Genomic DNA, 72,089 nt, shown 5'->3' with positions numbered 1-72,089 from the left:
GGTCAGCCACCTGGAAAGGGAGAAAAAGACCGTCACGCAATAATTTACTATCGTTTGCTATATCAAGAGGCTCTAACTCTGTCTAATTATTTCTAAACCGTGCAATTAGTTCTGTGGTAAAGGTTTCGACAAAATATAACAGTTCCCTATCCTGCCATTGTTGTACATTGGCTAAAAGATCTGTAGCAGAAATGTTATCACAAGCTGCTTTGCGAGCAGCTGCTCTAAGAGCGGCTGCACGATCAGCCGGTAGAATTGAGCGAGTCTGACGCTGAGCATCGGTTCCTAACTGATCCTGATCTATAGGACAAATATCATCATCAGAATCAATAGTAGTAGCAGAGGGAAAAGTGTATGGAGGCGGGGAGCGATCTAACAAAATGGAATCGTCCTGTGGTTTCTTGAGTAGATGGTGAAGGGGGCGGGGGACAGAGTATTGGCAATTTACCTGTAAACGACGCTCCCTATCCTCTCTCTCTTTTATTTCCTTCATTTCTTTATTCTTTAGTTCCAACGCTTTTGCGTGGATATTTTTGCGTTGCTCTTTTTCTAATAAAGTTTGCTCTTTTTTCACTTGTTCACGTGCTTCTTACTCTCACATTCGTACACAATCAAATATATCCTGTCTACTTTTACGTTTAAACATCCATTGCTCCACATACTGAATCTTTTTAAGATCAAATGACCCATTTATAGGCTACCCTTACTAGTATATTTATTCCATAACGTGCTGTACATTTTAGAAGAAATACCATTTTAATATACATGTCTCTATTTGGTGTCCCCTCCAGGGGAACCGGCTGATTCCGTTCAAGTTCCATACTGGTACCTCCAAGAAAGCAACACATTCCACGAAGTGTGCTAAGAACAGGCATGCCAAAAATATTGCAGCATATGCAATATTATATGCAAAGTAGCACTTAAGTTACGGTGTGCAGTTCAAATTTTATAAAAAGTAGAGAAAAATCTCCTCATTACCTGTCTATATAAATTGCAATTCATATATATCCAAATTCCAAATATTGGCCAATTTCCATACAATTCCAAAACTAAAAAGCATCGCAACAAACAACCTTACCAAGCAAAAGTCTCCTGATTCGAAGTGCCAAGTTCTGAATCGACCAAATGGTCTCTGCAAGGTGAACACCAGAAGGAATCTCAGTCGAGGACCGGCACCGCCTGGAGGGTCAGATAAGGAAGGGAAGAAAAACGCCGTGGGTGCCAAGTGATCGGGCAGTGATCGTCTGCAGCGAGATTCCAATCCTCTGTTTCGACCACTCCTTTGGGCATCCGAGTCACCGATAAGTCCCACTTGGTTGGACACCAATTTATAGAAGTAGACCTCAGCAAGGCCTACTGGTGCTAAGGGTTCGCCCTACTCTGAACACAAGTCCTCAGACCAATAAATAGAAGTTGGCACAGAAGCTGAAATATCAAGAAAACTATTTATTAAACCTCATGAGGAGGAACTAAATTCACACAACACCCTTCGGCAGTGTATGAAGTAGCACAAGGAGTAGAAGAACCATGGGCCTTTTATACCCACACAAGGGCTCAAAAGAAGGCGGTACAAGCACACATAGGAAGTTATATACATAGATGGTCATACAGAGAATGCAGTCAACAAAGAAGGAGGAGCCAAAAGGTTGCTGACTTTAGCAAAGATATTCTGACAGTAACAAACCTAAACAGGTGCATGGGCAGCTACAGACTCTTCTGAGCATGTGCAAAGCAACAGAGGGTAAATATAGTCAGTGCTTGATTACAGCACAAGGGCAAACAACAGTGAAGAAGGAAAGAGCCATGGCGAGCACATGGTCAACAAGATGGCTGCTGGAAACAAGATGGCTTCTACTAAATGCTAACAGTGATCTCTGACAAATCTCCACACAGAACCGTGTCCACGTCAGGGTGAGGCTGGGATCGACACCGGTTGGTGGCACAACCGGCGTCAGGGGTGTCACCACTAGAAAAGGTGCCCGGGAAGGTACTGTGAGGTGAACGGCATGATCCAGAACCAGGCCTGGATTCTTGGGAACCCTTTAGAGCTGGGGCCGGAGCAGCTGACATCGAAGGCCTATGACCCCCAGCCGAGTCTGTGGGGCCCGAAGGCACGCCTGTGAAGGCTGGCTGCCCAAAGATGCTGTGCAGTGCTTCATTAAATTGACGAAGCTGGGCAGGGAGTGCGGAGCTGTCCAAGCGGGCTCTGAAGAAGGAGCCAGAGAGCGGCGAGGCTCTGGGTCCCGCATCGCGTTAGCCGACGGACGGGGAGAAGGCAAAGAGCAACAATGCTTCTTCGCCTTCTTTTTGTGCTTCGACTTACCAGAGGAGTGCGAAGACTTCGACGAGGAATGATGATGCCTCTGTGACTTGTCCCACAACCTTCCTCTCGAAGGGGCCCTCGAGTGGCGCAGAGCGGACTGCCGGGCATCCACAAGCTTTCGGGACCGCTGCCACAAAGACCTCAGATTCATGCCCGGGCAGTCATAGCACGACTACGGATCGTGGTTGCGCTCCAGGCACCAAAGGCACACGAGGTGCGGATTGGTGACCAACATCAACTTGAGACAGGAGTCACAGGGCTTGAAGCTAGTCCGACAATGGGACAGCCCTCTTCATCATCACTCAGCCCCACCCTCTTCAACGTCTACATGAGACCCCTCACAGCCATCGCACACCGACACAACCTCAACATCATCTCCTACGCCGACGACACCCAGCTGATCCTCTCCCTCACCAGAGACCCCGACACCGCCAGAACCGGCCTCCACGAAGGGATGAAAGACGTCGCCGAGTGGATGAAGAACAGCCGCTTGAAACTGAACTCAGACAAGACGGAAGTCCTCATCCTTGGACCATCACCCTCCGCCTGGGACGACTCCTGGTGGCCACCCTGCCCTGGGCACCGCCCCCAAGCCGACAGACCACACACGCAACCTGGGCTTCATCCTGGACTCCTCCCTCTCTATGACCAGACAAGTCAACGCCGTCTCCTCTTCATGCTTGCACACCCTCTGCATGCTCCGCAAGATCTTCCGATGGATCCCGATCGAAACCAGGAAGACGGTCACCCAGGCCCTCGTCACCAGCCAGCTCGACTATGGAAACACCCTCTACGCCGGAACCACAGCCAAGCTACAGAAAAGACTATAGCGCATCCAGAACGCCTCCGCCCGACTCATCCTAGACATCCCTCGATGCAGCCACATCTCCGGCCATCTGAGGAACCTGCACTGGCTCCTCGTCAACAAGAGGATCACGTTCAGGCTCCTCACCCACGCACCCAAGTCTCTCCACAACCTGGGCCCCAAGTACCTCAACGACCGCCTGACCTTCCACACGCCCACCCACCAGCTACGGGTGAGCCGCACCACGCATTCGAAGAGCCACTGCCGGAGGCAGATCCTTCTCCTACCTGGCGGCCAAGACATGGAACTCCCTCCCCATCCACCTTCGGCTGACCCAGGACCACCTCGCCTTCAGGAGACAACTCAAGACCTAGCAGATCGAGAAGTAGCGGCCCCCTTCCCCCAAGCGCCTTGAGACCCTTCCGGGTGAGTAGCGCGCTATACAAGTGATATTATTGATTGATTGATTGATTCACGCAACTCATGAGGAGCGAGCCATGGCTTAAAGATTGACAATGAACTATCACTGGAGTTTTGACTTTTTTTTTTACAAACACATAACTGGGAGTAACCTACATGTAGTTTGACATACAATAACGTGATCAATATATCAACCAAGATGTATATGCTTCAGGTACATCACAAGTACATGTAGTGGGCGAAGTTGCAGTGCACTGCAGAGGGAAGGTAAAGTGGAGCATCTTATACTGCATTCTCTCAAACACAAGGCATTGCATCATCACTTCATTCCTTTAGAATCAAACACAAGGCATTGCATCATCACTTAATTCCTTTAGAATCAAACACAAGGCATTGCATCATCACTTCATTCCTTTAGAATCAAACACAAGGCATTGCATCACCACTTCATTCCTTTATAATCAAACACAAGGCATTGCATCATCACTTCATTCCTTTATGTAAATGTAAATGTAAATGTATAGGCATTTATATAGCGCACTACTTACCCGGAGGGTCCCAAGGCGCTTCGACCGCTGCGAAACCCTTCCTGGCTTCCCTGAGAGATGGTCCCTTAATGGGTATCTCCAGGGTGAGACCAGGCATCCCCGGCGGTCTGGTGGGGCCGTTAGTGAAGATGAGGCAAGCTAATGCCCAGAGTTGCCGAGTGTGATCGCTGATCAGAGTGGGCACCGAGGCGAGAGAATTATCGAGTCCGCTGACCCTGGTCCAGAAACCTGCCGCACCGGGAATCGTACCCTGGTCCCGGGCCGTCCTCTGCTCTCGGGTCTGCCGCCTCTAACCAGTGAGCCACACTACTTCACTTTATAATCAAACACAAGGCATTGCATCATCACTTCGAATCAAACACAAGGCATTGCATCACCACTTCATTCCTTTATAATCAAACACAAGGCATTGCATCATCACTTCGAATCAAACACAAGGCATTGCATCATCACTTCATTCCTTTAGAATCAAACACAAGGCATTGCATCATCACTTCCTTCCTTTAGAATCAAACACAAGGCATTGCATCATCACTTCCTTCCTTTAGAATCAAACACAAGGCATTGCATCATCACTTCATTCCTTTAGAGTCAGACCAGGACCGTAAGTCATAGTGATTATTTTCAGAAACCTTATCACAGTGCACACATGAAAGACCCCTGTCAACTACTGCAATGCATTTCGGACCAGAAAGGTCCTTCGTCATAACTTATGAAAATGCACATCAACAACAAAACTACAAACACAATCTTTGTGCATGAAAGACTGTGCCGCTTAGCCAAGAATAACAGTCTTAAAAAACCCTGTAAGCAGGTACAAGTTATAAGCAGATTCCAAACCCTGCAAGAGAGAATCATAAGCCTGAAACCACTAGTAAACAAGCATTTGCAATGCAATAGGTCTCGCAGCACATAAGTTAGAGTGTTGGTGCAGTCAATTGTATTGCAACAGAAAGTGGTTTGTGTTGTAAAGGTATTTTTAATATATGCATTGGCATTTTTACAAATAAATAACATGCAAAGCAAAAGGCTCAATATAAATAACATGCAAAGCAAAAGGCTCAATATAAATACTTTAATTAAGACATAGTACAAATAGTGTCTGAAAACAAAAAGAGAATATGCATTAAAAGTGTTATGTGTCTTCATTTAAGAGGCCATTCAATAAGCCAAGCAAACGTTTGCAATATGCCTAAAGCCTCCATCGAGCCGATTAGCTGCAATCGTGTGTGGTAGAACGAACGTTGTTCAATGGATAGTATAATATATAAGCAGCGCAAAAATAAAAGACATAAGCAATGCAAAAACATGGTGCCACTTTTAAGCATACTTATTTTAAACGTGCGACAGAAAGTGCTAAACTAAGAAGAAGAGTTATAAGATGGCGCCAGCAACAGAAACACTTCCTTTGTAGCTTTGAAATGCTGAACAATAAACATGCCCCCAAGGAAAACCGCGATAACATGGCCCTACGCTAACCCATTTGCTATTTATAAGGTGTTAACTAGAAAGAACAAATTGGAAATGGGGCGCCAGTTGTACACGTCTACATTGTGTGCCTATAGTTCGTCAGCACTTTTATCAAAGCAGCAACAATTTGTAAAAGCGCACACCGAAACTAAAAGCAGCACTTTCATGCAACTGAAAGTACATATAAAGGAAAACCAGCATTCTAATGCATGCACAACAACTAAAAAGCATTACTAAGTATTATTTCAAAAGCGCATAAAAAGTAAATGTGTGCACAATCCAAAAACACAGACTGCGCGTATATTTATGTTTTATACGGAACCAGAAGTAGTACAAAAATATAAGCTGCCACTAACACACTTATGAAGAAGAAGGTAAGTTAACTGTGCATCACTAAACCCATGAACATAGCTTGTATTGTAACCTATGCCCTCGCATCTATTTGTAAGTGCCTCTATTGTCTGCCCGCAAGTTGTTTCTTTGCTCCTTAACTTTCAGCCATATAATTTACGAAACACTATGCGCACATTTTAATGTTTTAGACCGCACTAGTAATCGCAAACTAGAGAGAAGGGGGGTGGTGATAAGCGTGAGGCGAGAGACGGCCTGGCGGCCGTCAAAGTGAAAGCCTTGGGCAGTGAATAAATTAGGGGAGGAGAAATGCCTGAGGCACAGCGCACGCTGGTGGATGCCTGTGGGAGGGAGGCTGGTGGCTTTAATGTGCACACGCTTTTTAGGTCAATGCGCTTGCGCATTGAGCTTGCTTTTCACGGGCACAGCATCAAATCGCCCGATGGTTAAGCTCTGGTTAAGCCCCAATATCTCTTGCACGCTCAATGCGCAAGCGCATTGCCAGGCTCGACCTAAAAAACGGGCAAGACCTGTCTCTCCATTACTAGAGGCAAGGCCTAGGAAATCAGATTTGTTCTAGAAGTGTGTCCAGTTATCCGCAGAACTGCTGGGTTCTGTTAGCTGTTTGTAGCAGGACCACAGTGCTACAGAAGTTCAAATGGACAGGAGCACAGTAATAAACAATCACCAAAATTACTTTGTTCAACTGGTTATTCAAGAGTGAACAGTTCCTGTTCCTAAGTGACAGTATGCAATGTATTTAATCTTTTAGGAACAAGAAGATGGCTTTCAAAAGATAACCCTAAACCTGGGTCCTTGCTGCCAGTTAGGAGGCGTTGATGAGAGGACATTTTTAGGAGTTGCACATTGGGGTGTTTCTACCAATAACCATCCAGTAACTAACCAATACACTCGGGTGTAGTTCTAAAAATAAATTTAAAAAGCGCACGTCAACCCTAGAGTAAGATTAGCTCAAAGATAAACTCCTGCAATTTTTCTCATGACTGTTCAAAAGTTTTCAGTACCCTATTATACCTAGTGAAGTCGAACTTTGGGTTGAACATTTTGTGTCACAGAGATTCTCGGTGCTGTTTGTAATCACTAAAGTTGTCAACCTGTACAATGGCCTTTCCTGACAGCACATCACAGCAGTAGATGCTATCTGTCACCTATGACACAAATCAATTACCCAGACCAGCACTACTGGCTTAATTAGTTTGTTGCTGCCTGATTAAAAAATTAATTCAAGGGCAGACGGTCTGTTGCAGCAATAAAGTGAAGTTACAGCTCTGTGGATTAATGTTGGAACGTGAGGGTAAGAAGGGGGACTCCATTGGGCTCATTCAAGGTTTCTCCTGCCGACACCGATATTGATCAAAATAGTATTAAACATATTTATGTTGTGCTTTTGGAAAGCACTTTCAGAAGGACACTGGTGTATATATCTGCAATTTAAAATGATAGAGGAGATCCTCATTAGAATGTAAATAGTTATTCCACATTTGCCAGTCATCCCCGTTAGCTCATTATTTTATCTAGTATACAAAATAGAAACCATAATAAACTGAGGACACAGACAATAAACAAACCTTTCAAGAGGTTAAATACATGAAACAGTAATAACAGCCAAACTGTTCTAAACAAATAAATACAGCTATAAATCATGAAGCTGTACACTGTAAATCATATGAAGAATAGTTGTTCTATCTGAATAAACATCCAATCCCAGATCAATCGATTCCTATGGGGTGCATAACCTTTATTACAAATCTTCTTTGAGACGCAATGTCAGTGGCACTATCAATTCTTACATTTCCATCAAGAGCTGTCCAAATTAAGACTGTCCTTTTCTAGTAACAGCTGTGAGAATTCCTGAGTTTGTCTGTTTCATCCTGGACAGATGTTCTGCAAGGGGTCTACAACATCACTTGTACATCTCTGTTGTGGCAACCCAGCCAGCCAAGGAAAGGACAAGGGACCCTGAAAATGCAGGCCTTGACAGATGTACAATCAGATTTAGATGAAATTCAAATAATGAACTAGAAACAGAAAAAAATACATTTTTCCAAAATTTCTTACAGGCCCTACCAGGAGAAAAAAAATCCACAAGTCAATGAAGGAAACTGGTTAAGCAGAAAGTATGAAAATGAGCTGGATACTAAGAATCTGAATTTCAAAAGGCCTTCAACAAAAAAGGGAGAATAAGAACTGGACAGGAGCCAGAGTAATGGCAGGGGCTATACAGAGTATGCATGAGCAGGGCTATGGTCCTCCGGCATCATCACTTGAACATTTTCCTTATTTATTTACTAGCATAACATTTTGACAAGAAAGTTTTAATAGAACATTAGCGATATATAGCACTTTGCAGGGGGCAAAAGCTGCGTAAGAGACCCTGGTCTTCCAGTACAGCAGCTGATTCTTTATGTCAGCTTTGAATTCTAGGATGAACTACAGGAGAAAGTTGAAAGTGCCGCAATCTTGAAGAAGCCCAGGGTGGCGTGAATGAGACCAAAGATTCTGGTTGGCCAGTGCTAGTACCCTAGAAAGGGCTCCGTTCTTAGGTCTCGGCTGTCTAAAACGGCCTGGTCGCTAAGGCTTATTGTGAACTTACAGTGGGCTAGGAGCCCTCTTGATTACCACTGATTAACTTTATTGCCACTCACATTACCCTGCTTGTTATACGCTTCTTCTACGGTTTTTCCCGGCTCTCTCACTGATGGGGAGGGCAGCCATAGTAAAAACGGTGGTGCTGCCACAGTGTCTGTATGTCCTACATGGCATGTTGTATGATATCCCTAGACGTTACTTCAAAGAGCTGGATAGACTAATAATAGATCTCCTCTGGGCCACAAAATAGAAGAGAATAGGACTGACCATGCTGAAACAAACGTGGGTGCTGGGCGGCATTGAACTTCCCAATCTTGAGCTTTATTACATGGCGGCCCACCTTTAAATGTGGTCCGTTGGCTCAATGAGGAGGATAATTGGGAGAAAAGGCTGCTGAGAGGCTTGTGTGGGAAATGCAGCTTTCCGGAGCTGCTTATGCGCGTTGTACTGGTTCTCAAAACACACCCATTTTGATCCTTCAGGTGAGACACCTAGGAGCAGGTGGTTACGAGGGTCCTTCGTCACGCGCCATATGAACATAACATGCCGATCTGAGTTTTTAAACCGTTTGCAGACATAACGAAAATCATGTTGACACAGAAATGGCAGGAGAGGGGGTTGTGACATACTGGGAGACCCGTATCTTGGGCGGACAGTTTATCCAGCGTGACGACGCTATTGACTCATTCACGTTGGGTTCTGGACAATATCCACAAAACCCCAAGATATCAACCACAGCGCACCAGATTTGGCCCCGATTTCTTTCCTTAGGAACCATTGCCCTCACAAACGCTGAACAGGTTTCTAGATCTGACTGGGGGACGAAGACTCATACACATATCTATAGGGCCCTACGAGATGACTTACAAGAAACAGCCCCGAAAACACGCAGTAGATGAGAAGAGATGCTCGGTGAGGTGTTGACGCCACGGAATTGGCACAGGGTGCACATGGAGATGCGCACGGTGAGCTCAAAGGCACGCTTTAAGCTCATACAGTATTATTATGTACACCAGGCATACAGCTCTCCTACAATCTTACACGCCATTTATCCCGGCGGACTTTGTGCATGCATGTAGTGTGGAGTTGTGCAGTCCTATCAACTGGAGGGACGTTATGCAAAGTTTGAAAGTAGCAAAGAGATGGGAGGTCACAGGAACCCCATGTGAAATATTGCTGTGCTTAATCCCAGCCCTTTCAACATAAAAACTGCTGCAACTTCTTGATGTTAGGGCTGGTGCTGGCTAAAAGGCGGATCGCTATTGAATGAAGGAACGCCCACCCACCTAGATATGCCGAATGGTTGTGGCATGTGTCGGAGTGGGCAGTGGTCGAAGAGGTGGGAATGAAACAGGTGAGGCGGGATGAACCACTGAAAGACGACCTGGTAGCGTGGAGGCGGATGTATTAGACCTGCAATGGGGTGGAGATGAAGGGACACATCAGTGAGGTATAAACAAAAATGTAACCAGTGGGCATGGGCAACGGGTCGCTACGAATAGAATAAGTACCGGGATACCATACCCCAAAGAGGCACCCAGGCTACGGACGTGAAAATAAATAATCCAGTATTGTATATGTGAAGCACTGAAGAGATCTGCGACATAGGCCAAGTGCTTTATATTAATATACATTGAGTGTTTAACTACATCACCACAAGAGCAGCCAGGGGGGTGGGGGTGTTGTGGAATGTATATTCAAATCTGTAATAATTACTGTAAGGAGATCATCCTGTGTTTCTGTACATATCATATCCAGACAATAATGGTTGTGAAATATACTGTATTGAGAAAACAATTAAAAAATAAAAATCAGGAAAAATAAAAGTTTAACCATATGTGACAAATTATACATCAGAATGCTACAAATTGTGGCAGTATTACTACATTATTTTGCCATTTTTACACGTTAACACTGTTAGGGCAAATTTTTTGCCCGACCTGTACCAGTTTAACACCAAAATGCAGTTAATAAGTAACTGAAAGGTGAATAGTCAACCCTTTTCCACTGCAATATGTCGCCGCATTTTTTGTCGTTTTTGATCAGTTTTAGGTAGAAATATGTATTTAAAATCTGCAAATAATGGGATTATGAGCAGATCCATTATTATGCAGAAAATGCTACTGCATCACATAATCCCATGGGCCATGTTTCAGGTTGCAGGAAAGCCCGATTCAGAATGAGGACATGTGTAATGCACTGAACACTTCACTCTTTCATAAAAGATATAGGAAACTGGAAGGAGAATGTTGTAATAAAATGCTTAAGATCCCAAATGTGCAGATACAATGTGTTCCTCCGTCGTTTTCAAGTGATCTTAGCATTGCATTAGTATGTGGAATACTCTAACACTAAAAAGTGAAATGAAAAAAGATAGTCACTTAGATCCCGGAATGTCCAATTTGTTTTTTTTTATTTTTTTTTTTTTTTTTTTTTATTTCTGAAATTCTTTATTGTATATAGAAAAATATAATTTTACATACATGGAAGAGGCTTATACATGAGTGGAAAGAAGAAAAGAGAGAAAAGAAGAGAGAGGGGGGGGGGGGGGGGGCATTACATACTCTTGAGATCGTTCGCCAGTTCGTGGTCTCATAGTCCAAAAGTCTCATAGTCTGGTAGTCCATATTGCGCCCATTGGTATACCTTGGCGTTTGTTGTCAGGCGGCTTGCCCCCCGCGCCACCCCGGGGGACAGTAGAGAGAGGTCTAGGTTATAGGTTATAGGTTGAGTAGGAGATGTGCTCGGTGCTCTGTTGGCACTAGCCTATTTCGGCCTGTGGCCCCAGATGTTCATGGCGGCTTGTGTGATGATGACAGGTAGTGATCTAATGATCCCCACATGGTCGACTGTTTGTGCGTCTTCGGTGTGTATTTTGCTGTTATGTTGTCCGCCCCCCTCAGGAACGTGACCCAGTTGAGCCACGCCTGTGGAGACGCCTTTGATGTGTCCTTCCAGTTAGTTAGGACGACTTTGACTGCGGCTGTCAGCATGAGATCTATGAGGTCCCTGTCCTCCGTTTTTGTGATCGCCTGGGATGTAAACCCTAGTGCTAGGCCTGTGAGGTCTGTTTGTATGTCTGTGCCTGTGATCTCGTGGATAAGTGTTCTGATCTTCCCCCAGAAGTCCTTGATTTTTGGGCATTTTAGTAAAAGGTGTTCTAAGTCTCCCCTTTCTTCATCACAGTTCCAGCACGCGTCGCTGTCTCTAATGCCTACAGTGGCTAAGCGAGCTGGTGTCCAGTATGCCTTATGTATCAGCCAGAATTTTGTCTGGTTCAGCGTGGCCGTTATTTTTTTCCGACTGGTGGACCTCCATAGCTCTGCTCTGGCTTCCTCACTGAGTGCTTGACCTGCTGCCTCCCCCCAGAAGTTCATGACCTTGTCATTGAGTCTGGTGTGTTTGGGGCTTAGGATCTTGTAAAGGTGTGCTACCTGGTGTCCCAGTGTGTTCAGACTGTTAGCCAGCTGTATTATCGAGGGTGTCTGGGTGTTGAGGTTAGCCTTCCTTATTGCGACCTTTATCTTCAGGAAGTTGTATAGTTCTACGCTCTCTAGGTTGTACTCTCCTTTCAGGGTGTCAAATGTTACGTCGGCGCCCTTTTTCTTAAAGTCATTGGCTGTGGATATGCCTTGGCTGTACCAGTCATGCATGTCTAAGACCTTACCCCTGTATTTTAGGGATGGGTTGTGCCAGATTGATTCGAAAGGCCCCCTTTTGATGCTCGTATTTAGCAGTTTGTCAATCTTGAGCAGAGCTCGTTTTGTGTTCCTGAGTATCGGGTTATCTTTTATTGCCGGGTGTTTGGTGGCCGTGAGGAGGGTGATGGGTTTCATGCCGTTTAGCAACCCTTGTTCTAATGTTAGCCATGCCGGGGTGTAGTCCTGTCTTGGGTCTAGCCAGTGCAGTCCCTGTCTAGCTAGACACGCCTCGTGGAATCGCTTGAAGTTTGTTATGTTTAGCCCCCCCTGTTCTTTTGATAGTCTAAGTTTTTGCATACTTATTCTGGCCCTCTTCCCTCTCCATAGGAAATCATTCAGTATCTTGTCTATCTTTTTGTGGAAGTCCTCTGTGTTGGTGAGGGGTAGCATGGCTAGCATATAATTGAGCATTGGTGTGATCATCATTTTAATTGTCTCCACCCTCCCCCACCATGTTGTGAACTTTGGCGACCAGCTGTCTACCTTGGCCTTGATTTTCTGGATTATAGCCTGTTCGTTATGTTCTAGTGTCGTGCTCAAGTTCCTCTCGAAGAGGATACCCAGGTACTTGATAGGTTTATTTTGCCACGCTAGACCTGATGTGCCGAGTACTGTCCTTGTTGTGTGGATGTTGAGGGGCTTGCATTCTGATTTATCCTTGTTAAGTTTGTACCCTGAGACCTGGGCGTACCTCTCAATTGTGTCTGTCAGTGCCTTGATGGATCTCTCTGGGTCCTCTGTCATTATTAGCACGTCATCTGCGTACGCTGCCAGTTTAAAGTTTTCCCCTCCTATTGGCACCCCCTTTATGTCTTCGTTAGTTCGTATCATTGTTAGGAGCGGTTCTATCGCTAGTAGGAAGAGGCCGGGTGAGAGAGGGCAGCCTTGTCGTGTGCCTCTGCCTAAATTTAGTGTGTTTGAGGTGCCTCCGTTCACAACCACTCGCGCTTTGGGGCTGTTGTAAAGCGCCATCACCATTCTTCTGTAGTTGGGTCCTAGCCCGAACTTCCCCATGCAGTGATCCAGGTAGGGCCATGAGACTCTGTCAAACGCTTTTTCGGCGTCCAGGGCTATCATGACGGCCGCTTTGCTGCTCTGGGCCGAGTGGTTGATGATATGGCATAGTAGTCTGGTGTTGTCATGGGACATGCGGTTTTTGAGGTATCCTACCTGGGAGTTGTGTATGAGTTTGGTAGGTAGGCGTTAAGTCTATTGGCTAGTATCTTCGCGTATATCTTGCAGTCTACATTTATGAGTGAGATCGGCCTGAAGTTCTTCGCCTCTGTCATGTCTTTCCCTTCCTTTGGTATGACTATTATGTTTGCCTCCGCCATTGATGGAGTCATGCGTCCTTTGAGGACGCACTCCTCAAATACCTGTTTCAGAGTGGGTTGGAGTGTTGTCAGGTGTTGTTTATAGAACCCAGCTGTGAATCCGTCCGGCCCTGGAGCCTTGTTCTCTTTGAGGCCGACCGTGGCCTTCTTTATCTCATCCTCTGTGACCGTGAGCTCTAGAATGTCTCGTTCCCTGTCTGTTAGTGTGGGTGTAGCTATGCTTTTGAGCAGTTCCTCGCCCCCATCTTCCTTTAGTGTGTCATCTTTTGTGTAGAGACCCTCATAGAAGTCCCTGAAGACCTCGAGGATGTTTTTATTGGCGGTCTGGGCTTTGTTGTGCTTGTCTTTGATTGCCCCAATTGTGTGTTGTTTTTGTTTCCCTTTCAGGTAGCTTGCTAGGTTTTTCCCCGCTTTGTTGGCGGTGCAGAGGTTAATTGACTTGTATTTGTTGATCCAGGTCCCTGCTCTTTCGCTCAGTATCCTGTTGAGCTCATACTTCCGTTTGGTTAGCTCAGTGAGTGTGTTATTGTCTTCCAGGCTGGCTATGTGGCTGTTCTCTAGTGTTTTGATTTCTTTCTCTAGGTCTGCGATCCTATTGTTTCTCGCCTTGTTCATTTTCCCTTTTATTGTCATTACTACCCCCCGTATGGTTGCTTTAAGAGCATCCCATAGTACCTCTCTAGGCGTCTCTGGTGTGTCGTTGATTGTCAGGTATTCTCGGATTGCTGTGTCTATCTCTGCCTTCGCTTCTGTGTGTTGGAGGAGGCCGTCATCAAAACGCCACCTGCGTGTTGGCTTTTCATTGTGTCTGCCTGATAGTGACAGGCTTATGTGTGCGTGATCTGATATGGTCCTGGGTCCGATCTCTGTGTGGTCTATTAGGTGTGTGTGTGTTCCTGACATCAGTATGTAGTCTATCCGACTGTAGGAGTTGTGGGGGTTGGAGTAGAATGTGTATTCCCTGGCATCCGGGTTGCTTAGGCGCCACGGATCCTTCAGGCCTAGTTTCGAGCACAGGTTCTTGAGGATGTTAGGGCTAGCGGTTGTGTGGCGTCTGCAGGGGTGCTTGTCTATAGCTGGATCCAGGACTTGGTTAAAATCCCCTGCAACAATCAATAGATCTTCCATTGGTAAGTTGTGTAGCTGGGCACCTATCCCCTCCCAAAACTGTTTGTCTTCACTGTTCGGGCCGTAAATGTTTGCGACGTGGTAGGTCTCTCCTGCTCGCTTGAGGCTGGTCACTAGTGTTCTGCCCTGGGTGTCAGCTTGGTAGCTAGTGATAGACAGGTTCGAATTCTTGCTTATTAGTGTTATTACCCCATTCTTCTTGTTTTGTGCCGGCGATCCCACCACCTCCCCTATCCAGTTGGCTCTTAATCGCAAAATGTCTGCCTCTTCTAGCCTGGTCTCTTGTAACACATAAATGTCGCTCTTAAGTTTCCTTAGGTGGTCAAGCACCTTCCTTCTTTTAACAGGGCTATTTAGCCCTTTGACATTTAGGGAGACTATTTTGATGTCTGACCCTATGCTGCTCTGCCCGTTATGTGTCATTAATGCTGGTGTGCGTTCGCTGTGCTGGTGGGCTTCTCTTAGGATCATTTGTCCCCCTAGCCATGTGCCTGTTTATGTGTTCCTGTTTCTTTGTGCTCCTACTTGGTGCTGGTGTGAAAGAGAAATAAAAGATGCAAGAGATGCAGAGAAAGAAAAGATAGTCAGTAAGCCCATGTACAAAACCTCCCCCTCCCCATTTCCCCTCCTCCCCCCTCCCCCACTCTCGCCTTCCCACCCCCCGCCCTCCCTTACTTGCAAAAAGGGTGTGCGACGACAAAGTTCCTCTGCCCGCATCATCCCTGAGGTAGAGTTGGTTATATCTTTGGCAGTTGTGTTCTTCCATGTTCGGGTTTCTTTTTTGTCTTTTAGCCCTTCATTCTCTCAGTCTCTATCTGCATCTGCATCTGGGCTTAACCTTCAATCCTATGTGCTGCATATACGCTGCTCTGTGCGTCCTGTCGGTCCTCACTGTTCGCTTCTTTACTCTAATTGCTCCTCTAGCGGCGACGCGCTTCTCTTTGCTGCCCCTGGGCTTTTGTTCTCTTCCATATCTTCCACTGCTGGACCTTGAAGATATTGTTTTAGGGCCTCCGGGCATTCGAAGAACAACGTCTTCCATTTGTCTGTCACCTTGAATTTCGTCGGGCTGACAAAGCTGAACGTGGCTCCTCTTCTTCGCAGGGTGTCTCTTTGCGCCAGGAAGCCTTTCCTTAGTTCCACTGTCGGTTTCGAATAGTCTTGGGTCAGTACTATCTTGCTGCCAGCCCATGTTAGATTCTGATTTTTCCTGGCGAAAGCAAAAATGGCCTCAGTCTGATTGAGTCTCAGCGGGTTACAGATTATCGCTCTTGGGCCTCTGCCTGTGGTTGGTTTTCCTGCTGGTATTCTGTAGGCCTTTTGTACCTCAAAGCCTCTCTGGAAAGTGATACCTGTGAGTTTTGGGATCATCTCCTCCAGCATGGCGGAACAGGAGCCTGCCTTATCTTCAGCTCCCTCTGGCACTCCCAGTATTCTTATGTTGCCCCTTCTGGCCCTATCGTCCTTCTCCGCTAGCTGTTTTTGTACCGCCTGCGTGGCTTTTCTCAGCTCTGTTATCGCCTTGGTGTTCCTGCCCGTTTCATCTTCTACCAGGCTTACTCGGCTTTCTGCAGCTTCTATTCTTGTGTTTGTTTTGTGCAGGTCCGCTCTGATGGCCGCCATCTCCAGTTGCATGTTCTCCAGCTTGAGTTTTGTCTCTCTTCCCACCTCATTGCCCTCGTTTACCTTCCGCAGGATCGTTTCCAGCGTTACCGGTTCTCCTCTTGCTTTGGTTGGGGATCCTTGGTTGTCAAATTTCGGTTTTTTCTGTTGGTCACCTGCCAGCTTCCCGTCGCTGCCTGCCATTGTTCGGATGCCCCTCCTTGACAGGATGTTAATCAGTCTTCCTCCTGCTTGCACCACCTTGGGTGTACTCGTTGTTTGTGCCTTTACCGCCTTGGGTTGGACAGCTTGTCTGTATCTGCTTGGCTCTCTGATGTGTCTTGTTCTCGTTTTTGCTTTTGCTCCGGCCAGTGTGCTGGCTGCCTGGTTGTGGCTCGCACGGCCACTGGTCCGCTGGTCCCTTTTGCTATTTTCGGCTTCGCTTGGATTTGCTTGACTCCGCCTGGCTAGTGGGGGTTGTGCTGGGGTGCCTGGGCGCTTTTGTCTTGACAGGCTGGGTATCTCGCACCCCTCCTACTGCTCAGCGGTCTTATGAGCTGCGCTGTATGTTTCCTCTGTTTCTGTTTCTGTGCGATTACCTCGTTTGTATCAAGGGTTCTGTGTAGGACCAGTGTTTCAAAATAAGTTAGCAATTAGCTAAACTGCACAGCATCCGAAAGCTGTGTAGTAAGGCTAAAGAATACAAAAAGGTTTTTGGTGTGACTGGTTGCGTCATTTTTTAGACAGGTGTGCAGTACAAGTACACATCCGTACAAAGTGTCATGGCTGCTTTTATTTATTTTTAGTTATTGATCCAAATTGAATGTGTAACTAAATAGGTAAAAATTTATTTTAAACGTGGTGGTGGGGAAAGCAATGCGGGGGCAAGGGCACAAGTAGAGGTGCAGGGAAACAGAGGTCAAGAGTAACAGGGCTATAGTAGACAATCATGCTGACGGGCTCAGGATGCAGACATGTCCTTACATTTCTAGACCTGCGAACTGCTTGGTGGGTTGAAGTGACGTGGGACCAGTCATCAGGGAGCGCTCATTCCCCGCACCGCCATCTGTCCAGACGGCATCCGTGGTTGTCATAGTTATAGAATCCGGGGACAAACCACGCCAGCGTGTGTTAACGATGTCTCTGCCCTGTCCCCTCACTTACTCGTCCACGAAGTTCAAGGCTTCCAAACAAAGGGCCGCCATCTCCCCAAATCTGACGGGTGAAGGGACGTCCCCTTCTCCCGCAGTGACCAGTCACCCCTGGAAATGCGTCCGCGCCGGGTGCAGACACCAAGCGCCGCATACTTGGCGGTTTACTGTCACCATCCAGGCAACCTTACATGGGGAGACAGTTAAAAGAAAAGAGGAGCGCGCGTGGCCGGCTCCGATCCGATTTCTGAGCGTGCGCGTGCCAGTCTCCAGTCTCCTGGGAAGCAGCCGATTCCTTTGCGTGCGCGTGCCAGCTGCTGTCTCCTGGGAAGCAGACTCAGCAACTATAGTATCGCGCCTGCGCGATTGCATATGGCTTCGCCATATGCATCGCAGGCGCGAGACCTAAAAACAGTATCATGAGTCTTGTATGATGCCGCACTCTAGTATTTGTGCTCATTGAAAAACGCCTACAGACGACATGTGTCAAGCCACAGAGTTCATGACATCATTTGTGTTCAAAACAAGCAGCAAACTGAAAGTGCCGTCATTCCAAGATACAAACTCAAGAAGAAACCAAGGTGATTCTTACCCAAGTCAAGATGGCGACCAGGACTGCATGGAGGATGGGGGCACTCGAGGCAGCCCCTGCATGTGCCCGGAGGGACCAAGGCCCCGGAGTGTGGGTTGAAGAGAGCCTGCTGGATCAACAGCTGCGCATGAGCTGAGTACAGACACTGCCTCCTGCCCCGGAGCGTGGGCTGAGGAGAGCCTGCTGGGTTAACAGCTGCGCATGCGCTGAGTACAGACACTGCCTCCTGCCCCGGAGCGTGGGCTGAGGAGAGCCTGCTGGGTCAAACAGCTGCGCATGCGCAGAGAACAGTTGGCTCCTTCAGCCCCGGAGTGTGGGCTGAGGCGAGCCTGCTGGGTTAACCGCTGCGCATGCGCAGAGTACAGACACTACCTTCTGCCCCGGAGTGTGGACTGGAAAGCCTGCTGCGTTACCACCTGCGCATGCGCAGAGTACAGACACTGCCTTCTGCCCCGGAGTGTCGGCTGGAGAGCCTGCTGGATCTACAGGTGCGCACGCGCAGAGTACAGACATTACCTTCTGCCCCGGAGTGTGGGCTGCAGAAAGCCTGCTGGATCAACAGCTGCGCATGCGCAGACTACAGACACCGCCTTCAGCCCCGGAGTGTGGGCTGAAGAGAGCCTGCTGGATCAACAGCCGCGCAAGCGCAGAGTACAGACACTGCCTTCTGCCCCGGAGTGTGGGCTGAAGAGAGCCTGCTGGATCAACAGCCGCGCAAGCGCAGAGTACAGACACTGCCTTCTGCCCCGGAGTGTGGGCTGGAGAGCCTAAAGCGCTACCAATGACGGCCCTGGGTATCTGTTTGGCCAGCCCCCGCCCGCCCGCGCTGTAGCAGTGGCGCAGACTAGCGCGTGCGCAGTGCGCTCTCTTGACTTGACTGTTGGTGCTTGCATGCACTGGGCCTGGCCTGCCATCTGTGCCGCTTCGAGTCGACTCGAGAGTCGAGAGAGACACCGATACCGACGGCCACATTAAGGTAAAGCGAAAATTAATTCCATTTGAATTTTTATCCAGCAACCCACTTGCCGAATTGACGTAACGTTTGTTCTTATACCTGCGTGTCCAGCATATCAGGGTCGTAACACAGGCCCACGCAGCCCCCGCGTTGGGGGGGGCCCCAGCCATGCAGCCAGTAAGCACTTCCCATCCGTCTGGGATGTGAAGTGCTTGCATCACTTGTGTTAGGTCCCCATCATTACACCTCGCTGTGGCCTCTTTTACAAATTAAATAGTGCTCCGTGGGTCTTCGCTCTTTTAGGGTGGGGGCATGGGGGCTGGTAACCATTGTGACGCGCATTTCAGCAGAATTAAAAGTGCGCGCGAGAGGCATCCCGGAAATGACTTCAGAGATGCGTGGCCACCGGCAATCATTTAATTTTGCCTTGTCCTGTTTCCTGCCGCCCATTCGCGCCTGCCACTGGAGCTGCAGGGCAGGCGAGCCTCAGAGGGTGGGGTGGGATGCATCCTCCTGGGGTCATTAAAACGTCATTTTTAGGCCCCACAGCAGCCCTCGTGCTCCAGGGCCCCATCGGCTCTGTAGCACACACACAGAGAGGAGACACTGTTGTCTGCGTGTACTTTGAGGTTTCCTTGGGGAACGAACGGACGCTCACTTTTGAAGTAATTGAGGCAAGGTTTGTTGCTTTATTAATGTCGGTGGTTGCAGCTGCAGGTGGTGGGCATTTAGACTCAGTGTTAGGGACTGGCATTTCCTCACGTAACAGAGGGAGAGAGGCCCGAGTCGTCCTGAGGTTATTATCCAGATTGATTTTGCCGTCAGGCAGGCCACACTTTGCCTGGCAATATGTGTTTTGTTTTTCGGTCAGCCATTTGTTTGTAGTTGCAGTTGGGGCCTCACATATGCATATCCTGTTGGGGCCCTCCATGTGCGTTGCACATGGAGCGTTGCACTTGGGGCCCCCTCAAGTTTCGTTACGCCACTGTAGCATATATTGCAGTATTATACCTCAAATTGTACTTTGTTTTCTCTTGTAACCTGCACACTTGTCACTTTTTCCTCCTGTAATGCACTGTTTGCTACCTCATTTATTTTGTTTGCTCGCGCACAGCTCTGTGGTCCACATAGGCTCCTGCTGGGTGGTGAAGAGGTACCATTTGCACTCAACTGGAGCCTTATTGAGTTAGGCAGCAAATTATTCACTTACTGTACAGTCGATGCACCTAGTAGTGCAATGAAAACCACTGCAATGTTGTAAAACGGTAATTGCCGAGGCTTATCTTGTAACCGGCGCATTAGGGCTGAAGGTTGTGATATTGGCACTTTCTAAATGCATTATATTCACCTTGTCTGAACTAAATCTCATCTAGCTGATGTAAAGTGCTTGGCATACCACTGGAATGCAATTACATATATATGCGCTAAATGTGCAGGAGGCCATGCCACAAGCAACTAGTATGGAAACGTTAAAATAACTTAGAAGGCAGAGCAGGAAGTCAGTGCGTTACTTACAAGAGCGCCGAAATAAGGCGCGAATGAAGCATAGGATAGCGAGGAGCTGGAGAGGGCTGCGCGCGGGCGGGATGTTGCTGGAGGGGCTACGGATGCATATGCGGCTTGAAATGACACGCTGCAGGCTGACAGGAAACTAGGCTTGTGGCCTCCGCTTATAGCGATATATTTTGGTTGCTAATGTATGGAATTATCCCTGACAATCCATCAGTCACAGGGCTGTTTATAACCATGCCGCCACTAGCTGAAGACACAGAAAGTAAATCTTTATTTGTCTTTCTTGTGACTGAATGGCGAGGAGTAAAAATAGTCCCCTGTGACTGATATTTTGTCATCAGAAACTGAATCTTTCATGCATGCTCCATCACTAACTCACACCCCCTACTCCTTTATTGCAAAGGTTTTAAAGAAACATGACCTAGGTCTCGATGTACTAACGCGTTTTGCACTCACAGGGCTTTGGTGAACAAAACTGGAGCCAATCCAAGTGCATAACCCACCCAGTGTCATTATGTAGTGAAAACAGGAGTCACAAATGGATTTGCACTTCGCAATGCCCGTTTTGCAACTGCTTGCGGTTTGCAAGAAAAAACGGTGTATAAACACGGCGCCCCACTTCCTTGTGACGCAGAAGGTTATATAGCAATGGTTGCTGCCCCCTTTTGCAGTCACAAAGCATTGAAAGGATACCACCCGCATAATTGGTGGTATACATTTGCAAAGTGAAAGCTGTCCTTGAGAGACAGTTTCCACTTTGGGAAAGTGGCCTGAGGGCATTGAGGGAAGCATACATCAGTGCAGCCTGCTACATGCTCCCCTGAAGTTCATTGACCTCATATATAATACTTTTGAGCCAGAGGCTTTCAGTTAGCTCTCTTCATCCTTTGGTCTGCTGTAGTGTCATTCAAATTTTGCTTCTGCCAACAGCCAATGCGTCCTTCTAGTTTAATGTTTTTTTTCCTTTTACTATTGTTTCCCTTTGTGAGGTGGGTAGATCCCCCACATTGCTGCACGGCTGCTCATGTGTATATTTGTATTTATATCTGCACATTACCCTCTTGCCTCATTATTTTTTCTGTGGTTTTTGGAACATTTTATTACAAAAGTATACACAAGCAGCTAAATTAAAATGAATTTTGGAAATAAGTAAGTAAGCAGCATACTTTGCAACCGGTAATGATATAGGGGTTCTACAGGAGCATAATATAAGGAAAAGCACGAGCTCAGCCTCATAAGACAATATAGGAAAGAAATTAAAGATAGCAAAATAAGTAAAAGAAGATAGATGGATATGGTGATTCAATCATGATTTGTTGTTGGACTTTGATATATGATGCATAGGGGTAGTAGGTGATTGTAGGCTCGTTGATGGAATCTAAAGTCCCTAGGTGGACAGGAGTGGGAACTTAGTAAGCAGCCATAAAGGGTGAGATGGCATTTCACTAGTATTTGCGTATTGTTTAGTAGATGTGGGAAAGTGCCTTATTTTAGATCGTTCCTAAATCTTAGGTATTCTAAAACGTTGTAAATTAATCTAGGAAACATGTCTCATGGTATATTAGCTGCTTGGAGTGAGAAGGGTGTAATTTCCCCTCTTGTGGAAAGGGGAGGTGTCTAGATACTGACTCTAGGTTTTGGTCAGGGACATTCATGTCTCATGTAAGCTCAGTAGGTGATTTTGTGGACTATGCCAAGCCCTTCGAAGAAAATCCTCTGAGAAATTGGGGGCTATTGGAGGTGTGACATACGTTACTAAGCTCTGTGGCTGTAAGATGTAGAAGAAGCCTTACTGCTGCCTTTTGTACACGCTGGGTTTTGCACTTGAGTAACAGAGCAAGGCCTACATACAGTCCACTGGATTCTTCTATTTCTGTCACTATGCTGGGTAATATGTGGAGATCTTAATCCTGGAAATTTATGTAAGGTTTTTATTCAGTAGGGTCTTGAGGAAGAAAAAGGATTCTTTCCATATTGTTTTGACGTGTTAACGTGTGAGATGAATAGCTGGATAGAGATAAGGATGGATGGAGAGAAGAGTGAATGTGAGCGTAGCTAGGTGGGGTTGGTCCGCCCCAGGCGGCACTATTTTGGGGACGGGGCTGTCTAGACCTGGACCATGTCATGTATGTGCATGTAACTTGCATGATCGAGGTAACTATTAGCAGCGATACTACGTGTCTCTCGGACCTCTTTCAGGTGCTCGCCGTTCTTTTTCCCGAGCACCCTCCCAGGGGGGCGGCAATCTGAAGGATAGCCCCGGGCGCCACAAGCTCTAGCTACGCCCCTGCTCCTTCAATAACCGAGGGTTTTTTCAATTAAGAGGGATGTCTTTTAATGGCAGCAGTGTACGAAGGGGCAATATTTCTTTCAGTAAACAGGGGTCTGGGGTTCCGAATCCACCAGCGTCCTCCGTCCAAGCAGAGCAGATAATGGCTGCTTGCCCTCCTGGGCCTAATATGATGAGGGTCTTCGAGCGGAGGATGCACCACTGTGGGACCACCTGACACCAGACGCTGCTGCCGGACCTTCTGTGCGCTTCTGTTCTCTTCGGGGGCGCAGTCTGACCCCACCTTCATGAGTTCACAACTCTCGCCCCTTCCATGATTGTGAGTGGTAAGTGCACCTGGTCAGGTGGGGGCAGCTTCAGTGGGACGTAGACCCCGCTGTGGTTCTTGAAGGGAGCTATTCATAGGGGCAGGATCGTGGCCAATGAGGTCTAACAAAGGGGTGACTTTCCTTTTTTTTTCCTGTAATTTTTTATTGAAAGAAGAGTATATATATATACAAGGTACAGTATGTGTACAGGGGTACAAAGGGATATACAAGAAGAAACGCCCAAGGGGGGGGGGGGAGACATAGCAAGTGTAGTACTTGCATTCCGGGCCGGTTACATAGTTATATAAAGATCGCATGATCTCGATTGTTCTCGATTGTTCATGTCTCAGCTTCCCGCTCATTCCCCCCACCCTGTCCCACCCTGTTGGTTCGGTTGGGCTGCGTATTAGATCGTGTGGCCGATGGTTAGTCGTTCATGCGGCCCCTGATTGTCTGTCCCCCCGGCGGCGGGAAAGGAAAAAGAGAAAGTGAGAGGTAGAGGAGGATTGAAGTATGGTTGTGGTACTTGATGGAGCACAGTGCTTGTCCTGGTCAGGGTCTCTTTCTCTCCCCATCTCTCTCCCTCCCTCCCTCTTTCTCACCTCTCTCTCTGTCTCTCCCTCTCTTTTTCTTCTCTCTATCTCTCTGGGTTTCTGTCTCCCTCCTGCCCCCTCTCTCTCTCCTTCTCTCTCTCACCCCCCCTCTTCCCCTTCTATCTTTCTCTCCCATCTCTCTCCCTCTCTCGCCCCCACTATCTATCCCTCTCTCACTTCTCTCTCTCTCCCTCTCTCTCTCAGGTTCTCTATCTGCATCCTGCCCTGTCTCTCACTTCTCTCTTTATCTCTCAGGGCCCTTTCTTTCTCCTTGCTCACTGAATTATTCTCTTGTTGCAGCCTGCTCCATCTCGTGTTCTGGTTGTGTGTAAAGCACATATGTGCCTCGAGGGCGGCACCGCAGCGCTATGGTACAGGACTGTCCAGACAGGGGCCAGGCCTTCATTCGGCTGGTGAAAGCTGCTCTGAGTCGGTTGGAGTTTGCATGTTCCCTTGTCCTCTGGTGGCTGATGCTGGTCCTGGCAGCTTCTTTCAATCAATCGTTAGTTATGTAGATTTATAGAGCGCTTCTTGTCACCTGTGAGGGTATCAAGGCGCTTCTTGTCACCTGTGAGGGTATCCAGGCGCTTCTTGTCACCTGTGAGGGTATCCAGGCGCTTCTTGTCACCTGTGAGGGTATCCAGGCGCTTCGTTCCCTTGTCCTCTGCCTCTCCTCCTCCTTGGTTCATGGCAGTCACAGCAGGTTCTCTGCATCCTTCCTTTATTACAATCGTAAAGTGTGCATCTCATACCCTTGTCATTGCATCTGACGTGTGCACTGAGAGCCTGAGTGACGTCTCACTTCTGAAATGTTTTCTGTGATATTTATTTCATTATCTGGCTCCGTTGTTGGGCGGTTACGGCTCTTCATCTTCTCTCATCTTCCTCTTGCTGCAGTGTGTGCGTCATGATGGAAACATCTGCTTTTGTGGCCCCCCCACCTCGTCTCGACTCTCCCTCACTCTGCCCCCCCCCACTGACTCCCAAAGGCACTCTCTTACATTTCAGTTCATTTATCCACATAATACACTTTCACCGCATAACTATAGGTAACTCAGGAATGGTGCAATGTGGAAGCCGTTAATCTTGGTATACACCTGTTACAACGCATTTGTTACAACGCACTACTGTTACAACGCAACTTTTACAACGCATACCATTACAACGCATTGCGCTGGGGGGCGCTCAAGGATAGGGAATAAGTATAATTTACTATCCAACACCTTCCCTAGGGTCCACGGGGACTGGAGTTAGAATAGTAAATTATACTTACCACTATCCAGCACCCCAAAGCGCTATGCGTTGTAATGGTATGCGTTGTAATGGTCGCGTTGTAACGGTAGGTAGTTGTAATAGTATGCGTTGTAACATGGTACATCCGTTAATCTTCTGCTCGTTATATTCTTTTATACAACACTGTTCTGGTTTCACTTCATATTTCCTTTTCAAAGAATGTGTTTCCCGGCTTTTTATTGACGTGTCCGTTCTGTCCTTGTGTCGTTAAACAGCAGTGCCTATGATTGTCTGTGTGTATGAGTGCTTGTTTGTCCCTATGAGTGTTTGTTTGTGCATGTTTGTGCATGTGAGTGCCTGTTTGTGCATGTGAGTGCTTGTTTGTGCCCATGAGTGCTTGTTTGTGCCTATGAGTGCTTGTTTGTGCCTATGAGTGCTTGTTTGTGCCTATGAGTGCTTGTTTGTGCCTATGAGTGCTTGTTTGTGCCTATGAGTGCTTGTTTGTGCCTATGAGTGCTTGTTTGTGCCTATGAGTGTCTGTTTGTGCGTATGAGTGTCTGTTTGTGCGTATGAGTGTCTGTTTGTGCGTATGAGTGCTTGTTTGTGCATATGAGTGCTTGTGCATGTTTGTGCCTATGAGTGCCTGTTTGTGCCCATGAGTGCTTGTCTGTGCCTATGAGTGCTTGTTTGTGCCTATGAGTGCTTGTTTGTGCCTATGAGTGCTTGTTTGTGCCTGAGTGCTTGTTTGTGCCTATGAGTGCTTGTTTGTGCCTATGAGTGTCTGTTTGTGCGTATGAGTGTCTGTTTGTGCGTATGAGTGCTTGTTTGTGCATATGAGTGCTTGTTTGTCCCTATGAGTGTTTGTTTGTGCATGTTTGTGCCTATATGTGCCCATGAGTGTCTGTATGTGCCCATGAGTGTTTGTTTGAACCTATGAGTGCTTGTTTGTGCCTATGAGTGCTTGTTTGTGCCTATGAGTGCTTGTTTGTCCCTATGAGTGTTTGTTTGTGCATGTTTGTGCCTATATGTGCCCATGAGTGTCTGTATGTGCCCATGAGTGTTTGTTTGAACCTATGAGTGCTTGTTTGTGCCTATGAGTGCTTGTTTGTGCCTATGAGTGCTTGTTTGTGCATATGAGTGCTTGTTTGTGCCTATGAGTGTCTGTTTGTGCATATGAGTGCTTGTTTGTGCCTATGAGTGTTTATTTGTGCGTATGAGTGCTTGTTTGTGCCTATGAGTGTTTATTTGTGCCTATGAGTGCTTGTTTGAACCTATGAGTGCTTGTTTGTGCCTATGAGTGCTTGTTTGTGCCTATGAGTGCTTGTTTGTGCCTATGAGTGCTTGTTTGTGCCTATGAGTGCTTGTTTGTGCCTATGAGTGCTTGTTTGTGGAGAAGTGTGGCTCACTGGTTAGAGCAGGCAGACCCTGAAGCAGAGGTCAGACCCGGGACCAGGGTTCGATTCCCGGCGCGGCAGGGTGATGAGCTCAAATGTCCACGGACTCGATAATTCTCGCTTCGGTGCCTGACCTAATCATGGGTTCACACTCTGCAACTCTGGGCATTAAGCTTGCTTAATCTCCACAACGGCCCCCTGCGGCGGGATGCCTGGCTTTCACCTTGGGGATGCCCTGTATGGGCTATCTCACAGGGAAAAACCAGGACGGGTTCCCAAGGCAAGCGCGGAGATACCCCTTTGGGGGTCGATTCTGGCCCTATATAAGAAATGCAATAACAATAATAATAATTTGTGCCTATGAGTGCTTGTTTGTGCCTATGAGTGTCTGTTTGTGCGTATGAGTGCTTGTTTGTGCCTATGAGTGCTTGTTTGTCCCTATGAGTGTTTGTTTGTGCATGTGAGTGCATGTTTGTGCCTATGAGTGTCTGTATGTGCCCATGAGTGCTTGTTTGAACCTATGAGTGCTTGTTTGTGCATATGAGTGCTTGTTTGTGCTTATGAGTGCTTGTTTGTGCCTATGAGTGTCTGTTTGTGCGTATGAGTGCTTGTTTGTGCCTATGAGTGTTTATTTGTGCGTATGAGTGCTTGTTTGTGCCTATGAGTGTTTATTTGTGCCTATGAGTGCTTGTTTGTCCCTATGAGTGTTTGTTTGTGCATGTGAGTGCATGTTTGTGCCTATGAGTGTCTGTATGTGCCCAGTGCCTGTTTGTGTCTGTGTATGCCTGTGCATTCATATGTGTGTGCCTGTGAGTGCATCAGTGTGCCTGTGAGTGCCCGTGTGTGCTTATGTGTGCCTGTGTGTGCCTTTCAGTGCCTGTGAGTGCCTGTATGTGCCTATGAGTACCAATGTATGCCAATGTGGGACTGTGTGGTCACAAAAATGCCTGTGTGCCCATTTGTGCTTTTGGGTGCTTTTAAGTGCATGTGAGTGACTGTGTGTGCCTGTGTGTCTACCAGTACCTGTCTGTGTCCGTGAATGCCTGCGCATTCATATTTGTGTGCCTGTGAGTGCCTGTGTGTGCTTGTGTGTGCATGTATGTGTGCCTTTCAGTGCCTATGTATGCTTATATGTGACTGTGTGGTCCTATAAATGCCTGTGAGTGGCTGTGTCTGCCTAGATGTAACTGCGCATGCCTAGGAGGGCTTGTGTTTCCCTACAAGTGCCTCTGTGGGCCTCTGTGTGCCTAAGAGTGTTTGTATTTATGTGTTACTGGGCATGCCTGTGTCTTCCTGTGTGTGCATATATGTGGCTTTGAGTGCCTCAGTGTGTCTCTGTGAGTCCTTGTATGGCTGGGTATGGCTATGTGTCCCTATGAGTAACTGATTGACTCTGTGTGCCTGTATGTGCCTAAGAGTGCCTGAGTGTGCCTCTATGTGCCTCTGTGTATCAGTGTACCCATGTGTGTGCCTATTAGTGCCAGTATGTGCCTTGGTATGCCTGAGTGAGCCTATGGTGTGCCTCTGTGTGGCTGGTGTGCCTGTGTGGCTATGAGTGCCTCTGTGTGGCTATGAGTGCCTGAGTGTGCCTATGTGTGGCTGTGTGTGCCTGTGTGTGCCTATGCATGCTTGTGTATACCTGTGTGTACCTATGAGTGCTTGTGTGTGCCTGTGCCTGCATGTGAGCGCCTGTGTGTGTCTGTGTGCCTATGAGTGCCTGTGTGCCTCTATGTGCGCATGTTTGCATGTATGTGCCTTTGAGTGCCAGGGGGTTTTGTACCTGTGTGTGCCTATGAGTGCCTGTATGTCCCTGGAAACAAATGAACAGTGGAATTTGCAGGCTGTGTGAGAATTAATTCAAACACAGGCTTCTGTATGTTAAAGATGTTCTGAGGCGGTGTAAACTGGACACACACCATCACGTTTGCTCCTGAGTGTGCATTTGTCTGCTCTGCACTGCTATGTGGTTGTTCCTTAATGGTGTGTGGTTGTTCATATCTGGTGTGTGGTTGTCCCTGTCTATCATGTGGTGGTCCCTGTCTGGCATGTGGTTGTCCCTGTCTGGCATGTGGTTGTCCCTGTCTAGTGTGTGGTTGTCCCTGTGTGCTGTCTGGTGTGGTTATCCCGGTCTGCTGTGTGGGTGGTTGTCCCTGTCTGGTGTGTTGTTGTCCCTGTCTGGCGTGTGGTTGTCCCTGTCTGGGGTGTGGCTGTCCCTGTCTGGGGTGTGGCTGTCCCTGTCTGGTGTGTGGTTGTCCCTGTCTGGTGTGTGGTTGTCCCTGTCTGGTGTGTGGTTGTCCCTGTCTAGTGTGTGGTTGCCCCTGTCTGGTGTGTGGTTGTCCCTGTCTGTGGTTGTCAATGTCTGGTATGTAGCTGTCCCTCTCTGGGGTTTGGTTGTCCCTGTCTGGTGTGTGGCTGTCCCTGTCTGGTGTGTGGCTGTCCCTGTCTGGTGTGTGGCTGTCCCTGTCTGGTGTGTGGTTGTCCCTGTCTGGTGTGTGGTTGTCCCTGTCTGGTGTGTGGTTGTCCCTGTCTGGGGTGTGGTTGTCCGTGTCTGGTATGTGGAGGTCCCTGTCTGGTGTGTGGTTGTACCTGTCTGGTGTGTGGTTGTCCCTGTCAAGTATGTAGATGGGCCTGTCAGGTGTGTGGTTGTCCCTGTCTGGGGTGTCGTTGTCCCTGTCTGGTGTTTGTTTCTCCCTTTCTGGTGTGTGGTTGTCCCTGTCTGGTGTGTGGTTGTCCCTGTCAAGTATGTAGATGGGCCTGTCAGGTGTGTGGTTGTCCCTGTCTGGGGTGTCGTTGTCCCTGTCTGGTGTTTGTTTCTCCCTTTCTGGTGTGTGGTTGTCCCTGTCTATTGGGTAGTTGTCCCTGTCTGGTATGTAGATGTCCCTGTCTGGTGTGTGGTTGTGCCTGTCTGGGGTTTGGATGTCCCTGTCTGATGTGTGTTTCTCCCTGTTTGGTGTATGGTTGTCCCTGTCTGGGTTGTGATTCTCCCATAGAGCAGAATCTCAGATTTTTGTTTATTGCACTTGAGCTGTGCATCCGCCAGCCATTTAAAGATGGAAACTAGGCACTGTTGACGGAATCTGATGTTTTGTCCCAGGTAAACAACAACTGAGTATCGTCCGCAAAGGCCATCACCTTAGCCCCTAGCCCCTCTGCCAGATATACCAATGGCGTAACATAAATGTTTAAGAGGAGAGGGCTAAGGGAGGAGCCCTGCGGGACTCCAGAAGTAACCAGCTGAGTGGAGGAGGAGAAAGGAGGGAGCCAAATGTGCTCAACCTGCTCCTCCTGGAAAGACCTAAGCCAACCCCAACCAGCTCCAGACACACCATTCTCTGCTAGTCGGGCCAAGAGAAGAGCATGTGGGACCGTGTCAAACGCCGCCGAGAGGTCCAGCAAGATTAGTGCTGCCCTCCCGCTGGTGTCGAGGCACTCCCGGATAGCTTCAGCCACCTCTATTAAAACAGCCTCAGTGCTGTGAGAGGCTCGAAACCCTGATTGAGCAGGTTGCAGAAGTGCCTCTCTCTTCACATATTCTGTAAGTTGTTTATTGACCACCTTCTCACAGACCTTGGCAATAGCCGGAAGGAGGGAGATAGGCCGATAGTTACCTGGGTTAAGGGCATCCAGATAAGGTTTTTTAAGAAACGGCAAGATCTTCGCCTGCTTCCACCCCTGAGGAACAGCCACTGTCTAAGAGAGACAGATTGACAATGAAGTTCACCTCTGTATGTACACTGCTGCCAAAAGCCTGGCAAGGCAGGAGTCCGAAGGAGAACCCGACTTGAGCCCCCTGAGAATTTTAAGAGATTCCAGGGGGTTGACTGCTCTAAATGCTGACAGAGAGCAAGTGGAAGCAGCAGGTTGCACCGCCAAAGGCCCCTCAAGGCAACCATTACCAGAGGGAAATGTAGTCTGGATGGCCTGAATTTTATCTCTGAAACAGCATGAGAGCGTGTTACACCAGGCGAGAGAAGATGGAGTCACACTCGCTTGAGCCAACAGTGACATAAAACTCTCCACTATGGCAAAGATTTCTTTAGCGGTATTCCTGGTAGAATCAATGCAAGCTGCAAAGAATTGCCCTTTAGCTACGGCAATAGCATTATAGTACATTTTTTGCATTGCTCTAAACTTCCTCTTGACTATGGGACAGTAACCACTCCTGCGCCAAGCTCGCTCCAAAATCTTGCAATCATGCTTAGCAGCTTTAAGAGTCAAGTTGAACCAGGGTTTAGAGGGCGCATCTCTGGCAGGTCTGACGGGCTGAAGAGAGGCTACAGAATCAGCCGCCCTTGCCACCCAACCAGTAAACCCCGACTTACACTCCTCCAATTCACCTGACAAGACGGGCCTAGAAAGATCCAGAACTTGTTTGAATTCCAGAGGATCAATTTTCCCAAAAGCTGCCTTCTGGTAGGAGCGCACCTGTGTCTCTGCTCTAGATACCATCTAAGAGAAATAGGATATAAAATGATCGGAGAAGGATACCGGGCAAGGATCCCTTAAGGAGATGGGGAAATTGGAACAAATCGGGTCCAATGTATGGCCGGCCTGATGAGTAGGAAGGCTGACATGCTGACTGAGTTGAGCCAGTTGTAATATATCCAGCAGGTCAATCACCTCCCTGGTATCAGGTCGATCCAAATGGATGTTAAAGTCCCACAGAACCATATAGTGGGAAAACCTTACGGCCCTAGAGACGATAGCGTCCCCACAGGTCTGGAGAAATGGACCCGCAGGACCAGGGAACCTATAGACCAGGGAGGCTCCCAAGGTAAAGTGGGCTGAAAAGCGCATGCTAAAATCAAGCACCTCTCAGCCTGCCCATGCGGTAGTGTCCCCCAAACGAAATTGTCCAGGGGTACAGCGCAGAGAGGCCTGTCCAGGGGCGCAGAGGAGGAGGGACCTGCCTAGGGGTGCAGACGAGGAGAGGCCTGTCCAGGGGGAAAAGGAGGAAAGACCTGTCCAGGAGTGCAGAGGAGGTGAGGCCGGTCCAGGGGCAGAGGGGGAGAGACCTGTCCAGGGGTGCAGAGGGGGAGATACCTGTCCAGGGGTGCAGAGGAGGAGAGGCCTGTCCAGGGGTGCAGAGAAGGAGAGGCTTGTCCAGGGGGCTGAGGAGGAGAGGGGCGCAGAGGAGGTGAGGCCTGTCCAGGGGTGCAGAGAAGGAGAGGCTTGTCCAGGGGGCAGAGGAGGAGAGGGGCGCAGAGGAGGTGAGGCCTGTCCAGGGGTGTAGAGGAGGAGAGGCTTGTCCAGGGGGCAGAGGAGGAGAGGGGTGCAGAGGAGGTGAGGCCTGTCCAGGGGGCAGAGGAGGTGAGTGTGAGAAGTTGGCCTGGCATATGCTGTTCACTAGTTATAGTGGGCACCTTGCACCAGTCCATACAACCCTTATTGATGATAGATTAAAGACAACCTTTATTGAAAGCTGTCCTAGTGGTAGCTATGGATGACGTCTTGAAGGAATATGAAGCAGCTTGTTTTACCAGTCTATAATCTCTTGAATGACCAAATGAGAACCTGACCAGGTATATATATAAAATATATATAGTTATTCTAAAACACTCCCCTTAGTCTCTTTATGAAGCTAGAAGTCGAAGTACACAAGATACAAGTCAAATACAGTAAATAGCACAGTTTACGATAGGCCCTAGGGGGGACCAAACCATATACTAAAATAGTGGTATAAGAACCACGACTTGACTGGACACAAGGCCTAGAGCCTGTAGAATCGCTGGACCCCTTTGGAACCACCCAAGGTAGTGACACGGGGAACGCGTGCAGTGTGGGAACACAGCCGCAAGTGCTGTTAGCTTCTTTGGGGAAAGTCGCAGTTGGAAATTTAAAGGTTAAGGACACTTAGAAGTTGACTAGGAACAAACCCTTTTGGACTTAGATGGTTCTAGGGCCGACACCCACAGGAGCACTGGAGTACTCGAATTACCTAACCCAGGAAAGCCTGGAGCACAGGTGCCAAATGGTGTTGGGTTGCGTCCTTGTTTTCAATGGCGAGTTGCTGCAAAGTGCTGCTGCCGGGAAGAGTAGAAGTGTCTGAAGAGATCAAAAACTGGATCGAAGATGAGAAGAACCTGAAAGCAGAAGGGACAGAGTATGGGTCACTTGCCAGTGACCAGGGGCACGATAGTCGAATGCCCACTGATGTCGGGTGCTTCAGGTAAGATGAGGGGAAGCTTGACTCTTCAGTCACGAGGACCAGGAAGCGTTGACGACAAACAGGAGCTCGATTTGAGCTGTCCCACAAAGGATGTCGAGTGCTGCAGCGTCGGTGCCTGGATTGGATCTCTTCGGACACTTCTCGTCTTCACGGCAGCAGCACTTTGCAGCAACTCGCCATTGAAAACGACAACACGACCCAACATCATTTGGCACCTATGCTCCCGGCTTTCCTGAGTTAGGTAACACGAGTACTCTAGTGCTCCCGTGGGTGTTGGCCCTAGAACCAAGTCCAAAAGGGTTTGTTCCGTGTCAACTTTTAAGTGTCCTTAAACTTTAATTGCAGAGGAGATGAGGCCTGTCAGGTGTTGGGGTGCAGAGAAGGTGAGGTCTGTCCTGAGGGGGTGTAGAGGAGGTGAGGCCTGTCCCGGGGATGCAGAGGAGGTGAAGCCTGTCTTTTGCTGGGGGTGCCTTTACCGAGGGGGTGCAGAGGAGGTGATGCTTTTCTGGTGGGAGGGGTGCAGAGGAGGTGAGGCGTCTCATGTCCAGTGAGTTACAGAGGAGGCCAGTCCAGGGGGTGCAGAGGACTTATGGCCTGTCCAGGGGGTGTAGAGGTGGTGAGGCTTGTCCAGGCATGTGTAGAAGAGGTGAAGCCTGGCCAGGGGTGTAGAGGAGGTGAGGCCTGCCCAGGGGTGCAGAGGAGGAGAGGCCTGTCCAGGGGTGCAGTGGAGGTGAGGCCTGTCAAGGTGGATGCAGAGAAGATAAGGCCTATCCAGAGGTGTGCAGAGGAGGTTAGGCCTGTTCTGTCCAGAGAGCTGCAGAGGAGGTGAGACCTGTCCAGGAGATTGCAGAGGAGTTGGGGCCTTTCCTGGGCTGGGGGTGCGGGGGAGGGGAGGCCTGCTGGGGTTTCAGAGGAGTTGATGCCTGTCCAGTGGGGTGTAAAAGAGGTGAGGCCTGTCTGTGAGGTGCAGAAGAGGTAAAGTCTATCCAGGGGGATATAGAGTAGGTGAGGTCTGTCCAGGTGGTGCAGAGGAGGGGACGCCTGTTCTGGGGGTGCAGAGGAGGTGAGGCCTGACACTGATTGTTAAGTTATTTTGTATCTTGAAATTTTGTATTTTGCCTTTATTGACCTCGTTTTTTCAATACCGTACTGTCACCTACATTAACATCTGTTCTAGGTTTCACTTTGTTATATCCAAATTTGTTCATTTTGTCAAGTTTCATTTTTTATTTTCTGCATCACTTTTTTAGATCTTTATTGATACATATTTGTTGATTCACGGTACACAGCCGCCATCTTAAATGGGTTCACGCTGGGCAAACAGTCCTTTATCTCTTTCTTTCACTTTCCTTCCACGTGATCAAACTCTCCCCGTATGTTTATATCGAGTAGCTTTCACCATTTTGACTCGCTTACTGCACTGGTTCGCTCACTTTTCGTACCGGTAGAGCTACACGCGCTGACACCGTAACCTACTGGTGACTCGACTTCTGCACTCTTGTACGTTTTGCGCTTAGATTTTTTGACGCTACACAGCTTCATTATTTTTTAGCGTTCACATAAGTAATCATCGTGTCTATCTCCCCTCCAGCATTGAGGTAGCTAAACAGCCACCCCCAGTGGAAGTCCCACCAGCTCTTGACGTTTGTTTGAATACGGTATGTAAGGGTTTTTTCGCATTTTTTTGCATGCATATTGGTCGCACCGGTAACCCTTACACCATTTTTTTGCACTGATCACTCTTATTTTTGGATATCTTTATGCACATTTTTAAACACCAACACATATCTATAGAGCACCGTTTGGATGATCTGGCCCATTTTCTATCTGCTCTCGTCTCACGCTGTTTTATTTTTCTGTCACACGAGGTCGGCATGACATTGATTGTGATTGTTCAATTTTCATAATTGGATACAGTGCATTTTCTTTTGTTTTTGGCTTACAGATGTTCCCCTGATGAAGGGCATATCAAATGCCCGAAATGCATCGGGATTTATTGGGGTCTCTCCCATCATGACTTATGATGAATGATTACATTAATTCACTAATGATTGGATGATTGATCATATTCAAACGCTTCTTTGAATTGAGAAAAATAAACAGGTTGGATAACCTTATTGATTACTTCGTTTATTTGGATTTAAAAGACGAAGACTCCTGTTGGCATTATAGCTGTGACCTAAGGGCCCGGTCCTAAGAAGGGTCTGCTTCATACTTGATTCTTCAGCTACACTCCACTGGCCCAGAGAGCGATACCTTAGGAGCAAGCCTTCAACCTCTTTCCCATACATTTTTTTAGTTCTTTCAACCTAGCAGTGCGTATCTGTTCATTTCGTGATACAAAACATAGTTTGTCCCAAGGAGACTTAGGGATCTCAACTGGAATGAGAGGGGTGCGCCTGGTTGTTCTGGATTCATCACTCATTCCACATGCATAACAGTCTTTGACTTTTTCTTCCATTAACAGATCCATTCCAGGGAACCAATATTCAGACCTTAATCTTGCCTTGCAGAGACTCCTCCCCCAAATGCCCTTCATGTGTAAGATCTATTATTTGGAATCTCAGTCCATCCAGAGGAACTATTTTCCCTGACTTGAGAAGAAACCTCCCTTCAATCGATTAGTCTTCTCTTACGTTCCAAAATGGTTGAATTTTCCCTGGAAGTTCTTTACATTTTTTAGGCCAACCAATGATTACATATGATTTCAATTTGCTGATGATCTCATCATGCTCCATGTGAAAGTCCCACTGGTCTTTTGTTACAGCTGGAAGCCTTACCTGCAGCACCCCTTCGTTACATGTGGATTCAACATTTTCCTTTCCCACTGGTGCCCTTGATAGAAAATCTGCTACTTTATTCTTTTGGCCAGGAACATACACCATTTTGAAATTGAATCCTTGTAGCCCTAATGCCCATTTTGCAATGCGGGGGTCATGTTCTCCATATCCAACGCCTCTTTTTCTACTGTAGAATAATTTGATTCATCCCCTGTCAATGTTATAGAGGCGAAAGCCACTACATTCACCTACTTGTCAATCCTCTGTGATAGTGTTGCTCCAATGCCTTTACCACTTGCATCTGTGGAAATAATGGTGTCTTTATCCACATTGAAGTTCCCAATGAACAGGGCAGAAATGACGGATTCCTTTATGCTCTCTAATGCTTCTTTTTGTTCTTTGCTACAAATGAACGCTGTGTCTTTTTTTACGAGATCTCTGAGAGGTTGAGATAGTATTGCAAAATGTCTGATATACTTGGCCATATATTCAGCCAAACCTAGGAAAGACAGAATTTCCTATTTACACGTTGGGGTAGGTGCTCTTCTCACAGCTTCAACGAGATCTATCTTAGGTTTTATGCCCTCCACAGAGATCGTGTGTCCTAGATAGTCCACAGATGTAAGACCTGGTTTACATTTGCTTTCTTTTGTAGTGAACCCTACCTCTCTGTCTTTTGAGGACCATACCAGCATTAGGATTGTGTTCTGTTTCACTTGAACCAAAGATGAAAATATCGTCCTGAAAACACAGTCTTGGGGCAATCTTTAAGTACATGTTGCATTGCATTTTGAAATGCTGAAGCTGCAGACGCCAACCCAAATGGCATCCTCAAGAATTCGTAGTTGCCAATGGAGGGGTGAATGCTGTCAAAGGTGAGATTCAGGATGTAACTTGATTTGATAATAGGCCGAGGAAAGATCAAGAACACAAAAACATTTTGGTCCTGTGTAGTACTCAGCATTTTATTGATCCTCGGTAAAGGATGTCTGTCGGGGGAGTGTCCTGGCCTGCTTGCAGGCCAGGTCACTTCCCCGAAGCCGCACAGCTCCACCTGAGTGTCTGCGCCTCCTTTGCTGACGCTGACGCTCCGCCGGGAGTTCATCCCCGATGTCTGCCTTGCATTTGTAATACTTTGCTTCCTGTATTTTTGTGCCTGTACATTTTATTGTTGTGCCCCTGTAGGGTTCCGTTGCCCCCGCCTCGGCCCGTTGTCCCCTCCCCTCTTCTGTTCACCCCCTCTGCCTGTTCCCTGCCGCTGCTCCCCTGCGGCTCCGCCCGCCTCGATTCCAATTCGCCACCCCGCTCCCACCTCCCAGCTGCTCCTCCCTCCCCGCCTTAAATGGCGACCGCTGCGCGACAGCAGGAGTGACCCCTGACCCTGCTTGCAGGCCAGGTCACTTCCCCGCTGCCGCACAGCTCCACCTGAGTGTCTGCGCCTCCTTTGCTGCCGCTCCGCTGTGAGTTCATTCCTGCTGTCTGCCTTGCATTTGTAATACTTTGCTTCCTGTATTTTTGTGCCTGTACTTTCTATTGTTGCGCCTCTGTAGGGTTCCGTTGCCCCCGCTTCGGCCCGCTCCCCCCTCCCCTCTTCTGTTTACCCCCTCTGCCCGTTCCCCGCCTTTGCTCCCCTGCGGCCCGCCCCCCTCGATTCCCATTCTCCACCCCGCTCCCACCTCCCAGCTGCTCCTCCCACCCCGCCTTAAATGGCAGCCGCTGCGCGACAGCAGGAGTGACCCCTGACCCTGCTTGCAGGCTAGGTCACAGCTCCACCTTTGCTTCCACTGCCGCTCCGCCGTGAGTTCATCCCGCTCTCTGCCTTGCATTTGTAATACTTTGCTTCCTGTATTTTTGTGCCTGTACTTTCTTTTGTTGCACCTCTGTAGGGTTCCGTTGCCCCCGCCTCGGCCCGTTTCCCCCCCCTCTTCTGTTTACCCCCTCTGCCCATACCCTGCCGCTGCTCCCCTGCGGCCCCGCCCCACTCGATTCCCATTCTCCACCCCACTCCCACCTCCCAGCTGCTCATCCCTCCCTCCCCGCCTTAAATGGGGGACGCTGCATGGCCATGCCTCTGGCTTGCCAGAGGCAAGCCTGTCTGCGCCCCTGCATGCCTGGACCGTGCCCAGTGCCAGAATCCTTGGCCCCCGCGAACACCACAACACCAGAATACACTATGATGCCAGCACCCTCCACTCACTCAATGCCGGCTGAAAACACACCTGCTTCCAGGCCACCCCGAAACGGACCCGCGGACCCTTCTCCTGCCGCACCTGCAGCTTGACCTGCGATAGAACCACCAAATCTTCACGGACTGGACCCAACCACCTCCGTTGCATACTCCTCAACACCCGCTCCGCACGTAAACACGCTGTCGAGCTCTGGGATCAGTTCGACACCTCCGCCCCAGATGTGGCCTTCCTGACCGAGACCTGATGGAACGACTCCTCAGCGCCTGACATCGCCATAGCCATCCCGGACGGCTACAAGATCACCCCCAGCGATTGCGCTAACTGAGTCGGAGGAGGAATAGCCATCATCCACAAGTCCACCCTCAGAATCGCGGGCACACAGATGACACCCTCAACACCGCCGAACACCTGCACTTCCGGATCCACACCGACCCCAACACCACCCTCAGAGGAACACTCATCTACAGACCCCCCGGACCCCAGGCTCAGTTCAGCGACTCCATCGCCGACCTCGCCAGCACCCACGCACTCGCCTCCACGGACTACATCCTCCTCGGGGACCTGAACTTCCACCTTGAGAACAACAACAACGCCAACTCCTCACCCTGATGGCCAACCTCGGCCTCAGACAACTCGTCACCGCACCCACCCGCGCCGCCGGGCACACGCTGGACCCCGTCTTCTGCACAATCTCCCATGTTACCTTCCACCACACAACCGAACTCCACTGGACCGGCCACCGCTGCATCCATTTCACCTTCAAGAAACCAACCACACACCACCGCACCCAACAACTACCTCGCCGCTGCTGGAGCAAAGCCACCGACGACCGTTGGTTCACCCTCGCCCAGAAACCCACCCAGCAACCCCACCAACCCAGACGCCGCAGCCCGCAACCTCAGACAGTGGATCGACGACTGCGCCAACACCCTCGCCCCGCTCAAGAAACCCTCCAACAGCCATGCCAGCAATAGAGCCATCTGATTCACAGACTAGCTCCAGACCTCCAAACGCGCATGCCGGAAACTGGAGAAGACATGGCTCCACGAATGCACACCGGACAACCACGCAGCCCACAAGGACGCCACCGTGAAGACATCACCACCTCATCAGACTAGCCAAGAGATCCTCCTTTAAAAACCGGCTGGACAACAACGCACACAATAGCAAAGAGCTCTTCAGCATCGTAAAGGAACTCTGCAACACCAGCGCCACCACCAACGACATCCCGTTCTCACAAGAACTGTGCGACTCAGTAGCCATCTTCTTCCACTGCAAGATCGCTGACATCCACGACAGCTTCAACACCATGGCCGCTTGACTACAGACACCACCTCCCCTGCGAACACCACCAGCACCAACCGCCTGACCTCCTGGTCCATCATCAATGACAACGAGACACGCAAGATCATGAACTCCATCCACTCAGGATCTCCGTCAGACCCGTGCCCACACCACGTAGAAAACAAAGGAGACGCAGCCATCGCACCCCAACTACGGAAAGTCATCAACATCTCCTTCGAAACAGCAACATTCCCGGAAAGCTAGAAGCACGCCAAAATCAATGCCCTCCTTAAGACCCCAAAGCGGACCCCAAGGACCTCAAGAACTTCCGGCCCATCTCCCTGCTCCCGTTCCCGGCAAAGGTCATTGAGAAAATCGCCAACATTCAATTGGCCCGTCACCTGGAAGACAACATCTTGGACCCATCCCAGTTCGGTTTCAGGCGCAACCACAGCACTGAGACAGCCCTCATCGCCGCCACAGATGACATCAGGCACCAACTAGACAACGGTGAAACATCAGCCCTCATCCTCCTGGACCTGTCGGCCTCCTTCAACACGGTATGCCAATGCACACTCGAGACACGCCTCTTAGAAGCCGTAATCCAAGAGAAGGCCCTGAACTGGACCACGTCCTTCCTCTCAGGCAGAACCCAGAGAGCCCACCTCCCACCCTTCCAATCCGAAGCCACCAACATCATCTGCGGCATCCCCCAGGGCGCATCCCTCAGCCCGACACTGTTTAACGTCTACATGGACCCCTCGCACAAGTAGCCCGCCATCACGACCTCAACATCTCCTACGCCAACGACACCCAGCTCATCCTCTCCCTCACCAAGGACCCACACACCGCCAAAACCAACCTCCACAAGGGAATGAAGGCCGTCGCAGACTGGATGAGGAGCAGCCGTCTGAAACTGAACTTTGTCAAGACGGAGGTCCTCATCCTCGGACCCACCCCCTCAGCCTGGGATGACTCCTGGTGACCGACCACGATGGGAACAGCACCAACACCCACCGACCATGCACGCAACCTAGGATTCATCCTCAACTCCTCCCTCTCCATGTCCAGGAAGGTCAAAGCCATATCCTCCTCCTGCTACAACACCCTCCTCATGCTCTGCAGGATCTTCAAGTGGATCCCGACCGAAACAAGAAGAACGGTAACACAGGCCCTCGTTAGCAGCAGATTGGTCTACGGCAACGCACTCTACGCAGGAATCCCAGCCAAACACCTACGACGACTACAACGCATCCAAAACGCTTCCGCCCGACTGATCGTCAACGCCCCCCGACGCAGCCACATAACCCCCCACCTGAGAAACCTATACTGGCTCCCCGTCGACAAGAGGATCATCTTCAAGCTCCTCATCCACGCACATAAAGCACTCCACAACGCCGGACCAGCCTACCTGAACAGCAGACTCAGCTTTCACACTCCCACCCGCCAGCTCCGCTCCGCCTGCCTCGCCCCCGCATCCAACGTACGACATCCAGCGGTAGATCCTTCTCCTACCTCGCCGCCAAGACCTGGAACACCCTCCCTACCCACAAATGGCATACCCAAGACCTACTCTCCTTCAGAAGACTCCTCAAAACCTGGCTCTTCGAACAGTAACCGCATTCCCTCTCCCCTCAGCGCCTTGAGACCCTCACGGGGAAGTAGCGCGCTTTACAAGTACTCTGATTGGTTGATTGATAAAATGTGGTCCCTAAGTCCACACATAGTCTAATACTCTGACCACTATCCTTGGTTGTGATTTGTGTGCCAACCAAGCAGAGCTCTGTATTTCTTGAATTACACCTTGGTTGACCAATTTTTCAATTTCCAATCTTAAAGGTTCTCTCATAAGTAAAGAAATAGAACGTGTTTTTTGAACTACTGGGACAGCACCTTCTTTTAGAACAATTTTATGCATGTAAGTTTTTAACAATGCCAAATTTTCATTACATCTGGAAATTCTATAGTGAGATTGGTTCCGACTTCTGGGGGATCAATAAGTAAAACTTGGTCATGATTATTGGGGTCCAGGGTAATTCCTAATTCTTTCTGATGTTTCCACACCAGAAGACTTGATCCCTGCTTGGTTATATAAATCTTTCCCACTGTGTGTCTATTTTTAAATGAAATTCTCATTATCACCATCTTTTCTAAGGGTATAGGTTCTCTATTGTACCCAGATGGACTTATATCAGCATTTTCCAACTTGATGTTATTCTTAGTAAACTTCTCGGTAAAATATTTACTTTTCCACCAGAGTAAAAGGGAACATGAGTCTGCATATACCTTGAATTTTTCCTCATCAAGACTAATCTCACATGTGGGATACTGTGTTTTTTCCTCCAAGTTTCCTTCCTCAATCTGAAAGATAAAATTATTTTCCTCTTCCTTCTATATAACAGCTTGTCACGGAAGGGGGGCTGCAGGCGATGCCTGTCCAATGCAGTGCAGAGGAGGTGAGGCCTGTCCAGAGCTGGGTGGTGCAGAATAGGTGAGACCTGTCTAGTGGGGTGCAGAGGAGGTTAGGAATGTCCAAGGGGTGCAGAGGAGGTGAGACCTGTCCAAGGAGGTATAGAGAAGGGGAGGCCTGTCCAGCGTGGTACAGAGGAGGTGCTGCCAGTGCAGTGGGTGCAGAGGAGGTGAGGACTGTCCAGGGACCTGCATTCTAGGTGAGGCCTGTGCAGGGGGTGCAGTAGAGGTGAGGCCTGTCCATTGGGTGCAGAGGAGGTGAGACTTTTCCTTTACTGGGTGGTGCAGACGATGTGGGGCCTGTCCAGAGGGGGTGCAGAGGATGTGAGGCCTGTATGAAGAGGGCGGGGTGTGCTAAAGAGGTGAGGCCTGGCCAGTGGGATGCAGAGACGAGGAGGCAATTTCCAGAGGGGGGGGGGGGCAGAGTAGGTGAGATGTATCCACATGGGTGCAAAGGAGATGAGGCATGTCGGGCAAGGGGTTGGGAGGTGCAGCAGAGGTGATGCCTGTCCAAGGTGGTGCAGAGCAGGGAAGACCTGTCCAGGGGGTGCAGAGAAGGTGAGGCCTGTCCAGGGGTGCAGAGGAGGAGCAAGGCCTGTCCAGGGTGCAGAGGAGGTGAGGCCTGTCCAGGGGTGCAGAGGAGTGTGAGGCCTGTCCAGGGGTGCCGAGGAGGTGAGGCCTGTCCAGGGGTGCAGAGGAGGTGAGGCCTGTCCAGGAGTACAGAGGAGGTGAGGCCTGTCCAGGAGTGCAGAGGAGGTGAGGCCTGTCCAGGAGTGCAGAGGAGGTGAGGCCTGTCCAGGAGTGCAGAGGAGGTGAGGCCTGTCTAGGGGTGCAGAGGAGGCAACGCTTGTCCAAGGGTGCAGAGGAGGTGAGGCCTGTCCAGGGGTGCAGAGGAGGTGGGGCCTGTCCAGGGGTGCAGAGGAGGAGAGGCCTGTCCTGGGGTGCAGAGGAGGAGAGACCTGTCCAGGGGGCTCAGAGGAGGTGAGTGAGGGCTGTCCAGGGGTGCTGGTGAGATGAGGCCTGTCCAGGGGTGCAGAGGAGGAGAGGACTGTCCATGTGATGTGGAAGGGGTGAGGCCTGTTTGGAGGGCGGTACAGAGGAGGCGAGATCTGTCGGGGGGGGGATGCAGAGGAAGCAAGGCCTTTCCAGGGGGCTCAGAGGAGGTGAGTGAGGCCTGTCCAGGAGGGTGTAGAGGAGGTGAGGCCTGTCCTGTTCTTGGGTGGTTCAAAGAAGGTCGCGCCTCTTCAGGAGGGATGCAGTGGAGAGGAGGCCTGTTCGTCCAGGCGGGGTTGTCGAGAGCTGAGTTTAAGTTTGTTTATTGTTGCTCCAAGAGATTTGTGTAATGAGTGTAAGTTGCTTGTAAACTGGCCAATTGAAGAGCCACGGAGTGAAGTGCCTCAAAATATTTTATTATATATACACAAGAGATTAATGCAGATTTACAGACAATATTGCAAAGGCAAAGACCGGGTAAAAGAGGGTGCATCTTTTAGTGTTGCATCCAGAGGTTAGTTCACATATCCAGCAAAATGTGAGGGGCTGCAGAATAACATTCTGCATGAGATTTTGTTTTACGCAAAGAACTGTAGTGACAATTTTGTTACTAAGTAGAAAAATATATCAAAGAAAAAATGAGCGCTCAGACAAAAATGTTCCAGAAGGGTGACAATATTGCAAAAGCAAAGACCGGGTAAAAGAGGGTGCATCTTTTAGGGTTGCATTCCGAGGTACTGCATATATCCAGCAAAATGTGAGAGCTGCAGACTAACATTCTGGATGAGATTTTGTTGTAACCAAAGTTCTGTAGTGACAATTTTATTACTAAGCAGAAGAAAATCAAAATAAAAATAATGATGGCTCAGACAACATTTTTCCAAACGGGTGACGAAATTGGTTCTCACGGATTGCATTCTCGTTTTGATTCTGGGTTTGTTTGAGGTGTGAATTTGGATGTGCACGGTGTTGGTGTGCAGAGTAATGATGTTCAGTATGTGGAAGGAGGAAATGTTGTCCCTCTGGGGCCGGGCCAGACTGGGAACCCAAACCAGGCCTGACAATTTTGACGGCCCAGATCCCTACCTCTTTTGTTGCAGGGGGTGAAATAGCAGCACCACAGCAAAACCAGCCCCCAGTGACCAATATGTTTCCCAGAACTGAACAATCGTCCCCCACTCTTCCAGCCCCCCGGGTAAACCCTGAAGCCCGTTGCGGCCGGTCCGGCCCTGCTTAGGGTATAGGTTTTACTGACCGTGGCAATTTAAATACCTCAAACACTAATGTGCAGAATATGAGATGCTCCTTGCAATGTTTGCAGGAACCTGGGAAACTGGAACATGAATCAGATGGCACAGAATGGGATGTCACAGTGGGAAACATCCTTTACAACGCAACTTTTACCACGCAGTGCCTTTACATCGCAACTATTACAATGCATGTCATTACAATGCATTGCGCTGGGGGGCGCTCTAGGATAGGGATTCGATTTAATTTACTATCCAACAACTTCCCTACTATCCACGGGGACTGGAGTTGGAATAGTAAATTAAACTATTCACTATCCAGCACCCCTCAACGCTATGCGTTGTAACAGCATGCGTTGTAAAACCTGCGATATAAAGGCATGCGTGGTAAAAGCATGCGTTGTAATGTCATACATCCGTCACAGTCAATGGTCCCAGCCCAACTGGCCTCTGTGCCGAGCATGCAGAATCAAAGGCAGATATATTGGAACATGCCTTCAGTCCCGATGGTCCCACAGCCCAGTGCAGAATAGAACGCCAAGTTCTCAACAAATTTAAGACTTCAATAAAATCCTTTTTTGATTAATAATGATTTTCCACAACTTTCATATACACTAGGAGTTTCTACTGGAGTGAATCAGACACAATGACGGTGTCTGAGATGGGAGAAGGATTGCATGCTTGGGGCAGTCCTAGAGGTCACCCAGAGTGGCCCTTTTGTAGAAGAAGTAAATGGGAATCCCGCATCACTTTTAATCAATAAATGTGCCTCCCGTTCCACAGTCAGACTGACGGGAGCGCCCAACCCACCCCTCTGGGGAAAGGAGTCCAAGTTGTAGGCATTTCTAATAAATAACTAATAGGCTGTCAGAAAATGTTCCCGTACAAATTGGGTCAATGATGAATGGCACAAACATAAACTGTGATTAAGAGCCAGTTATTATGTTAGGGAATAACCTTGTAAAATAACTTGTGGCTTTTAGGGGAAGAGTCACAATTCATTATTCATTTTGTAGGTGTGGTTTATTAAATTACATTTTGTTGTGCCATGTTTTCATGAATATTCATTGGTTGCTGTCATTTTTACCTCCTCATGAACCATGTCAATAATGTGTTCTCTCTGTCTAAAAACTTATAAACTGTACTGTTTTGGGATATTTGCTGGAATTGTTTTATTTGACACTTTTCCTAAAGTCAGACTACATGTCAATCCTCTTACTGATTTTGTACTTAAGAACGTTTCCTTGATTTTTAACTAGGCCGTTTCTATGTCTGTTTGCTATTTGATATTATAGAAAAACGTTTTCTTATTTCTTAGCACACATTTGTTGTGGTGGTCTGTCAATTGACTTTACAGATAGTTATTTCTGATTCTGGCCCCTCCTTCTGAGACGCCAGTGACACTGCGAGCTACGGGAGGAGGAACTTGTGTGCCCTGCAGGCTCTATCTTCTGCCTTCTCCTGCCCAATCCATATATTTCGGAGAGGCAGAGGTCTAGTTCTTGGGTTGCCGTCCTATAGGGCTCACAAGACACTGACCCTCCGTATCACAACCTTTAAATAATTTATAAATTGAAAGCGCCAACACATTGATGCCTTGTTGCTTCCAATGCTCAGCATTTGAACTCTGTATCAGCTTGAGCTTGAATTGTAGTTGCTCAGAGAACATGGTTTGGAACAATCTAAGAGTCTCGTTGAATTATCTATGAACGGTGGACAGAATTTAACATGCCTTTTGTGAACCAGATTGTTTTGATTTGCAAGTTTCATGGGATCTAAATGGAAAGATGGGGGTTATGAAGACGTGGACTGGGTTGTTGGGGTTTGTTCTCTGAGACTGTGGGTGTACTCTATATTCACAGAGACCTTTTCCAGCAGAGTATTGTGGTTGTTGAACCAAAAAAAGTATTTATTCATAACCAGAGTTGCTTGACAATGGCCTCCAGAGAACAAGAGATTCTTTTGTTTTGGAAGTTCAGGACGGTTATTTGGAAGACGGGATGAAGTATGATCGTCTGAAGCAAAACTATTTCTTTACTTCCTTTCAAGGTATTCTGGGATCACCAAGTAGTGCAGCGTGGCTGCCACCCTTGGAGGAACAACATATAATATAACTTTCAGGTAAGGATTCCTATAACTGTAAGTTTCCTTTTCCCCTGTTTCTTCTTTCTCTATTCCCTTTGTTGAACTGTGTTTAAAAATGACCATCAAGACTCCATTCTGTGTTGCCATGCTCTCGGCAAACCTGATAAGGAATTGCTTTCTGTGACTCTGTTGAACCTAGCTTAACCCCCTGCTCCTCGTGGTTGAGCCTCCTGAAAAGCTGCTCGTGCACCTTGTCCTCCGGTTGCATCAGAGGTTCAGCCACTTCCTGTCAGCTGTTGGTAATTCAGCCTCTCATGACCAGCCACTGTGACTTGTGACCACCATCTGTGTCCTGAAAACAAAGGCTGTGTGTATTGCGCCAGCAGCAGCAGGCGCTCTGTGACTGCACCTTGTGACGGAAGACAGAGGCTGTGTGTGTTGTGTAAACAGAAACAGATGCTCTGTGACTACGCCATGTGAGCACGGAAGTCAGACCAACGCCACCCTTTTTAGGTCAGTTTTGACCCCCAGTTCCTTAACTATTGGCACATTTGTCTCCTCCTCTACAGCACGTGATACTATAATCCCTCTGTTTGTCTTTCAGCGTTGTTTCTCTTTGGATCTGACTTCCATCTCTTTACATCCTACCATCCTACCCTTTTCTGTCTTATCTACTACAAGCAAAAGACACAGTACATGTGTGTGGACACACATGCACACAGGGCTTGCTTTAGGGTGGTGTGGCCGGTGGAACTGCACCTGGTGCTGACCTTGGGGGCACTGTGTTTAGATGTAACTTATGGTTTCCTGTGCTGGAACATGTGGTGAGAGTGGAAGATAGCCTTTTTCTCTTTCTTCTGTTTTGTGTTTTCCTTATCTAGACCCTTTTTCATTTCCTTTACTGTTGTGCTGTTTTTTTCTCTTTTTCAGGTTTTGCAGTGCCCTGGTCCTGTCGAAGGAGCATGATGAGCTCTGGGCCACCAAGTAAGTCCTTATCATCCGCACAATTTGAAAGGGTGAATTCCACTGAGCTAACTGGACACAGCGTCTGTCTATGGTGGCATTTAAAGCACTGAGTGCAACAAGGCCAATTCCTTTGTTCCTAGATCACTGGAAAAAGGAATAGATGAAGAGTCTAGGTGGGCAGGGTTAGTAAATAACATCTGATAATTCATTAAAAGTATTACAAATATCTCATTTGATGCCAGCCTTTGCCACAGAAATTGTAAATTGATAGTGTTGGCTGCTTCTGAGAATCGGTGTCACAATATATGTGCAACTTGAGTTTCTTTCTTAAATATTAATTACGTTTGCTCTCACATCCTTGAGTTCCAGTGATCCAAAGCTCCCGATCTACAGTGTTCCGAGCTGTTTCACCACTATCAGAAATGATACTCAACTGATTTTCTAGCTTGTTTTTGTCAATACATTCTTTGTGCAAAGTATAAGGTCACAAATATTTTTTCTTTGTGTTCATTTACAATCTCTGACTCCGTTTCTACAGGTGACTGAAGCATGAACAGAAAAAAGAAGGTTTAAATTTAGTGAAACATAACGAAAAGGATTATTTCAAGGAAAGTTAAAACATTCTCGCGCTCTAGAGAAGAAACACATTCTATGTGCCAGGAATGGTGAGGATGTTGGAGCTGAAGAAACTGGTTAATGTGAAAGTTGTCAAATCCCTAAAGGAAAATTACCATAAATGTTTACCAAGTGCCAGTAACTGAGATTGAGGAGAACATTGGCCACAACTGATCCCCACACAGTGCACTTGAGAGAAAATTCAGTGATGTAAATTCTGTTTGATGGTTTATGAGAAATGCTTTGGAGACGCAAACCCTCCCCAACAGATCAGTATCCGTAGACGTGATGTGAAAGAACCGTCAAGAAGACTAATATCCTCGGTTTACAAGCGCAAGCTTTTGTCTCTATCTCCTGTGATTCAGAGGAAAGAAAAGATTGTTTAAAAGAAAGTCATTGTAAATGCTCTTTCTCAGATGTTGATTCACCAAAGATGCTGGATTATCATTTCCAATATAGGAAGATTTTCCCCCACCAACTCTGTCTCTTGAGTTTGATCCGAGTGGTTTCAAAGGATCCTGTAACTCCAAAGTGGATCATGTACCTGTCTTAGCCACTGAGCAAAAAAGCATATACTGGCACTGAAAGTATAAAAGGGGCAAGTGTTACGCTATTGATAATTCTTAAACCACCCTGGCATGCCCTAATCATCTGTCATTACTTGTATGAACAAACATAGCTACCAGGCAAACACTAAAGCCTAAAGACCTTATCAGTACTTTTAAAACTCCTAAATCAAATGTGATAAAACAGAATCAATAAATGAGACTAATTAAACAAGAGAAAATTCACCCGGGCATAACTTGGAGAAAATGAATCCATGAGAGGCCTCTTAATCAATTCAAGGGGCTCCTCAGTGAAAGTTAATAGGACAAGTTAGATCAGTGCCTTTAAAGGTAGGAAAATGATCTCCAGGTAAAAACTATCATTAGTTAAATACATATGTTAAGAAGAGCATCTGAAATGTATTTTAGAAGTTAATGCTGAGTTGTATCTTAAACATGTACACAATCAGAAATCAGATTCAGTCTTAAAATGACGTGTATTCAGGAACAAACCCAACTTGGAGAAACAAACAACTCGAATAAGAGCAATAACTGTGAGAACAGCTTTAGTTATCAATCCCACCTCACTAAACATGAGAAAACTAGCTCTGGACGAAAACCCTATCAGTGTCCTGAATGCCAGAAAGGCTTCAGTCTCAAATCCAACCTTACTGTACATGAAAGAACTCACACTGGACAAAAACCTTATCAGTGCTCTGAATGCTCGAAAAGCTTCAGTCAGAAATCCAGACTTACGGTACATGAAAGAACCCACACTGGACACAAACCATATCAGTGCCCTGAATGCTGTAAAAGCTTCTGTAGCAAATTCAATTTCACTATACATGAAAGAACTCACACTGGACAAAAACCTTATCAGTGCTCTGAATGCTCGAAAAGCTTCAGTCAGAAATCCAGCCTTACTGTACATGAAAGAACCCACACTGGACAAAAACCATATCAGTGCTCCACGTGCCAAAAAAGCTTCCGTTTTCGGGGCAGTCTGATTCAACATCAGGTAACTCACACTGGACAAAAACCTTACCAGTGCTCTGAATGCTTGAAACGCTTCAGTCAGAAATACAACCTTACAGTACATGAAAAGACCCACACTGGGTATAAACCGTATCAGTGCTCTGAATGCTGTAAAAGCTTCAGTCAGAAATCCAGCCTTACTGTACATGAAAGAACCCACACTGGACAAAAACCATATCAGTGCTCTGAATGCTGCAAAAGCTTCAGTCAGAAATCCAGCCTTACTGCACATGAAAGAACCCACACTGGACAAAAACCATATCAGTGCTCCACGTGCCAAAAAAGCTTCAGTTTTATTGGCAGTCTGATTCAACATCAGGTGACTCACACTGGACAAAAGCCTTACCAGTGCTCTGAGTACTGGAAAAGCTTCAGTCAGAAATCCAGCCTTACTGTACATGAAAGGACCCACACTGGGCATAAACTGTATCAGTGTTCTGAATGCCAAAAAGGTTTCTATCAGAAATCCGGTTTAACTCTACATCAGAGAATACATACCCGGCTCAAACAGTATCAGTGCTCTGAATGCCAGAAAAGCTTCAGTCGTAAAATAACTCTCACTCAACATGAGAGAACTCACATTGGGCAGAAACCGTATCAGTGCTCTGAATGCTGGAAAAGCTTCAGTCAAAGATTCAGCCTTACTCGACATGAAAGAACCCACACTGGGTATAAACCGTATCAGTGTTCTGAATGCCAGAAAAGCTTCCAACTGAAAATGACTCTCACTAGACATGAAATAACTCACACTGGACAGAAACCTTATCAGTGCTCTGAATGCCAGAAAAGTTTCAGTCAGAAATCCAGTTTAACTCAACATGAGAGAATCCACACTGGGCTCAAACCGTATCAGTGCTCTGAATGCTGGAAAAGCTTCACTCGGAAATCTGACCGTACGGTACATGAAAGGACCCACACTGGGCTCAAACCGTATCAGTGCTCTGAGTGCCAAAACAACTTCAGGGATAGATCCGGTTTAATTGTTCATGAAAGAACCCACACTGGACATAAAACTTATCAGTGCCCTGAATGCCAGAAAAGTTTCAGTCGGAAATCCAGTTTAACTCATCATGAGAGAATCCACACTGGGCTCAAACCGTATCAGTGCTCTGAATGCTGGAAAAGCTTCAGTAAGAAAATAAATCTCTCTACACATGAGAGAACTCACACTGGACAAAAACCTTATCAGTGCTCTGAATGCCGGAAAAGCTTCAATCAGAAATCCAACCTTACTGTACATGAAAGGACCCACACTGGGCTCAAACCGTATCAGTGCTCTGAGTGCCAAAACAACTTCAAGTATAGATCCAGTTTAATTGCTCATGAAAGAACCCACACTGGACAAAAACTCATCAGTGCCCTGAATGCCAGAAAAGTTTCTGTGACAAATCCAGTTTAACTCAACATGAGAGAATCCATACTGGGCTCAAACCGTATCAGTGCTCTGACTCCTGGAAAAGCTTCCAACTGAAAAAGACTCTCACTAGACATGAAAGAACTCACACTGGGGAAAGACCTTATTAGCTCTCTGAATGCTGGAAAAGTTTCAGTCGGAAATCTGGTCTCACTCAATTTGGGAGAACTTACCTGTAAAAAACCTTGTCATTGTTCTAAATGCCTGGGAAGCGTCTGCTGGAGATTCAATTTCAGTCAACAAGAGAGAAAGCACAACGAGAAAGGAAATTACCCGTGCTCTCAATGTGACAAAAACTTCAGTTGTAAATGTAACCTTTCTACATAAGAGACAATGTGGGAGAATAAAAGGTGCTCACTGTCAACCCTGAGGAGGAGCTTTCAGCATCGCAAAACATTTACATGAAGCAGCCACAAAGAGTCCACTCCATTGATTGTCCAACAAACCGTCTACTGAGAAAAGCACACAGCGAGGGATGGAAATGCTTGAATTAACCTCATCCTTTTGTAACTATTCGTGGCCTCATTCCATTCAGCGTGTTTTGCTCCCTGAGTGTTTATAAGCCATGGCTCTGACCCACAAAGGCCATTGATCCTGAACTTTGAGGCCACGCTGCTAGATTCAGGAATGTTTGTAACCTCAAACTGTTTCCAGCCTTAATAAGCCTCACCAGGGGACTGCAGCAGGAGTCCGTTTGTCGTAGGTCTATATGGGACCAACATCTGTTCTGTGCCACGTAGGGCTGATCATTGAGAAAAACTAAAGGTGATGGATGAACTGGTAGTTCATCTCGGCAACATCCCGTCACATCATTCTCTAGTCTTTGTGTAACTACAGACAAGGCCAGCCATATGCAAACCATTCTTGGCTCCACCCTAAATAATCCTAATGACTTCTGTTCCAATGGGACATGGCCTCGTATTACAAAGATATGCGAGACAGCAAGGACCCCCTGATACAGTTCAACTTCCTGGGTCAGGGCACTTGAAGAAAATGTGTTCCAATTTGGAGAACATATGTACCAACAAACAAAAGGCGTAAGCATGGGGGCAGCAATGGCCCCATCGATAACCAATATTTATATGGCTAGGTTTGAATTTCATCACATACACAACGAGATGGCACCATTCTATGAGTCTGTTTCCCATTGGTACCGGTTTATTGACGATATATTTTTTATATGGACCAATGGGGAACAGACTCTACAAGAATTTCTAGAATGGATTAATTTAGCAGATAGTAATCTCCGTTTCACTGCACAAGTTGATGCTACAAAAGTGGAATTCCTTGACATATATATCAAAAATGAATCCAAGAATCTGACGGTTGACTTATATACTAAGTCAACAGCAAGGAACACGCTACTCCATTTTAGTAGCTACCATCCGAGAAATCAGAAGGATGGGATACCATTTTCGCAGTTTTTGAGAGTGCGGCGAAACTGCACAAACATTAAAGATTATGATATTCAGGCTGTAAAAATGAAAGAGAAATTTCTTGCTCGCGGATATCCGAATCGTTTAATACGTGAGGCATATAAGCGAGAAAGATACTTTGATCGCGATGCTCTTCTGAATTCAAATAAACAACAGGAAGAACAAAAGTTGGTCTGCATAACAAAGCACTCTCCTCTAAATGCCACAGTCAGACAGATCATCAACTCAAACTGGCATCTATTAAATATAGAACCGACACAACCAAAACTACCAAAACCCATGTTTGCGCATCGAAGCAACAAAAATCTGAAAGATCTAGTGGTTAGATCACGTTTCAGTGGAACTACCAATATTGTCCCCTTTGTACAGAAATCACTAAATGGAGAAAATGCCATTAAGGGCACCTCCAGATGTGGCACATGCCAATCTTGCGATGGCATAATATCAGGTGAGACATTCACATTCAACAAAGTACAAATACAGGCTAAGGAACTATGGACATGCAATACAACCAATATTGTTTATTTGATATTGTGTCCATGTAATTTAGGTTACGTTGGAGAAACCGCAAGAACTATGAAACTCCGCGTAACGGAGCATAGATCTGCGATTAAAACAAAAAAATTGACAGCACCACTGGCATCCCATTTTTCTGAGTTCCATCATTCTCCGTCTCAGATCCGTTGGCGCATCCTAGAAAAGATTCATATAGCCAACAACAACGGCGGAGATAAAATTAGGAAAAAAAGAGAGCTTTATTGGATCTTTACTCTTAATACATTTACCCATGGCTTAAATAATGACCTACCGTGGATAAATGCTATCTTATAACAAGAAAGATTGATGCCTCTGTCTTTATATCTCTTTAATTTGGGCAAATGATAGGATTAGTCAAATAATATATAGTCCCCCGTATAATAAGACCTTTCCATATATGACACCAGCAGTAGGCATACCCATCTTATTTACGGTACTCACTTATTCATTTTTCATTTTTTCTTTGATAAATAAACAGTAAACAAATCAAAAATAAACATTAGAAAAGCTAAATACTCATGACTGGTCAATACCGGGCATTTAGCGATATGAAGTCTTGTCGCTTTAAGATGCACGAGAAAACCAGGTGAACCAATTAGCTGCCTTGATAAATAGACCAATAAGAAAGCGCCAAACAAATCCTTTGCCCGAATATCGGAACCGCCGGGACACCGCTCAAGCCGGTCCGTCTCATATAACAGGAACACAGGTAAAACTTTTGCAGCCTTGCACCAAACGCGTAAAGCTTTCCTTAGTTTAAACAGGCTGGCCACGATATAACGTTAGCTACGTTCGTTTTTATCGTTTCAGCTGCCTTGATATTAGACCAATAAGAAAGGGCTAAACAAACTCTTTGCGCGAACATCAGATACCACCAGGACGCCGCCTTAGCCGGTCTGTTTCAGATAATACAAACACAGGTAAAACTTCTGCAGCTCTGCACCAAACGCGTTAAGCTTTTCTTAGTTGTAAATATGCTGGCCATGATATAACGTTTGCTGCATTCGCTTTGCCATTTCAGACCACATATGCCGTATAAATGCGCTAGACTGCCGCGACCTTCCAGCATTTGTTTAGAATTCCGCCGAGGCCATTAACATATTGAAGCTTGTGTGTAGCGCTAGCAGAGTTGATTAAGTCTGCACAGCTTTTGAAGTTTTAGAAGCGCCTAGCTTGTGTGTAGCGCTAGACTGCCGCGACCTTCCAGCATTTGTTTAGAATTCCGCCGAGGCCATTAACATATTGAAGCCCCCAAAGTGCGCTTGTGTGACAGCAGCTCCTGCACCGTGCTGCCTGAATAGATAAGATTGCCTGCTATTGCACTGTGTATTAGCGCCGCCGCCTCTGACATCGCGCTCGCCTCCATTGTGCCCCAGTGTTGTTGTAAGTTTTCCTGTTTTGCTGCTGCCATTTTGTTTATTGTTGCCCTGCCTCCTTCCCCTGATCTCCACCCCGCCTCCCTGCTGACCCTCCCTCCCACTGATACTGACCTCGCTGCCCCTCCACGATCGCGCTGTGACCGTCCTGCTTTCAGCAGAAGCGGCCGCTCCACGCTCCCAGCCTCCGGATTTGGTATCGTTATTGCAGAGTTCTCACCTGATTAAGCCTGCACAGTTCTTGAAGTGTTAGACGCGCCTAGCTTGTGTGTAGCGCTAGACTGCCGCGACCTTCCAGCATTTGTTTAGAATTCCGCCGAGGACATTAACATATTGAAGCTTGTGTGTAGCGCTAGCAGAGTTGATTAAGCCTGCACAGCTTTTGAAGTTTTAGAAGCGCCTAGCTTGTGTATAGCGCTAGACTGCCGCGACCTTCCAGCATTTGTTTAGAATTCCGCCGAGGCCATTAACATATTGAAGCCCCCAAAGTGCGCTTGTGTGACAGCAGCTCCTGCACCGTGCTGCCTGAATAGATAAGATTGCCTGCTATTGCACTGTGTATTAGCGCCGCCGCCTCTGACATCGCGCTCGCCTCCATTGTGCCCCAGTGTTGTTGTAAGTTTGCCTGTTTTGCTGCTGCCATTTTGTTTATTGTTGCCCTGCCTCCTTCCCCTGATCTCCACCCCGCCTCCCTGCTGACCCTCCCTCGCCCCTCCCCTCCACTATCCGCATATGATAGATGAACTCTAGCGCAGCGGTCTCGCGCAGCGGTCTCGCCGAAGGTGCGCCAAAGGTAAGCCCGTCTACGCCCGTCCGCGCCTGGACCGCGCCCAGTGCCAGACCCCCTGGCCCCCGTAATGCCCAGCCCACTTGCATCACTTACGATGCCACCACCCTCCTAGCCCTTAACCCCGGCCGCTCCCCCAACTGCTTCCAAGCCGCTCCTGGACACACCCATGGACCTTTCTCATGCTACTCCTGCAAATTCATCGGCACCGTCACCAACTCCGCAACGTTCACACCTCAGATTCCCGACCCCAACCACCTACAATGCATCTTGCTCAACACCCGATCGGTCCACAGGCACGCCATTGACCTATGGAACCTACTAGACACCATCTCTCCGGACGTCGCCTTCCTGACAGAAACATGGATGAACGCCTCCTCCGCCCCAGACATCACCATTGCCATCCCAGAAGATTATAAGATCATACGCAAGGACCGTTCCGGCCACACAGGAGGAGGAATCGCTATCGTCCATAAAAAATCCATCCACATCTCAACCAGCTCTGACGTCAATCTCGCCAACTCCGAACACCTTCACTTCCAGATCCACATCGACCCCAATTCCACACTCAGAGGCACCCTCCTCTACAGACCACCAGGACCACGCGCAAAATTCAGTGAAGACATCACGGACTTCATCACCCCTCACGCGCTCCCCTCCAAAGATTACATCCTTCTGGGAGACCTCAACTTCCACCTTGAAAAGATCAACGACCGCAACACCGCCACCCTCTTGGACAACCTCGCCAACCTCGGACTTAAACAACTGGTCACTTCCCCCACCCACATCGCAGGTCACACTCTCGACCCCATCTTCACCTCCAGCAACCATGTCTCCTTCAGCCACACTACGGATCTCCTCTGGACTGACCACAGCTGCGTTCACTTCACCTACAACAAGCCGAAACCCATCATCCACCTCCAACCAACTCTACAAAGAAACTGGAACAAAATCACCACAGATCAGATCTCCACATCGCTCCTTCTAACCTCCCCAGCCCTCTCTTCTAACGCCAACGAAGCCGCCTCCAACCTCACCCTTTGGTTATCCAACACCGCCGACACCTTAGCACCACTGAAAAAACGTCAACACAAACTTGGCATCAAGAAGGCCTCATGGTTCAACGACGACCTCAAGAAGTCCAAAAAACTGTGCCGCTCCCTTGAAAAGGCCTGGAAAAAAGACCCATCCACCAGCAACAAGGACGCCTTCAAAAGCGCCATCCGTACTCACCACAAACTGATCCGAAAAGCCAAGAAAACAGCATTCAAAGATCGACTTGACAACAACGCCCACAACAGCAAGGAACTTTTCAACATCGTCAAGGAATTTTCCAACCCCTCGGCCAACTCCAACGACATCACCCCCTCTCAAACCCTCTGCGATTCCTTAGCCTCTTTTTTCCACAACAAGATTGCTGACATCCACAACAGCTTTGACAACCAACCCGTAAGCCAACCCACCCTACCATCAGCTGACCATCTTCCCCCCGTTAACACCCTTAACGCCTGGAACCCAATCTCCACCGAGGACACCATCCGCCTGATGAATTCCATCCACTCTGGATCCCCCACAGACCCATGCCCTCACCACATCTTCAACAAAGCAGACTCCGTCATAGCTCCGCACCTCCGAGACGTCATCAACTGCTCCTTCAACTCCGCTACCTTCCCAGAAGACTGGAAACACGCTGAACTCACCGCCCTTCTGAAAAAACCAACAGCAGACCCCACCGAACTCAAAAACTACCGCCCCATCTCGCTTCTTCCATTCCCGGCCAAAGTCATCGAGAAAGCTGTCAACAACCAACTCGCCGCCTTCCTCGAAGCCAACAAATCACTCGACCCTTCACAATCTGGCTTCCGAGCCAAACACAGCACTGAGACCGCCCTCATCGCAGCAACAGACGACATTCGAACTCTACTGGACAATGGAGACACAGTCGCCCTCATCCTCCTCGACCTCTCTGCAGCCTTCGACACAGTCTGCCACAGCACCCTTTTACAACGCCTCAGAAACATCGGAATCCAAGGAAAGGCACTGGAATGGATCACCTCGTTCCTCTCCGGAAGAACCCAGAGAGTCCGCCTTCCTCCATTCAAGTCCGAGGCCTCTGAAATCATCTGCGGCGTACCACAAGGATCCTCACTCAGTCCCACCCTCTTCAACGTATACATGAGCCCCCTCGCGGCCATAGCCCGCCAACACAACCTCAACATCATCTCTCAACACTCAACTGATCCTATCTCTCACCAAGGACCCCAGCACCGCCAAAACTAACCTACACGAAGGAATGAAAGAAGTCGCCGAATGGATGAAACAAAGCCGTCTGAAACTGAACTCAGACAAAACAGATGTTCTCATCTTAGGTAAATCCCCCTCTGCATGGGACGACTCCTGGTGGCCGGAAGCCCTCGGAAATGCACCCATCCCGACAGACCACGCACGGAACCTTGGCGTCATCCTGGATTCTTCACTCTCAATGAACAGACAAGTCAGCGCCGTATCCTCTTCCTGCTTTAACATTCTTCGCATGCTCAGAAAAACATTTCGCTGGATCCCCTCCGAAACAAGGAAAACAGTCACCCACGCTCTGGTCACGAGCCGACTGGACTACGGAAACACCCTCTACGCAGGAACCACCGCTAAGCTCCAGAGGAAACTACAGCGAATCCAAAACGCCTCAGCCAGGCTCATATTAGACATCCCACGCAGCGAACACATCTCTGGTCACCTTAGAGACCTCCACTGGCTACCCATCAATAAGAGGATTACTTTCCGACTGCTTACCCACGCACACAAATCACTCTACGACATCGGACCAGATTGCCTCAACTCTCGTCTGTCCTTCTACACCCCCGCCCGCCAACTTCGCTCTTCCAGCCAAGCCTTCGCCACTGTACCTCGCATCAACAAGACCACCATGGGAGGCAGATCCTTCTCATACCTGGCTGCCAAAACATGGAACTCACTCCCCGCTTACCTTCGCCTCACCCAGAATCACCTAGCGTTCAGAAAGCAGCTTAAAACGTGGATATTTGACAAATAATCCTCTTCCCCTTCCTAAGCGCCTTGAAACCCTCTGGGTATGTAGTGCGCTATATAAATGTTATGACTTGACTTGACTTGACTTGACTGGCATTTATCGCAGCAGGTCGTCCACCCCGAGAGACGATTTAGGTAAACAATAGAGTCACCTTTGAATAGTAAAACCGTAACATACCTCGAAGATTTAATATGACCGGTGAACAAAATCTTTTTTCTTTATAGATGTATGACCACATGTATTTTTAATTCGTATCGGATACATACAGAGTATGGCACCTAAAACCAGCGAAAACTAATGATTTTCTGGTAAACGCGGTAAGGAAAGGATGTGGTTTGATTAAGGACATGTATATGCAAACAGTAAACAAGTAATCAATGTGCTTTATTATAACTTATGCTTCAGATAAATAAAACGCATGCAGTATAAAACCAAACTTTACCTACTGCAATACTACCAGCGGCTCTATAGACTAAAACTGTAATATAAAAGCTAAAACAGTGGTATTTTTACAGAGCATGTACTGTATTAAATAGAGTTTTCAGATGATCAGTTACTTTTGTAGTGGCAGGTATTCGTTTCTGTGCCTCTAGTAATGATAGGAAATGTAAAACCAACCATATATGAGTGGACAAATATGAATAGGGTAATCAAAGGTAGTAAGTCAAAGTTTATGTTAGAAATTATAAATAAGTAATACCTGCCTTAATAAAATAAACTTATAAAAATACTGCCTGTTGAATAATGAGGTTCACCTGATTCACTTACAGTGATCTAAATATTTTGGCCTGACTATAACAATCCCGTGCCGCGAATGAAGTAGCCTACTGGATGTTTAGCGAGTCTAGGTGACCACTATATCTACATACAGAGTTTGAAATCCAAGGCAATCTGAGCTTCCTTAAAAGTCGGGTAAGCATATTCAATTAATTTGACAAATGATTACAACTATTTAGTCTCAGCATATAATCAGTGAATAATGTTCTCACATTGCAGATTTGGCCTTCATCGATACTCATATTAATCTCCACGGTATCTTGGCATTTATTCTGTCCTGACTGTCCTTAAAATAGGTAAGCTTATCTGATGCCTTTAGACATGAATGATTAGTATAAAAGGTCCATACTAAAATCTTAATAAATGTGAAAGAGACTCTTTACACCCCGACAGTATGCTAAAAATGAACTTAGGTACAACAATTTATATTGCATGTAGTGCAACTGATATTAGGCTAATATCTTAACATAGTAATCAAGGAAAGCAATAATAGCTAATGATTTCTAGTGAACAGCCATTTTGCGAGCCAAATACCCAACCTTACTACACTTATATCTTTTTCTGTTGTCTTTCTAATTAACCTGGCTGTTTACCCTGGTTATGTAATTCTTTTTTCCCCTTTATCCTCTGTTTTATTCTGTCAGAGTTAGGTTGTCTATATATATATCACAACCAGTAAATGAGATGAACAGTATGCTATTATCCAAATGAAATAAGTTGCAACTGAAGAACTGTTGTCTATGTGTAAAAGAAAGATATGGTTACATTTCGTGAATTGTGTAGTCCATGGCAACTATGTATAGGATAGACACTATTATGTTTGGAAGCGTTATTATCAAATCGTGTTGATAACCAGTATCTAGCACATGTTATAAAAGCCAGAACACTAGCTGTTTTGTACACAGAAATATAATATTGTAAAAATATATTTTTTATAAATATCTTTTACAGCACGATGGTACAGTCCTGAGGAAGGCACTTAAATAGTGTTGAAACGCGTAGACAGGAGACAGGAAACCATTCAACAGTTTTTATATTTATGAATTATTTGAATAATTGAAGTTATGCATATGATGTAATGCTACAAAAAACTTTTTTATCTTTTGTGTATAATTATGTATCAATTTTATCAAATATCATGTTAGTGTAATAAGTATTAAATTTGTATCCTAATGTGTACAAACAGTAGTGGAATATCATTTCTCTACGTGGTCTAAGCCACCTTTTATGTGTTAGCTGGTTCCAAAAATTTGCCTGGGTATTTTACTCACACATACTCGTATTACAAAGATCCACACGAGTGGCCTCTTTCAATCTTCTTTTTGTTTCAAATAGAACCTGCTATCCCTTTAACCATGCCTCAGGCCTGCCAGGTTCCATGCTTTGGCTCCTATCATCAACCTTGAACCATCTCCATAACTTGGAAGCTCCGAAGACTTCACAGCTTGAAGTTTCCCACATTTTGATGGCCGTGGATTCAGGTTCAACTTGATAACCCAACTCTACTCAGTGGGAATTTTGCACTTCAAGCCACTTCTGTGCAGCTCGTCACCTTCTGATACTGATTCAGCCAAAAACCTTGCATCAAATTCCAGTGTTAATCATCACCAGAGACTAAACTTACCTTTGTCCCCTCGAGCATAGCTACCAAAGTCAGCTACAATTTTGTAGGTGACTTCCTGATTGATTCAGTGGATCTGCTCTTTTTTTTTTTTATTCATTTTCCTTTTTGTTTGGTTTTGACTTCCACTGTTTTGCTTTACCTTCGAGCGTGCCTTAGGCCATACTGCTCAAGCCACGGTACCAAAAGCGAGCTAAGAACACTTTAGTAGAAGAGACATTTACCTTTGCTGACCAAAGTTTGGGAAAAGCAAAGCAGGCTGACTCCAGAAAGCACACTAAGGTTACTTTGTTAGGTGGCATCTGCACCACCTGTAGATGCAAAAAGCAAAGATTATGAGGGAAGCTGTTGGTATCTGTGCCCCCAGAATTTGAGACTGCCGCCCTCTCTCAAACAGTTGAAAGAGCTAATAATGCACCCGCCAGAGATTCATGTCTCAGCAACTAAGACTGCTTGCTCCTGCCATACAACACACCCACTGTTACCTGAATCCCTTTACCTGCTACATAAACAAGTTGTGCTGTGCGTTGTGAACAGGCTTTCACCCCCTTTGTATGTAAATGAGTTTCTGTGATCAGACACCCCAGGCTCCCATTTCTTCTAGTGCTGTGATAATGTGAGAACGGTAACGAGATCACAAACAAGGGCTGTATTGTGAAATAATCATCTTCCAAGTCACACAGTAGTTTGTAGTTCTTTACTAGTCTTTTAAATGTACATCCCCCTATCCCGTTCCAAGGTAGAGTATAGTTTGCGAAGTGCGACTCTCTTGTGGCCCGCTCCCCAGATTAAGTCCATAAGAACAGAAACTGAGTCCAATTTCCTGAAGAAGTGCTGAGGCAGGTAAACTAGAGGGGTCGAGAAGCAGTATAAATGTATTAACAGCATTTTTGCAACTGCCACTCTACCCATGGGTTGATAGTGGCAGGGAGCCCCAAAACTACAGGGATCTGCTAACATTGGACATCACCTAAGTTGCCCTGTATAAGTTGTTGTTCGGTGTAGTAAGTTCACCCCTAAATACCTCAAGATGTCAGGGTGCCACCCCAGTGCTAATTGGGGCAGCACTTCCTGTTCTAAATTGTGAGTTGGCGCATGGGATATAAGCTGGATTTGGTCCAATTTAGCCTTAGTCTAGGAGCTCTACCAAAATCGTCTAGAACCTCCATCACCTGCGGTAGATACGAATGCACGTCCCTAAGGCACACAAATTTATCATCAGCATACAGTGAAATGACCTCCCAATTTGGCCCACTCTGTATACAGATTGCTGAGTCCTGCGAACGAAACAGGCCAGTGAACAGGTCCATGACTACAAGGACGCCAAAATTTTTATGTTGAATAATAATGGAACCTGTACTTGTGGGTTGGGTACCCACTGCGATATTGTACACATTTTATTAGATTGTATGATGTTTTTAGATTTACGAAAATAAATTTTTTGCCCGATTTTTAAAAAATACAGGATCAGAAATAGGATGCAAGCTGCTAGCTTTATAGCTGAAATGAGGTATCTAGATATTGCTTGTGCTATGGGGAAATTTTTGTGTAAAGTCAAGTTGTTTCTAAAGTGTTCAGAGTAAATATCTTAGGGGGCGCTCATGGGGGGAGGATGAGCCTGTACATGTAAAGGTTAACGTTATGATTTGGAACCTTTGGAATTGATTTGATGCTGATGGACATTACCTGACTTAATTACCCCTATGGGTATTTTTGTATTTAGTACGAAGGAATGTACTATTTTATGGGAAGTACAAATGCCATGTTTTTAATAGGATCTTGTTCAAGTTTTAACAGTAATTTTATGTATAGGGTATACTTTTAAGGTTGTAATTAACCAAATAAAGTTTTCTTACTGACAAAGGTCCATGACTAGGGCGAAAGTAATTGGCAGCGGGCATCTTTGCCACATCCTTCAAAAGAATGATTGAAGTTATGCATATGATGTAATGCTACAAAATTTTTTTTTATCTTTTGTGTATAATTATGTATCAATTTTATCAAATATCATGTTAGTGTAATAAGTATTAAATTTGTATCCTAATGTGTACAAACAGTAGTGGAATATCATTTCTCTACGTGGTCTAAGCCACCTTTTATGTGTTAGCTGGTTCCAAAAATTTGCCTGGGTATTTTACTCACACATACTCGTATTACAAAGATCCACACGAGTGGCCTCTTTCAATCTTCTTTTTGTTTCAAATAGAACCTGCTATCCCTTTAACCATGCCTCAGGCCTGCCAGGTTCCATGCTTTGGCTCCTATCATCAACCTTGAACCATCTCTATAACTTGGAAGCTCCGAAGACTTCACAGCTTGAAGTTTCCCACATTTTGATGGCCGTGGATTCAGGTTCAACTTGATAACCCAACTCTACTCAGTGGGAATTTTGCACTTCAAGCCACTTCTGTGCAGCTCGTCACCTTCTGATACTGATTCAGCCAAAAACCTTGCATCAAATTCCAGTGTTAATCATCACCAGAGACTAAACTTACCTTTGTCCCCTCGAGCATAGCTACCAAAGTCAGCTACAATTTTGTAGGTGACTTCCTGACTGATTCAGTGGATCTGCTCTTTTTTTTTTATTCATTTTCCTTTTTGTTTGGTTTTGACTTCCACTGTTTTGCTTTACCTTCGAGCGTGCCTTAGGCCATACTGCTCAAGCCACGGTACCAAAAGCGAGCTAAGAACACTTTAGTAGAAGAGACATTTACCTTTGCTGACCAAAGTTTGGGAAAAGCAAAGCAGGCTGACTCCAGAAAGCACACTAAGGTTACTTTGTTAGGTGGCATCTGCACCACCTGTAGATGCAAAAAGCAAAGATTATGAGGGAAGCTGTTGGTATCTGTGCCCCCAGAATTTGAGACTGCCGCCCTCTCTCAAACAGTTGAAAGAGCTAATAATGCACCCGCCAGAGATTCATGTCTCAGCAACTAAGACTGCTTGCTCCTGCCATACAACACACCCACTGTTACCTGAATCCCTTTACCTGCTACATAAACAAGTTGTGCTGTGCGTTGTGAACAGGCTTTCACCCCCTTTGTATGTAAATGAGTTTCTGTGATCAGACACCCCAGGCTCCCATTTCTTCTAGTGCTGTGATAATGTGAGAACGGTAACGAGATCACAAACAAGGGCTGTATTGTGAAATAATCATCTTCCAAGTCACACAGTAGTTTGTAGTTCTTTACTAGTCTTTTAAATGTACATCCCCCTATCCCGTTCCAAGGTAGAGTATAGTTTGCGAAGTGCGACTCTCTTGTGGCCCGCTCCCCAGATTAAGTCCATAAGAACAGAAACTGAGTCCAATTTCCTGAAGAAGTGCTGAGGCAGGTAAACTAGAGGGGTCGAGAAGCAGTATAAATGTATTAACAGCATTTTTGCAACTGCCACTCTACCCATGGGTTGATAGTGGCAGGGAGCCCCAAAACTACAGGGATCTGCTAACATTGGACATCACCTAAGTTGCCCTGTATAAGTTATTGTTCGGTGTAGTAAGTTCACCCCTAAATACCTCAAGATGTCAGGGTGCCACCCCAGTGCTAATTGGGGCAGCACTTCCTGTTCTAAATTGTGAGTTGGCGCATGGGATATAAGCTGGATTTGGTCCAATTTAGCCTTAGTCTAGGAGCTCTACCAAAATCGTCTAGAACCTCCATCACCTGCGGTAGATACGAATGCACGTCCCTAAGGCACACAAATTTATCATCAGCATACAGTGAAATGACCTCCCAATTTGGCCCACTCTGTATACAGATTGCTGAGTCCTGCGAACGAAACAGGCCAGTGAACAGGTCCATGACTACAAGGACGCCAACATTTTTATGTTGAATAATAATGGAACCTGTACTTGTGGGTTGGGTACCCACTGCGATATTGTACACATTTAATTAGATTGTATGATGTTTTTAGATTTACGAAAAGAAATTTTATGCCCGATTTTTAAAAAATACAGGATCAGAAATAGGATGCAAGCTGCTAGCTTTATAGCTGAAATGAGGTATCTAGATATTGCTTGTGCTATGGGGAAATTTTTGTGTAAAGTCAAGTTGTTTCTAAAGTGTTCAGAGTAAATATCTTAGGGGGCGCTCATGGGGGGAGGATGAGCCTGTACATGTAAAGGTTAACGTTATGATTTGGAACCTTTGGAATTGATTTGATGCTGATGGAAATTACCTGACTTAATTACCCCTATGGGTATTTTTGTATTTAGTACGAAGGAATGTACTATTTTATGGGAAGTACAAATGCCATGTTTTTAATAGGATCTTGTTCAAGTTTTAACAGTAATTTTATGTATAGGGTATACTTTTAAGGTTGTAATTAACCAAATAAAGTTTTCTTACTGACAAAGGTCCATGACTAGGGCGAAAGTAATTGGCAGCGGGCATCTTTGCCACATCCTTCAAAAGAAACTGAGATCTCTGCCTGTCCGGATGTGGGCCAGTGGGTTGGTGTAGAGGAGATTTATTCAGTGCAGTATTTCTGCACCTAGTATCATGCACATCAGCACTTTCGTTAAGTAAAACTACCTCAGGGTGTTGAAGGCCTTCTTTATATCTAGTGCGAGTGCTGTTTATGGAGACAAATTCATGAAGATTCTTTCCCATCATCCGGAGAGACGCCATAGGTTTAGACACGTTGTTCTCCCAGGTACGAAACCATTCTGGCCTTGGAGCCAATGTAGAGAGACAGGGGAGCAACCTGTTTGCAAGGACCTTCCTGCGAATTTTGTGGTCGGTGTACAGTGGCCAGTAGGAGCGTAGCTCCAGGGGGTCCCTGTTGGGCTTAGGCAGGACCAATATCATAGCCTCCCATAGGGATCCCAGCAGTGTGCCCTCCTGCTGGGCTGGTTGGTACATTTGAAGTAGTTTTAGAGCGAGAGTTGCTCTGTAGGTGAAGTAAAAGTCCAACGGGAACCTGTCCATCCCAGGAGTTTTGTTGCATGTGATCTAGTCAATAATTAAGCCAATTTCCTCAGTGGTCAGAGTTTCAACTGGTGTATGTCCCTGAAGGGGGTTAAGTCTGGGGATTGTCAGTGTATTCAAATACTCATCTAATTGAGATTGCACTCCCAACACAGCCTGGTATACAGACGTCTGGTACTACAGGAAAGCCTGGTTTATATCTGTTTGTACATTCAATATCTCTCCCACCGGGGATCTACTGGCTATTCTGGAGGTCTTTGGGGTCAAGCTTAGAAGCCATGCTAGTGCTTGATAGTGTAGTGTTCCTAGTCTGACCACCGCCTCACTTTACTCCTTTTGGAGAGGGTTGATTCTGGTCTAGTTTCATGCAGCTACCCCAGATATATTTCCGTTATTCATATTGTTTGTTCAAAGGAGAGGGTCTGTCTCGCAAGGTATGTTTTACACCGTGCTACATCTTGATGCACAGGCCTTATGTGAGACCCTTAAAGGTATCCCACTCTATCACTGTCATAGAGGCAGTCCCTTCATTCTCCTGAAAGATGGCGATATGTGTACCTTCAGTATCACAGAAGACTCTGTCCTGTAGGGCCGGGGCATACAGCCTCCTAGAAGGTACTGGTGCATGTCATCTGCCCCACTGAATCATCATTTTGAGGTGGTTGTGGTCCAAAAATGTGTGGCCTAGACATTCAGGTCACAAGACCAAGGAAGCCACATAGGGATTACAAGGAGCAAGCCGATTCTGGTGGGCAGTTAGTGTACTGATGAGAACAATTAGTATTCTTGTGTACAAGGATTCATCTGTCACCAGATGTTGCACATCTGAGTAAGCATAAGCCCGTCCACAATACATGGGTCATTCTGATTGCATTCCCGGTTTGTGGTGGGTGGAAGGATCTCTCTAGGGAGGTGTCATGGGCAGAATTAAAGTTCCCACCCCATATACTCAGCGTTGCCAGGGCTTGTATCAAGGGCTTGGATGAAGTACACCTGTCTCAAACTCAACACAGACAAGATGGAAGTCCTCATTTTTGGGAACAACACCTCACCATGGAATGACCCATGGTGCCCATGGATCTCGGCACCCCTCCCCCGTATCAACATACCATGCCCACAACCTCTGCATTATTCTGGATAGCAAGCTATCCATGAAGAAACAAGCCAATGCAGTCTCATCCACCTGCTGCCACACCCTTCGCATGCTCCACAAGAGCTTCAGGTGGCTCCCGGCAAATAGCAGAAGGTCCATCATGCAAGCCCTCATCACTGGCAGACTGAACACTGGAAACCCATTCTGCGTAAGAATCGCTGCACGCCTCCAGATGATTCTCCAGACAATACAGAACTCAGTGGTAAGACTTGTACTCAACCTCCCAGAATGACACACGTCACATCTCAAGAAATTACACTGGCTCCCAATTCAGAAGAGATGCCAGTGGAAGATGCTGACTCATGCCTCAAGACCTTGCGCAACGAAGGACCAGCATACCTCAACAAACGCCTGACCTTCCACCAACCGACCAGACAGCTTTGATCAGCTTCCCTCTCCCTCGCAGACACCCCACAGATCTGCTGAGCCAACAGCAGAGGACGCCATTGGAATCGCTGCAGCTCAACAGTTTCCCAACACAAGCTTCACTCATCTCCTGTGGACGGCAGCCTTGACACCAACACTGACACTGGCAGTGTAGGGCGTTAGTTCTATTGAAGTTCAAGCCAACTCTGGGTCCTAGTGGTGTTTCTGGGGTCAGATCACCTTGTCCTCTGTCATCAGGGCAAGAGCAGGGTCCAATCACAGTTCTACTGGAATTTTCTTCAAGGCGAGGGCCAACTCTCCGTGCAGCAAGGCTCCCCCGAAGGGTGGGTGATGGGGTGGGGCTGCTGCAAGATTCCAGTTCCACTATGACCCTGGCTTGTTTTGCATGCTGCTTGCCCATTTGTAGGCTTGCAGTAGGAAGACCTACGCAGCCCTCTCTTCAAACAGGGATTTTGCCACTCTTGTCATGGGAGGGTACAGCTTGGGTCCTGGGATATGGTCATCACTCAGCTGGTGATGACCCTATCCAACTCCCGGAAGAGGCGGCGCCTGTCTAGGGGAATTAGCAGGCTGGATGAATAACAACTACCTCCGCCTCAATGGGAGCAAAACCGAGCTTCTAGTGATGGGGAAACACCGTCAATCTGGTCTTCAGCATGGTGGCCACCCGAATTAGGGCCCACTCGCAACCCCTCTGAGCAGGTGAAAAACCTGGGTGTACGACTGGACGCCAATCTTTCCTTTGAACATCATATCAGAGGAGTTGCAGGCAAGTGCTATAGCATTCTAAAAAGACTTCGTAAAACCTTGGACCTACTCCCCGTCACTGGTAGGAACACGCTAATACATACCCTTGTCACCTCCCATCTGGACTATGGGAACTCACTGTATATCGGTCTGAGTAAGAAAGGACTGCACCAATTTCAGTGCGTTCAGAATGCGGCTGCTAGGTTGGCATTGAATCTCCCCCGGAAGTCATCCGGGAGCCGTGCCTTAGCCACCTTGCATTGGCTTCCCATCCGGGATCGTATTGTGTTCAAAACTATGTGTATGGCACAAGGAATTGCACAGGGAAAGGGACATATATACCTACAAAATATGCTGACCATGTATCGTCCTAAGCGGCTACTGAGATCCCTAGGTAGTATTCTTTTCCAGGTCCCGCGTATTTACAGAGCACGGATGGGCGGTCGCTCTTTTAGATACCTTGCCAGTAATCAGTGGAACACACTTTCGATTGAGCTCCGTAAGGAACCATCTGAGGTGAGGTTTCGTCAGGAATTGAAGACTCACCTATTTCCCAAGTAGTTGGGTCCGATTTCCGGTAGGCCCTTTCTTGTGCTTCCAGCCGGACAGTTGTTGAAGCTCTTTTATGGTCTGTATCAATAGTGCGGGGACACACTGATTTATGTGTAACCAGGCGCTTTATAAACTTTATTATTATTATTGTTATAAGGTCGATCTCTTACTGCCAAGTAGTGTGTCAAGGAGCCATGGTTCTAAGAAGAGCTCCATGTTAGGGCGCTCGGCCCCCTCTGGGAGTCCCACCAATCTTATGTTGTTTCTCCGTGACTCTCTGCATCTTCCACCCTGTCTCACAGCTTTGCAACCTTCACAAGCAGGGCCTTGAAGTGTGACTGCATCTCCGTCAGTGTGGGGTGCATTCCCACCAAGGCACACTCGTACTTCTCCAGCCTGAATCTAAGGTTGATCTGGTCAGCCCGAGGCAGCCCCACCTCCATTGCCAGAGCGTCCAGTTTAGGTCTGAGTGTGGCCTTCACATCTTTGATTGCTCGCAAATGTTTGTCAAAGTGCTCTCCCTGGGCATGTGAACTCTGTGGGGCAGTGGTCTGTAGTGCCTCTTGATGGATGAGAGGATGGCGAGGTTCCTTCCCCCCACTGTCCCTGTCCCCCTTGTGCTGCAGTTTCTTGACCATCTTTGTGCCGGAGTGAGTCGAGAGTGGTCGGCATCTGAAGTGATGCGAGGGCTTAGTGCGCAATCCTCTAATCAATAGGACGTGTCCGCCCCAGCAATCACTGCTGCCAGGTAGGTGTAAGGAATCTCCCCTCTCGCACCCCGCTCTTCTGCCCTCTAATCAATAGGACGTGTCCGCCCCAGCAATCACTACTGCCAGGTAGGTGTAAGGATTCTCCCCTCTCGCACCCCGCTCATCTCCCCTCTAATTAATAGGACACAGCTTCCCCAGCAGTCACTACTTCCAGGTAGGTGTAAGGTATCTCCCCTCTGGTGCCCGCTCTTCACCCTTTGTTCCTCACCAGTGCGATGAAGTAGTCCAATGTTGATGTGCCCAGCTAGTGCACTGTCTACGTGCTGGGGTGGTGATTGTTTCCCTGCATTCTAGTAAGGGGGAAGGTCAGCACATGTTTGACCCTTCACGTCACTCTGAATGCTCCATATCCTCCTCTGTCCCACCGGCTCAGGGTATCAGGCTTGCTTAAGTGGTTCTCAGCACATCCCCAGGTGCTAATATGCACTGAGAAAGGGAGCCACAATTTGAGTTATGGGGGAGCATCATGCCCAGCCTTCTGTGCCTGTTCCAATGATCAGAGTCCTCTGTTTTGCATAGTAGGGCCCGTGGTCCAAGGGAGGGTGGTGCACCCTGTTGTGGTGTATGGGGACGACCTGCTCGGCATGTATCCCAGGCCTGGATCCTGAGATCAAGCAGAGTGCCTCTTGCCCATGCCCGTCTCTTAGTGGGCATGATGTAAGCAAGCCTCAGCAAGGCCCGCTAGTGCAAGGGGTTCGCCCTTCTCTGCACAGAATCTTCAACCCAGGAAGAAATTGGCACGGAAACTGGAAATACAAAAGATCAAGTTTATTAACCTTTAAAGGTGGTACTACAACTCACACAACAATCTTCAGTATTGTATCGTAGCACACCGAACCAAAGCACATGGCCCCTTTTATACAGAATAGAGGGGCTCAAAAGAAGGCGGCACAAGCACGAAGCACAGTTTTATGACCATATATAGGCATATTCGGAGCACATTCAATACATGGGTGGAGTTAACGGTTCCTGAGACCCCCAAAGCATATTCCTTCGGACATTAATCATAAACAGATGTGGACTCTACTGGGCATGTCCGAACACGTACACAGAGGGCAGATGCTATAAATAGCCTGTTGCTTGGCAGATGCCAAGAGCAGTTGAAACAAGGGTAGGACTGAACCTCGTGGTGAGCACATGGCCAATATGGCCGATTTACAGAACAAAGATGGAGTCAGTTCGGTTGATTCGAATATAGCTAATATGGCATATGTCTTCAGCTAATGCTCAACCCGATCGTCATTAATTTACGACAGGCATCTCCTGCTGGGGGTGCCCCACCGGGGTTATCTAGACCAGCAGCCCTCCAGGCGTGTCTGCAATATCTCCCCCTCCCCCTCTACCACTGCCGACCGGCCCTGGCCTCAGGTGGCCAGAGCCATCCATGGGAGGCCACGGCTCCAGATGCACGCAGGCTGCGGCTCTCTGATGGCCAGAGCAATCCATGGGATGCCTCGGCTCCAGATGCACGCAGGCTGCGGATCTCTGATGGCTAGAGCAATCCATGGGAGGCCACGGCTCCAGATGCACGCAGGCTGTGGCTCTCTGATAGCTTGAGCCATCCATGGGAGGCCACGGCTCCAGATGCATGCAGGCTGTGGCTCTCCGATGGCTAGAGCAATCCATGGGATGTCCCGGCTCCAGATGCACGCAGGCTGTGGATCTCTGATGGCTAGAGTAACCCATGGGAGGCCAAGGCTCCAGATGCACACAGGCTGTGGCTCCCTGATGGCCAGAGCAATCCATGGGAGGCTACGGCTCCAGATGCATGCAGGCCGCGGCTCTCTGATGGCCAGAGCAATCCATGGGAGACCATAGCTCCAGATGCATGCAGGCCGGGGCTCTCTGATGGCTAGAGCAATCCATGGGAGGCCACGGCTCCAGATGCACGCAGGCTGTGGCTCTTTGATGGCTAGAGCCATCCATGGGAGGCCAGGGCTCCAGATGCATGCAGGCTGCGGCTCTCTGATGGCTAGAGTAACCCATGGGAGGCCAAGGCTCCAGATGCACGCAGTCTGTGGCTCTCTGATGGCCAGAGCAATTCATGAGAGGCCACGGCTCCAGATGCATGCAGGCTGCGGCTCTCTGATGGCTAGAGCCCTCCATGGGAGGCCACGGCTCCAGATGCACGCAGGCTGTGGCTCTCTGATGGCCAGAGCAATCCATGGGATGCCCCGGCTCCAGATGCATGCAGGCTGTGGATCTCTGATGGCTAGAGTAACCCATGGGAGGCCAAGTCTCCCGATGCACACAGGCTGCGACTCTCTGATGGCTAGAGCAATCCATGGGATGCCTCGGCTCCAGATGCACGCAGGCTGCGGCTCTCTGATGGCCAGAGCAATCCATGGGAGACCACGGCTCCAGATGCACACAGGCTGCGACTCTCTGATGGCTAGAGCAATCCATGGGAGGCTACGGCTCCAGATGCATGCAGGCTGGGGCTCTCTGATGGCTAGAGCAATCCATGGGAGGCTACAGCTCCAGATTCATGCAGGCCGTGGCTCTCTGATGGCCAGAGCAATCCATGGGATGCCTCGGCTCCAGATGCACGCAGGCTGCGGCTCTCTGATGGCCAGAGCAATCCATGGGATGCCCCGGCTCCAGATGCACACAGGCTGCGACTCTCTGATGGCTAGAGCAATCCATGGGAGGCTACGGCTCCAGATGCATGCAGGCTGGGGCTCTCTGATGGCTAGAGCAATCCATGGGAGGCTACAGCTCCAGATTCATGCAGGCCGTGGCTCTCTGATGGCCAGAGCAATCCATGGGATGCCTCGGCTCCAGATGCACGCAGGCTGCGGATCTCTGATGGCCAGAGCAATCCATGGGAGGCTACGGCTCCAGATGCACGCCGACTGTGGCTCTCTGATGGCCAGAGCAATCCATGAGAGGCCACGGCTCCAGATGCACGCAGGCTGCGGCTCTCTGATGCCCGAGCAATCCATGGGAGGCCACGGCTCCAGATGCAGGCAGGCCCCGGCCTCAGATGGCCAGAGCAATCCATGAGAGGCCACGGCTCCAGATGCACGCAGGCTGCGGCTCTCTGTTGAGGTCATGGCACACTGGAGAGTCTCACAATAGTGAGGACCTCCTCTACGTCCATGTAGTCTGTAGTGATCGTCGTTGTCTTTTATGTGTGGAGAGCTGTCAAGATGATTTATTTATTTATAAAGTTTTACATAGCGTGAACATGATCCCGATGGATATCAGAGCGCTTTACAGTCAGAGGGATAGGAAGGTAACAGTTGCATTACTTGGGTAGAATTCATACTAGTTACCACTGAAGCTCTGCAGGCTGCAGCAAGCGAACAACTTATCCAGATCAACCACCCAAACCAGTGCTAGTAAACCAGCAAGCACAGAAGCGGAGAGAGGGCGGCCCTTCGATGCAAGGATTCAAGCAGATCTAGTACTGTGAATCCTTCATTGAGAGAGCCGATAGTCTTTTGCCTAACTCCTGAGGCGGAAGCCGGGAGCAACGCTTGACCTTTTAAAACTGTTATTGTTTACTGCCTGTATTACTGCTTTTAAATTACTGCATTTGCACTTCTCTCTTTGCGCGCATTACCCACAGTCTGCCACCTAACTCCTGAGGCAGAAGCCGGGAGCAACGCTTGTTCTTTTAACATTATCATTGTGTTTTTAATTTACTACTGACTGTGAATTATTGCATTTGTACTTTAGCACTCACTTTTTCGCCGCACTGTCTTGCCTGTTTTCCCGAGCAGCCTACTAGGTGCTGTTACCGGGACTGACAGGGGGTCCGCCATCTTGGGGATAGCCCAGGGTTGGCGTTGCAGCTTTCTCGCGCACGACCCTTAGCACAGTATAAATGTGCATCCCCCCCGGCCGCGCAAAGGT

General features: G+C 47.6%; 1 protein-coding gene across 1 annotated transcript; it reads left to right on the top strand.

The window, feature by feature from the left end:
- Nucleotides 1–48,135: 48,135 nt before the first annotated feature.
- On the top strand, nucleotides 48,136–50,394 carry LOC147662639 (uncharacterized). The gene is made up of 4 exons (XM_086951032.1): nucleotides 48,136–48,981; nucleotides 49,150–49,722; nucleotides 49,807–49,998; nucleotides 50,166–50,394. The coding sequence occupies exons 1-4, from the start codon at nucleotides 48,153–48,155 to the stop codon at nucleotides 50,219–50,221; spliced, it is 1,650 nt and encodes a 549-aa protein (XP_086807158.1). The 5' UTR covers nucleotides 48,136–48,152; the 3' UTR covers nucleotides 50,222–50,394.
- The last annotated feature ends 21,695 nt before the right edge of the window (nucleotides 50,395–72,089 follow it).

The sequence above is a fragment of the Lissotriton vulgaris genome, unplaced genomic scaffold, assembly GCF_964263255.1.
Source record: "Lissotriton vulgaris unplaced genomic scaffold, aLisVul1.2 SCAFFOLD_1267, whole genome shotgun sequence".
In the NCBI taxonomy this organism is placed as follows: domain Eukaryota; kingdom Metazoa; phylum Chordata; class Amphibia; order Caudata; family Salamandridae; genus Lissotriton; species Lissotriton vulgaris.
Note: the sequence above shows the minus strand (reverse complement) of the source record. Positions and strands in the feature narration are given on the sequence as shown.

Bases quoted from the DNA above. Each gene is read 5' to 3' on its own strand.
- LOC147662639 (XM_086951032.1), top strand. From the start codon at position 48,153: ATGACGTGTATTCAGGAACAAACCCAACTTGGAGAAACAAACAACTCG. The intron at 48,982-49,149 runs GCTTCAGTTTTA...AATGCCAAAAAG, and splicing joins GTGCTCCACGTGCCAAAAAA to GTTTCTATCAGAAATCCGGT. The intron at 49,723-49,806 runs CTGAATGCCAGA...CGTATCAGTGCT, and splicing joins ACATAAAACTTATCAGTGCC to CTGAATGCTGGAAAAGCTTC.